Source organism: Cyprinus carpio, chromosome B17 (genome assembly GCF_018340385.1).
Source record: "Cyprinus carpio isolate SPL01 chromosome B17, ASM1834038v1, whole genome shotgun sequence".
Classification (NCBI taxonomy): Eukaryota; Metazoa; Chordata; class Actinopteri; order Cypriniformes; family Cyprinidae; genus Cyprinus; species Cyprinus carpio.
In genome coordinates, this window is record NC_056613.1 from 5,372,227 (window position 1) to 5,444,315 (window position 72,089).

Sequence of the window (72,089 nt, forward strand, 5' to 3'; positions counted from 1 at the left end):
ATTTGTTTGGTTTTTTGGAGAAACTTTATTTTTTTTTTTTTTCTTCTGAGATGATACTTTTTTTTGAGATTATTGCTGAAGTGAAAAAAAGTTTAAAAAAGTGAAAAAGTGAAAAATGTATGGAACTTTAAGTTTATTAGTATGAAAAATAAATACTATTTTTAATGATAATTATTTTTGATATGAAATTCCAAAACATGTTTCACTCTAAATATGCAAGAAAATCCAAGACAAAAATCTAAACAGGTTATGTTCTAAATTTGAGGTTGACATCACAAAAAAAAAAAAAAAAAAAAAAAAAAAAAAATTTGCTTTCAGTAAGATTGTGTTTGTTTGAGTTGGTTTGTGTTTGCACTGCAGTGCTTTAATTTTTAATTAGAACACATTCATTTCTAATGCGAACCGTTTAACTGATTTTTTGTTTGTTTGTTTAACCGCTTTTAATCCTATGATTTTTATTTTTTTTATGTTTGTGTGTGTTTGTGAGTGTTTGTGTGAGTGTTTGTGTGTGTGTGTGTTTGTGTGTGTGTGTGTCTGTGTGTGTGTGCTTAATTCCTTTACCATGTTTTATACCATTCCCATGAAGTAAACAACTCTAAAGAAAAGAAAAAAAAAAGAAGAATATGTACAATTTTGGGGTCAAAAATGAACACCCGTGGGTTATGTTTTAACTATTCATTAATATATTGCTCATTAAATTTGCATGCTAAATATGTTACTTGTAATGTGTGCTACAGAAGCTGTGGATTTTAGCTGAAATAGATTAGATCTGTTGGTTCCAGAGCCACCATTTAATTAGTAAAACAACTTCATTTGTTTTGAGTAATCAATGTTAAAACGTGTTTATGCTGCTAATTACCTTTTTGCTGGTTGAACCCAATTTCATTGAAAGTTGTCATAACTCAAAAAGATTGATGCAAACTGTTGTATTTTTTTATTTACTTCTATTTATTACTTTTTTGATGGTTTAACCCAATTTCATTGAAAGTTGTCATACTGGGAGTGCCGCAGTGATCTTCATCATCACATTGTTTAGCAACCTAGCAGAAAAGTCTTCTCGTTGCAAATGTTTTAACACGTTTTCATGTGTTTCACACATTTTTTCACACCCTTCACTTCAAAACAGTTTACCACCAGATCTATTGAAAGGCCCCAAACTCTATTGGATTCACTGTGTTGAACAAAAGAAAAAAACATTCTATTCACAGCTGATAGAAAAACTACTTGCATAATATAAATCTCTATGCACCGCGTGATAACCTCATTTTGCACAACCCTTCAATCTAGCAATCAGTCCTCATCCATCTATAAAAAGATGCCACACTCTGTGTTGCTATTTGCAAGCATGGATCAAAGACGGGCCATAGGCCACGGAAGGAGACAGTAAGAGGCCATGGCAGAGTGGGCCCGAGGGAAGAGGAGGTTGGTATGCGTGGTGGAGGAGCGCAGCAGCGAGAGTGAGCATCAAATCAGGCTCAAAGTTTCAAATGAAATTCGAGGCAACAATTATTGACCAATTGCAATCAATCATGGCTTGTCCTTTTAGAAAGGCTGGACAAAATGGTCCAGCCCGCTTCTGAGATCGGACGCAATGTGGCATCTATGTCACGGCTTTTTCGGAATGAGAACAGTAATTCACAGTGTTACTGTAATGTATACCACTGTGTATTTCAGCTTTACTGTATTGCCCCTGTTAGCAGAACAAACTGTGTCTACAGTAATGCAGATGTTTTTCAATCCCATTTATGTGATGTTTTCAATACAGTAATGTCAATTTTGACATGCTTTTTGCTTTTACTTTATAGAAATCCACACATTTCCACACACTGGTGGCAGAGGAAAGATATTAGTCTTGAACAGGAGTCTGCCATTGTATATATTGCTAGGTAGTGGCAAACAATGCAATCCGACTGCGTGATCTGCACTCCAGCAGCACTAGTAATTGCAGATCAGGGAGCATTTAGAAATATAAACAGGGTGAGTTTGGGGAACTATAGATCGATTCCTTAAACGAAACCATGTCAGAATGAAGCAGCTGTACAGAGTCCATTTCAAGAACCGCTTGACATCATAAAGAGGCACGAAATTCCAGTATGTGCAGGTACAGATTTGGTTTGTAATACCTTGTTTTCCATAGTTACAATGCGACTGGAATAATTTGCTGTATGAATTTTGCTCTTTCTCTTAGAGAATAATGGAGCACTCACACAAAGACTGTGGATGAAGGGGCACATTCACTCAATTTCATTTTTGTGGATGAAGCCGGCGTTCAACCTCTGTAAAGTGAGAGAGGAACTACGCCGGGAGTGAACGATCATTGGGGAGCTGAGAGCAGAGAGGCACCTGTCACACAGTGCCAGGTCATGGCAGAGGCCGACTTTCACAGCCAGGTCGAGATATCACCTGTGTGCTGCCATCTACCCAATGATGGGAGTCCTTTTGCCACGATACCAAACTATGGCCCATACAATACACGGAACGCCTCATCACATTTCTTGATGTGCAGTGAAAGAATTACTGATTCCACCCGACAGAGAGAGGGCTGTTGAGGCCGGCATGACTCTGTATGTCATAATTTGGGACATTGGTGTGGCTTTCACACTCTCGCCTTGTGAATGAATGGTTTGCAGCACACAGCCTCGTATTATGATACAAATTCCTCCCTGCATACTCGCCTTTTCTGACCCAATCGAGGAGTTCTTGTCTGCTGGATGTGGAAGGTGTATGCATCACCGCCATATGAGCAGATGCCCCATCCTGGAGGCAATGAATGCTGCTGGTTGCCTGGCAATAGGTGCAGAGGACTGCCAGGGATGGATACGCCATGCAAGAAGGTATTTCCCTCGTTTTGCATTGCAAGGGGAAAACATTCTATGCGATGTTGATGAGAACCTGTGGCATAATCGTCAAGAACGAATGGACTAAATGTGAAAGATAAAATGTAAATTTTTTTTTTTTTTTTTTAAAAAGGTATTTCCACCCATAAGTTTCCTTTGGTAGCTTTTTTTTCCAGTATCCATTTGAGTTTGTAAAGCATCAATTTTTCATATTGATGGCAACTGCATTTTGTATTTTGTTGTCCATTGTGTAATGATTGATTGAAAGAATAAATTAATTTGACCACAAGTTTTGGTGTTGTATGGAAATATTTGCTTATGTTGCATGTTTTTAATGTTTTGTGAGTGGAGCATTTTGCAAACAAAATTAGTCCCTTTGGCTATTGAGCTTCAGTTTTTACCTGTGTGTTAACGGTTTGAAAATGTGATGTCAGAGTGGGCAAATGTGTTTAAGCAATCGAGGAAAACAAAAACACTGGAAACCAATTTCATTGAAAGTTGTCATAACTCAAAAAGATTGATGCAAACTGTTGTATTTTTTTATTTGTTTGTTTTTTATTTTATTGTTTTTTTGTGCGAAATTATCTGTTTTATAGTGTTTAGAGCCTCTACACTTCATCATCAACACCATCATCATTTTCACACTCATTTCTGCACTTGAATAATAATTAGAGATCTCATTACAACACTGCTGACTCTGGCAAGTCCTGACAAGATCTTTGATACTGTACCTACACACACACACACACACACACACACACACACACACACACACACACACACACACACACACACACACACACACACACACACACACACACTCTCAAACACACTCACACACAAACCCCACACACACACTCACACACACACTCACACACACACTCACACACACACACACACACACTCACACACACACACACACACACACACTCTCACACACACACACACACACACACACACACACACACACATATTTTACAATTTTTCACAAACATATTTTAGTTTAAAACGTCTTGAAGTATTAATTTCAGCTTTTGTCTTCTCCAGATGTTAACTGATGGACTGGAGTGGATTATTGTGGATTAATGTGTTTGTTGAAGCGATATGTGAATGTTTGATGATGTAGATGAAGTTCATTCAGACGTCCACACAACACCAGACTCTTCACATCTGATGCTGGTGTTGGTTTTCTGTGTTATTATTGTGGTGTTTGTAATTGCAGTGATCAGGAACTCAATCCTCTGGCCGTCTGCCGCGGCTGAATTACACCAGCAGATGGACGGATTTCAGCTCGCAGCACAGCGTCTGAGAGAAAAACACACTCAAACCATCCAGAAACACACAGAAGAATCAATGCGCACTGCAAAAAATTATTTTCTTACTTCATATTTTTTCTTGTTTTCTAGTACAAATATCTAAACATTCTTGAATTAAGATGCATTTACTTGACACGTAAAATGACTTAAGATATTAAGTCTTGTTTTCTAAAAAAAATAAAATAAAAAGAATCACAAATTTGTAAAAATATCTTTCTTAAAAGGGTAAGAAAAATAATCTTAATTCAAAGGCTAAACAAATTATTTTTCTTGGCCAGATATTTTTGATCATTTTAAGCATTTTTAATATTTTTTATTGAAAAAGAATTTATTATTGATTAATGAATTTTGTTTATATTTATGATTTTGTAGATGTTTATAATAGTAAGTAGGAAAATAATTTTTTTTCAGGATAATTATTGTTTTTTTTTTTTTTTTTTTGCCATTCAGCCTCTGTGTGTGTGTGTGTGTGTGTGTGTGTGTGTGTGTGTGTCAGTGATGGAGTGAATCTGTTATCTGCTCTCACACAGTGTGAGGATGAGGATGACAGCTGTGATGAAGCTCAAACACATTCAGCTCTTATCGTCTCAGCACACGTCTGCAGCGCCGCACAATAACTCAACACAGGTAATTAAGCAGCTAGTTATCTCACCTCGTCTGCTTCTCTCACTTCTGCTCTTATTTACTCTTACTCATCCTCTTAATCGTGCCTCTCTCTCTCTCTCTCTCTCTCTCTCTCTCTCTCCCTTTCAGTTTTTACCTTTTCAATTTATAGTACTTTAATGCCATGTTTGTGTTTACATGCATATATTAAAAGTGTTAGACACAAAATGTAATGCTAACATTTAAAAAAATTACAGTTGCAAACAACAGTTAAAAAATGCATTAAAATAAGGCAAGAAATGAATAAAAATTGTTGAGTAGTTTATTTTTTATATATTATATGTTATATATATAGTTTTTTTATGAAGAAAAGAGAGAGAAAATGTCTTTTAAATGTTTAATTTTCAATTTAAAATGCATTATTGGCATGATTGTGTTTTCAATGCAATGCTGCCAGTTATGCACAACATAAATAAGAAAATTAAATCTAGGACATTGCAATAACAAACAGCAATAAAAACAGTATTTATATAAGCTGGCAAGTAATGAATAATAATAAGTTTCAACATAATATATATTCCCAGCTAAAGAAATATTTTGTAAGAACTTTTTCATACATTGTAAAAATGATTGTGATTTTAACAGTAAAAGACTGTAAAAATGCTACAGTAAAAAACTGTTAACTGGTTAACAGTAAGTTTCCATACTACAGAATATTCAGTGAATAAATGTAATTACATTTAATGTAATTTTACAGTAAAATACTGATAAAATACGGTTTTTGGAAGTGACAAAGAAAAAGTCATCGTATAATTTACAGTGACAAACCGTAAATTGACACTCCCAGAATTCCCTGCATGACAATTCATATTTGATGTTTTTTTGTTGTTGTTGTTGTTGAAATAACTGTTTTTTTTCTGTTTTTTTTTTTTTTATGTTTTGTGTATTAGTTATTTGTCTTTATTTTAATTTTGTTGTTTTTCTTCTCATTGCATTAATTCAGTATCACGTGTCACCATGATGGGGATTAGTGTTTGTGTGTGAACAACACTGTTCACCTTCTATACATACATATATATATATATACACACACACACATAAGTATTGGCCTTCTCACACTCGTACAAAAGCTGTTTGTGATGAGCTTTGGTTTCATGCATGTGACTTTCTCATCACTACCAGTTTTTGGTGGTTATAAGCAATGCATTACAATGGAAAACAGATATTAGTACTTCAATATGTTGGTTTATTATACCAGTTTTTTGTGGTGAAATACAGTATTTTATTGTGAATTTAAGTTATATCTGTAAAACCTAAAATGTTGCTACCATTTTTTTTACGGTGAAGCCTATATTTTTCACTGTAAATTTCTGACAACCACAGCTGCCTGTTTTTTTTTTTTGTTTTTCATTGTAATTTTGTTATGAAAACTGATTGCTGTATTTACTTTTTATTTCAAAGGTTTATTTTTGTTTTTATTTTATTTTTTTTCTTGGTTATGCAAGCATGAAAGAAACATAATTTTTTAAACATTTTTGGAAAGTTACTTTTGAATGTTCTCTGATACGAGCATTTAAAACATTTAAAAACATTTGATGAGCATGCAACCCTGCACAGTGTATAGATAACGGTTCATGCTACAGTTTTGAGAAAATTATTAAACATGATTACTTTTTCTATTGAAGGCTTTGAACAAATATTCTATTAATGTCACTGCAAGAACATTTGTTCATAACTATATACATATAACATTTATCAAACATGCACATTTAAAAAAAAAAAACACTGTTACACACTCTCTCTCCCCTCCCTCTCCCTGTTTCTCTCTCTCTCAGTCTCTCAGAGCGTCAGCTGTGTGTGTGTGTGTGTGTGTGTGTGTGTGTGTGTGTGTGTGTGTGTGTGTGGGTCAGTGAGGAGGACGCAGCACTCTCGTCTCTCTCCTGCTGGTCTCAGCATCTTCATTATTTCTGCTCCTGATCTTCTCTCTAGTGTGAGTGTGTTTATCTGCAGATCCACTTGTGTTCTGATGGAACATTTCACTCACACTGGATTTATAAAAGCTGGAGGAGTAAAACCACAGACGTTTACCATGTTTACCTGAGGACATCTGCTGCCGGACAAGGTTTCTGTAAGTACAGCTTCAGTCTGTAAAGAACAGGCCAGAGAGGGGCATGTTGTCACACTTTTCCCTCCGGTGAACAAACCTTCAAATCTGGACTTCAAGATTACTGGACGCACACTGAGCTCAGATGCGGGGCATGTTGTCACACGGTGTGGGGTAAGTTGTCACAGCTGTTTATTGACTTGGATATCTGTCTAAAGTTGTCTGTCTGATAATGTTGCTCTCCTTTCATCTTTACGTTTTTTAATTTAAATATATTATTTATATATTTAATATATTTATTTGTAAAATATAGTTTTTATAAACAGTAAATATGTTAAAGCTTTTTTTTTCTTTTCAGCAACATGTGAATAATAAAAATAATGATATTTATTTTTTAACAAAATGTATTTATTAATATTTTATATATATATCATAATTTTCAATTTTGTCAAACTGTTATTTTGTCTGATTGATTTGTCTGATTAATTCTTATTAAATTAAAACCTGACATTAATGACAAACACAGCTATGTGGGGTAATTTGTCACAGCTGTTTATTGACTTCAGTTTCTGTCTAAAGCTAAAATATCTTTGTTTTCTGTTTTGTGCTTTTTTATTTTTTGTATTTTTTTTGTTTATTTTTTTTTTTTTATTGTATAGTTTTTTTATTTGTTTTAATGTTTTATATGAATAATAAACCAATGATAAAAATGTGTTAAATCCATAAATAATTTACAAAAAGATCAAATCATTGTTTTGGCAAACTGAAATTGTTACTGATAAATTAATATCAAATTAAAACATATTTTGTGACAACTTGCCCCAACCTGGCTTTTGACCTGAGATTCGAGAGCTTGTGTGAAGTCATCTGTCGGGATCTGTTTGTCAGGAGATCACATGTGCGTTCACACACATTCACCATGAATCAGAAGTGAATCTGGATCTGTAGAACAGGATTCTGTCTGGAGTTTCTCAGACTGCGGTGGAGTTTAGTGTGGAGAGTGTTTCTGTCCGTCTCTGGTTTCCTCTGGACCATCAGGACTAATCACACAGATTAGAGTCGCTCAGCCGTGATTTTAACGAGTCCTGCAGAGATCTGACCTGAGACGCTGGAAAAAAACACGCTCAATCAGCCATAGTTAAGAGTCGCTGAATTTACGATCAGGGTCTTTAGGATGATAGATGAACAAATGTGAACTTAATATTGTTTTCTACCCCAGCGATAATACACTTTGAATGCTGAAATGTGTCAGTTTTTGTTTCAAAGTTTCAAAGAAGAAATGAAACAATGTTTCATCAAAGGTTGTAGAAAGGTTAACAAAATGCCTGTAAAACACTGAAATGGTTTCATGTTTCAATATTTGTTTCATTTTTATGACCAAGAAGAATATATATATAGTTTCAACCTAGTTTCACAAAATGTTTTCCAGGGGCGAGAAAATACATTTACAGTCTTATAGTAGCCTGCATTTAGCATTTATTCATAGTTGATTTTTATTTAAATGTGTAAATATGTTCACACATGTTAGAGACGAATAACATTTTTCTTCAGATGTGACACATGGATTAGATTAAAATATATGGAGGGGAAAATATATATTTTAAATGCTTTTAAAAAGTATATTTTGATTTAAAAAATTGTATTGTAACGATATATATTGAAACTGTTGCATTGAGACGTATGAAAGCTTGAGCCGTTCCTTCTGAAGAATCACAGCGTTAAAATAAATTTTAAAAACTCCCAAAACTTTGACAAACTTGAGACCTCAGGACCAAAAATAAATTATAAATAATGTATGATGTGACCCGTTTAAAGCATGCTGATGAATTATGAATGATGAATACAGAGCATATTCCCCAATAATCTGAATAATCAGCCCGTTTGCAGGGTCACAGAGCAAAAGCCCTGAAGCTCAGAATGCGAGTGAGTTTTGTGTTGTTTTGTTGAATCATTCAGGAGAACACTTTTATCAAGCTCATTCTGAGAACATTCATGGAAATATTAATGATCGTGTCTCCCGAAAACACATGAAAAAGATGCTGTGCTGTTCTCTAGTACAAGCATCTGAAGTCTCTCAAATCAAGATCCAAGATTGCCTTTGGGGTCAGAGAAAGCAGAAACTCGCTTCATTTTGATCAGTTACTCAGAAAACAAGACTTAACATGTCATTCTGCACCTCAGATGAAACCATTTCGATTTAAGATGGTTTAGATGTTTGTACTGGAAAACAAAGAACATCAGTTTTTGCAGTTTAGGGGTTGCAAAAAAACAAAAAAAGCATGTTTAAATGATTTAAACTAGATGTATAGCTTAAGTTTAAGATTAATGTTATCATAGAAACTACATTGCACAAAACATTATATCATTTAACTCTGCAAAAACTGATGGTTTTTGTCTTGTTTTCTAGCACAAGTATTTAAAGTTTCCTAAATCAGTATGCATTCGAGATGCAAAATAAAAGAAGATGAGAATTAAGATAAATTGACCAAAATGAAGTGAGTTCAAGATGTGTGGCTCAGAAAAAAAAGCAAGAGAGGAGAAACTCTCTTCATTTTGATCAGTTTCTCAGAATACAAGCCTGTTATTCTGCATTCATTTCTGACTGAAGAAGGTTTGATGTTTGCACTGCTGAACCATGAGGAAGAGCTGCAGTTTTCTGCAGGATGTTCAGCGTCAGCAGCTTCACCTGAGACTCAAACTGCAGCGCTGGAGGAAGTCTGACCGTCACTGCAGAGCTCAGGGACATTAGACACGGGTCAGATCACCACACACACACACACACACACACACACACACACACACACACACACACACACACACACACACAAACACACACACACTCTCTCTCTCTCTCTCTCTTACACACACACACACACACACACACACACACAAACAAACACACATGCTCTCTCTCTCTCTCACACTCACACACACACACACACACACACACACACACACACTCTCTCACGCACACACACACACACACACACACACACACTCACACACACACACACACACACACAAACACACTCTCTCTCTCTCTTACACTCACAGACACACACACACACACACACACACACACACACACACACACACACACATGCTCTCTTTCTCTCACACTCACACACACACTCTCTCTCTCTCTCTCTCACACACACACACACACACACACACACACACTATACACACACACGCTAGAAAGTGAGGTGAGACAGGAAACACTGACTCTCAGAGGTTGTCGCTTTCATTACACTGCAGCTCTTAAATTTGTTGTTAAATATGTTTTCCTGATAATATGTGCTAATAAATCATGTTTTAATTAAGATGCAGAATGATTTTTGATAAAGTGGGGTGGCCCACTTTATATGAAAGAAAATTTGTCTTGAGTACATGACCTCACAATTTTTATTGGTATATATCTTGTAAATAACATTTTATATGAACTCTATTCAGAATGATATATTATCTGGACCTTAACGTTAACAAAAGTAGTAAAACAGTAAAAAAAATAAAATAATGGTTTCTATTTTAATATCCTATAAAAAATAATTTATTTCTGTGATGCGCAGTTGAATTTATATCAGCATCATTACTCCAGTATAAAGTGTCACATGATCTTCAGAAATCATTCTAATATGCTGATTTATTATCTGAATTATCAATGTTGGCAACAGTTGTGCTGGCAAATATTTTTGGGGAAATTGCGATACATTTTTTCAGGATTCTTTGATTAATAAAAAGTTAAAAAGAACAGCATTTACGCAAATTATAAATCTTTGCTATCACTTCTTAATTTAACACATCCTTGCTGAATAAAAGTTATAATTTTTTTTCAAAAAAAAAAGAATAAAAATGCACTGACCCCAAACTTTTGAACTGTATGTTATTAGAAATGATTTCTTTTTTAAATAAATGCTCTTCTTTTTAACTTTTTATTCATCAAAGAATCGAAGGTTCCAAAGAAATATGAAGCAGCACAACAGTTTCCAGCTCAGATAATAAATCATCATTAGAATGATTTCTGAAGATCATGTGACACTGAAGACTGGAGTAATGATGCTGAAAATACAGCTGCGCATCACAGAAATAAATTAGGTTTTAAAGGGGTCACATGATGTTGCTAAAAAAAACATTATCTTGTGTATTGGTTTAATGCAATGTGTTTATGCGGTTTAAGGTTCAAAATATACTGTACATTATAGTTTCTCCTCTATGCCCCGCCGTCTGAAATGCGTCAATTTTTACAGAGCTCATCGTTCTGAAAAAGTGAGGTGTGCTCTGATTGGCCAGCTATCCAGTGCGTTGTGATTGGCCGAATACCTCAAGCGTGTGACAGAAATGTTACACACCTTAATATATGTGATGCTGTGTACCGGCGCGACGAGACAAAAACAGTAAAACCCATTACAAACAAGGCATTTGTTGCATCCAGTGGGGACATAATTACTGATTATAATGACTTATACTGTGTTTTTACATGTTGCGTTGCGTATCGCGCTGCGTAAACATAAAACCATGTCTGCATTTGTGATCTGAGAAACAACAAACAACAAGCTCTACTCTACACTGCTCAAAACATGTGTTTGAATCATCAGTGGCAAATTCTTTAAATATGAAAACATACTTACAGGCTGTGAGTCAGAAGTGCCAGACTGTCCTTGCAAAGTTGTTATTACTCCACTTTATAGAAACAGACACCGGCATTGCAGGCTACTCTCACAGGAACCAGTCCTCGTTCTCTGTAAAATGTGCTGCACACTTCTGAATATTTGGGTTGAACTGTTCTGGAACAGTGTTGAAATACAACTTAACCACTGATTTCTAGTCCTGTCCTCTAGAAAAAGTTATAATTTTACATCATTTTCCCCTGTATTTTTGATCAAAAAAATGCAGCCAGTAAAAAACATAAAAAATCGTTCTGATCCCAAACTTTTGACCGGTAGTGTATATTTTGCTTATATCGTGTATACTGTATATTACAGCTTACAGTTCCACAAAAGGCTGAGTGGCTGTGTACCCTGTATGACGGATTTCTTCACATCTTAGTGGTACCTTCCTTTTCAAAGTGATTCAAGCAGTTCAGAATCATCATGCCGTACCTGTTTTTGTGGTTTTAATTTTCTTAAGGGATTTGTATTTGTGTATTCTTTCTTTCTTTCTTTTCTCTTTGTTTTGTTTTTATAACTACACTGCCTTAGGCTAACGGTGTGATCTTCTGTAGCGTAAAAAAAAAAGAAAAAAAGAAAGAAATCAGGAAAAAGATTCACAAACCTGCTCTGAATTAAAAGAACGTAAAGTTCGAAATCAAATGATTTGCATTTTACTCCCAAAACATGGTGAAACTGTGTTTGTTTTCTATCTACTGACAGTATTTTCTGATTTATGGAGTGATAAAAACAGAAATTCAAAATCCTCTTTGGAAAAATCTTTAACTCTAATATGACGATAAAATCATTTGGCTTTATCCAATGTTCAGATTTATGTGCTGGAAATGTATGCAAATGAGTGCATATTAGATAATGTAATAAATAGATAATGTGTCATTTGCATATTTAAACGTAACATTTCAGGAAGCTTGTGATACACATTTTTTTTTTTCAGTTCTTGTAATGAATCAACTAGGGATCTTGGGTGATAACTAATAGTTTGTTTGCCCTTATTCAGTTATCAGTGATTCAGTTATCAGTGATTCAGTTATCAGTGATTCAGTTATCAGTGATTCAGTTATCAATGATTCAGTTATCAGTGATTCAGTTATCAGTGATTCAGTGATTCAGTTATCAGTGATTCAGTTATCAGTGATTCAGTTATCAGTGATTCAGTGATTCAGGTTCTATCAGTGATTCATTATCAGTGATTCAGTTATCAGTGATTCAGTTATCAGTGATTTCAGTTTATCAATGATTCAGTTATCAGTGATTCAGTTATCCAGTGATTCCAGTTATCAGTGATTCAGTGATTCAGTTATCAGTGATTTCAGTTATCAGTGATTCCGTTAATCAGTGATTCAGTTATCAGTGATTCAGTTATCAATGATTCAGTTATCAGTGATTCAGTTATCAGTGATTCAGTTATCAGTGATTCAGTGATTCAGTTATCAGTGATTCAGTTATCAGTGATTCAGTTATCAGTGATTCAGTTATCAGTGATTCAGTTATCAGTGATATCAGTACATGTATGAAGTCAGTTGAAGAGAAATGTGTGAAATAGTTGGGTTTTAGTGCTTGTTTCAGAACTGAGCGATTGAGTGATCATCCGTCATGATGAGGTCAATAATATAATGAGAGAATCTGTGCTCAAGTGTCTTCGAGCAATTATGCTGTTGAAATCTCTTCAGATTTGACTTGATATTAAACATCTCAAACTAATGCCTTTGTGGATGTCCAGTATCTTTTGTTTCACAGCGGGTCTTATATTTGACCCTGGAGGGAGAGATTTAAATATGACATATAATATATAATATGCTGAATAAATAATCTCTCCATTGATGTGTGGTTTGTTAGGAGGACAATATTTGTCTGAGATACAACTATTTTTAATATTTTGAATCTGAGGGAGCAAAAAAATCTAAATATTGAGAAAATCATCTTTAAAGTTGTTCAAAATGAAGTTCTTAGCAATGCATATTACTAATCAAAAATTAAGTTTTGATATATTTATGGTAGGAAATTTACAAAATATCTTGAAGGAACATGATCTTTACTTAATATCCTAATGATTTTTGCCATAAAAGAAAAATCAATAATGTTGACCCATACAATGTATTGTTGTCTATTGGAAATATACCCCAGAGACTTAAGACTGCTTTTGTGCTGCAGAGACACATAAATGATCTTCAGTACTTAAACCATCACACTTGATCCGTCCGTTCACATCTGTGTCGTTGTGTCACGTTAAACACATCCAGAAGGCACATGCACTCGTCCTCGAGTGTTTGTTTGGTTTGTCTTCTGCGTTTGACTAGATAATGTTGATTTATCATTCAAAAGAAATCACTCCTCCGTTTCCCTGGAAACAAAAAGCCAGAGGCATCAGCGATGAGAGTCCATCAGAGTGTTCTGTTCCATCAGCTGCTCTGCAAAACTCTACCTTTTATGTGAGCCGTTTGTTAATGTTGTGAAATTAGAGTTGAGGTTTTAATTGGTGCGCCGTTCACTTGCAGAATTAATACACCTAATGTAATAATTGCACCATCTGACTGAATCTCCTGATTTGACAGTCAGTCAAAATCATCTGTGCATTTTGACAAAATGCTTTTTTATTATTTATTTTTTTATTTTGCAAATATCAAATAAATGCACAATATTTCCTGATATCACAGTGCATGCTTATTAGCGACCGATTCTCTTTTAGAGGCTGGTAAAGTGTGAAATGTATTAATATCTGCAGATGATTTATAGCAGTGAACGGGTTATTGGTGTGATTCTGGTGACTGTGTGTTGTGAATCTCACAGATGCAGATGAAATGTTGAATGAAATCTCAGTTCTGCCCTCTAGAGGCACTGATGATCACTGAACCAAGCATTTACTGTATTTCTAGACTTTATTTTGAAAGGGATGATATAATGACTTCAAATGAGAAGACAATAAGTGTAATAGTTCTTACATTAGCTCTTGTCATTTAAAATTTATTTTTAGATGATTATGATGATATTCTGATGAACTAAATCAATGAACCTTCACAAGCAAATCTTACAAATTTCTTTTTAAAAACTCTAGCAGTTAAGAGACATTTAAGTGTACACTTTAACAGTCTCTTTAGATTATGTTTCTAAAAATAATAGTTTCTAAGATTAAACCAGTGTTATTTAAGTATATATACATAGTATTACAGGTTTTATTAATATTTTTATTTTTTTCAGTTTTCATTTATTTTCATTTATTTAAATTTAATTATTAGTCCTTTTGTTCAACTCGTTTAACATTTATATTAGTTTTTGTTTAATTTCTTTTAAATGTGACTAGTTAGGTTTATTTTTAATTCAGTATTTTAGTTCCATTTTCATTTATTTCTATTTAAACATTTTTAGTACTTAAATTTATTTCAGTTAGTTATAAGGCAACATTTCTCATATTCACTTAATTTAATTTAATTTAACATTTAATATTTATATTTTAGCTTTATTTCTATCAACAATAGAATTTTAGTTTTAGTTAACAAAAATAACCCTGGAATAAACATCCAGATTATTTAGGTTTGTTTCAGTTCAGGTTTTGTTTATTTCCAGTTAGACATTTTTGTGCTTCAATTTATTTGAATTTGTTGCATTTCTAATTTTAATTAATTTAATTAATTAAATAATTTAGTTAGTTAGTTTTTCATGTAACATTAATCTTTCAATTCAACTTTTTTTTCAATTAACAAAGATGTTTTTAATTCTTATTTTAAGTTAACAATAATAACCATGGATTAAAGATTCTGAGTCTTTACTAATTTGCTTCATTCATTCATTCATTCATTCATTCATTCAGTTTTTGTTTTTATTTATTTTCAGTTATTTTCAGACATCTTAAGTACTTAAATTAAAATGATTCGTGATGCCTTACTAACTAAAATAAGTTTAAGTTTTTCATCTAATACGTATACAGTATATATAAGGTTTTCGTCCTCTTAGATCCAGACTATTTAGGTTTATTTTTATTTATTAATTTACTTATTCGTTTAGTTTGAGTTTTTATTTATTTTCTGTTAATACATTTTAGGCACTTCAAACCAACAAAAATTATTAATGTTGCCTTGCTAACTGAAATAAGTTTAAGTGTTTCATCTAATATATTTCAGAGTCTTTTTAATTAGCCTAAATGTTTTAATAGTTTTAGATGATAACCCTGTTTTGGACATCCAGACTCTCACGTTCAGTGGTGGTTCTGATCTGTGTTTCTTCAGGAGATGCGAGTGAGTCACGATGGACGGAGAGAAGAACGTCACGGTCAGCGCAAACGTCTCTGGCGTGCACAGCCTGTGGGAGGCGGTCACCATAGCAACCGTCTCCGCCGTGGTCAGCCTCATCACCATCGTGGGCAACGTTCTGGTGATGCTGTCCTTCAAGGTGAACAGCCAGCTGAAGACGGTCAACAACTACTACCTGCTGAGCCTGGCCTGCGCTGACCTCATCATCGGCGTCTTCTCCATGAACCTCTACACGTCTTACATCCTCATGGGCCGCTGGGCTCTGGGAAGTGTGGCCTGCGATCTGTGGCTGGCTCTGGATTACGTGGCCAGTAACGCGTCTGTGATGAACCTGCTGGTCATTAGTTTCGACCGCTACTTCTCCATCACCAGGCCGCTGACGTATCGCGCCAAACGGACGCCGAAGCGAGCGGGAATCATGATTGGATTGGCTTGGCTCGTGTCTTTAGTCCTCTGGGCTCCGCCCATCCTCTGCTGGCAGTACTTTGTCGGAAAGCGAACGGTTCCTGAAGGACAGTGTCAGATTCAGTTCTTCTCTGAACCTGTGATCACTTTTGGCACGGCGATAGCCGCCTTTTATATTCCCGTATCCGTCATGACCATCCTCTACTGTCGGATCTACAAGGAAACCGAGCGACGCACCAAAGATCTGGCCGAGCTTCAAGGAGTCAACTCTTTGAATGATCCAGATGCACCGAATCAAAAGATTCGTTCATGTTTCACTTCAAAAGACGAGCAGCTGACCAACTTTAGCTACGCTTCATCCGAAGATGAAGAGCGCTCGGCTTCTCCTTGTGTCTTCAAAGAGACGAGAAACAAAAAGTGCATTTCTTATAAATTCAAAGACGTTCGTTCTACGAAGAGCGCTAATGGAGAGGAAAAGCCGTCTTCGTTCTCGTCTGCCGAGTCTGTGAACGCACCGTCTTCCTCCAAACCTGTCGAAGGCACGCTGAAGAGCCAGATCACCAAGAGGAAGAGGATGGTTCTGATCAAGGAGAAGAAGGCGGCGCAGACTCTCAGCGCCATCCTGCTGGCCTTCATCCTCACCTGGACCCCCTACAACATCATGGTGCTGGTCTCCACCTTCTGCTCCGACTGCGTCCCGCTCTCGCTCTGGCATCTGGGATACTGGCTGTGTTACGTCAACAGCACCGTCAACCCCATGTGCTACGCTCTCTGCAACAAGACCTTCCAGAAGACCTTCCGCATGCTGCTGCTGTGCCGCTGGAGGAAGAAGCGGCCCGAGGAGAAGCAGTTCTGGTGCGGACCGAAGCCTGCGGCCGGAAACACACTCACCTGAGAGAGATCTGAGGACAAACTCTACTTCACTGCACAGATTCACTTCCTTGAAGGAATGCACTACCATTCAGCTTTAACTGTTTCTGTTCACCAAGGCTGCATTTATTTGAATTTTTTTTTTTTTTTATGTTTTTAGAATTTAAACAGCTGTTTTCTATGTGAATATCTGTTAAACTGTAATTTATTTCTGTGATGCACAGCTGTATTTTCAGCATCATTACTCCAGTCTTCAGTGTCACATGATCTTCAGAAATCATTCTTATATGATGATTTGCTGCTCAAGAAACATTTCTGATTATTATCAATGTTGAAAACAGTTGAAAACCGTGATGCATTGCTATTCAAAAGATTTTATTAAGTAATTAGTACTTTTATTCATCAAGGATGCATTAAACTGATCAAAGGTAACAGTAAAGACATTTATAATGTTACAAAAGTGATTTCTGTTTCAAATAAATGCTGTTCTTTTGAACTTTCTATTCATCTGTGAATCCTGAAAGATAAAAAGTATCACAGTTTCCACAAAAATATTGTGCAGCACGACTGTGTTCAACATTGATAATAATTAGAAATGTTTCTTGAGCAGCAAATCATCATATTAGAATGATTTCTGAAGATCATGTGACACTGAAGACTGGAGTAATGATGCTGAAAATACAGCTGCACATCACAGAAATAAATTACAGTTTAACAGAGATTCACACAGAAAACAGCTGTTTTAAACTGTAATAATATTTCATAATTTTTACTGAATTTTGATCACTAAATGCAGCCTTGGTGAGAAGAAGAGACTTCTTTCAGAAACATTTAACATCTTAATTATTCCAACAATAAAAACTGTCTAAAAATGACAAAAAGCTCCATAAAGGTCTCAAAAGTACCATGAAAATGGCTCCTTTAATCAAATCTTTGCTATATTTGAGGATGGAATAATTCAGTTAATGGATGAATTTGCTGATTTTCAACCAGCTCTGTATTATTAAGGCAATGTATACCAGCAGCCAGATCGCCCGTTTATTAGTCAGCTAAAGTCTGTCAGATGATGCAGAATGAGTCAGTTTGTCATTTGTCTGATTTTTGACAGCTTCAACTTTTTCTGCATTTTTACAGCCAATTTTTATTTTTAAAAACTCCTCTAGCAGTGAATTTTGTGTAATTATTCCTTTAACTCTGCCATAACTAATAATAAGACAGTTTGAGTCGCTGTAAGTTCATCATTGGATTCTGAGATGTTTTTACTTCATCAATCCTTTATGGAAATAAACACCCACATGTCAATATCATAAGAATATGATGAAGGAACGTGTTTCATGAGTGCAGAACAAACACCCATCAGAGATGATTTTTCTCATGTTTGTCAGTGTTAAAGGGCTAATGTTGTATTTTAAAGGCTTGATGTCGATTGTACCACTTCAGATGCCTTACCGTGCCATTATAAGAACAGAGAGGACTCAGAAACAACTCTGAAGATGCAGTGATTCTGGATATTTGTCGTGTTGATGATGTCAAACAAACAGTTTTAATGATGATGTGTGATTTTTATCTATAGGTTCTCAGAAGATTTGTTTCGATGTGCTGGAAACAAGATGATCAAAGATGCCAGAACTTTCTATTTCACCAGCTTTATTGCTCTTTCCTTCCCTGTAACCCGTGATCGTGTGTGACTTTATATCACACCTTTCGGACTCGTCACTAAAATAATTATGACATTACATGTTTATTGAATAAAATTAAATATTTGATCCAGATAATTGATTCTAATGTGTTTTATATGTAATAAAAATGTATCACTGCGCTGTAAAAATATATATATATATATATATTTTCATACTCAGTATTTCTGCTTTGTTTTCCAGTACAAACATCAAAACATTCTTAAGGCAACATACATTAGGCAACATTCATTTTGATACAAAAATGTATCAAAATGAAGAGTTTAATCTTAATCCTCATAACGCATTTGGCTCTGTGATGCATTAAAAATGATAAAATATATATAGTTTTTAATTATGGAACACAACTTTGTAAACTTTCTAAGACCCTCAAACAATGATGCATTCAAATAAAATTTCTCATAAATATTGACAAATATTTAATTTGCATCATAGGTTTTTTATTTTTATTTTTCCCTTTTTTTTGTGCGGTTTCAAAGAATTGACAAATATTATGACTGTATTCTAAAATAATGATTCCTCTGGTACAAACAAAATGTGAAAATAGTCTACAGATTCTGAATGCATTATGAGGGTTAAAACCAAACAAATATCAGAATCAGAAAAAAAATACATTAGTTTTCCTTGATTTTTCTCACCCCAGTGGCAGCTCTTGTTTTAATCATAATCTCACTTCATTTTGACCAGTTTCTCTTCTTATCTTTTGTCATTGTGTATCTACGGTAAATGTGCATGATTTAAGAATGTTTGTACTGGGAAACAAGACAAAAAATGCTGTGAAAAAACTTTTTTTTTTTTTTTTTTTTTTGCAGTTTAAAACATCCTTTAATTCCCACAAACACAAATATCCTGAAGTAGAGTGAAGGATAATTGGGCTGTTTTTCCCAGTCATGAAGCATCTGGTGGAGTGGATCAGAGTTCGTCCCTCACACAGTCTCCAGAGTGAATCACTTTGAGCTGCTCTGAGGGTTTCACCATCATCCAGGTGTATTTGCACAGACGCTCTTTGTTGCAGTCTTTCTGCCAGTAGATGACGTTCCTGCGGTTCAGCTATTAATTGACTCTACTGATCCATGAATTTACTGATTCATGACTCTTTTGAGTGAATCTACTGATTCATGACTCTATTGATTGACTTTACAGATTCATGACTCTATTGATTCACTCTACAGATTCATGACTCTATTGATTGACTTTACAGATTCATGACTCTATTGATTGACTCTACTGATTCATGCCTTTATTGAGTGACTCTACAGATTCATGACTCTATTGAGTGACTCCACTGATTCATGACTCTATTGAGTGACTCCACTGTTTCATGACTCTATTGAGTTACTCTACTGATTCATGACCCTATTGAGTGACTCTACAGATTCATGACCCTATTGAGTGACTCTACTGATTCATGACTCTATTGAGTGACTCTACAGATTCATGACTCTATTGAGTGACTCCACTGATTCATGACTCTATTGAGTGACTATACAGATTCATGACTCTATTGAGTGACTCCACAGATTCATGACTCTATTGAGTGACTCCACTGATTCATGACTCTATTGAGTGACTCCACTGATTCATGACTCTATTGAGTGACTATACAGATTCATGACTCTATTGAGTGACTCTACAGATTCATGACTCTATTGAGTGACTCCACTGATTCATGACTCTATTGATTGACTCTACAGATTCATGACTCTATTGAGTGACTCCACTGATTCATGACTCTATTGATTGACTCTACAGATTCATGACTCTATTGAGTGACTCTACTGATTATATTGATTGACTCCACAGATTCATGACTCTATTGAGTGACTCCACTGATTCATGACTCTATTGAGTGACTCCACTGATTCATGACTCTATTGATTGACTCTACAGATTCATGACTCTATTGAGTGACTCTACAGATTCATGACTCTATTGAGTGACTCCACAGATTCATGACTCTATTGAGTGACTCCACTGATTCATGACTCTAATGAGTGACTCCACTGATTCATGACTCTATTGAGTGACTATACAGATTCATGACTCTATTGAGTGACTATACAGATTCATGACTCTAATGAGTGACTCCACTGATTCATGACTCTATTGATTAACTCTACACATTCATGACTCTATTGAGTGACTATACAGATTCATGACTCTATTGAGTGACTATACAGATTCATGACTCTATTGAGTGACTCTACAGATTCATGACTCTATTGAGTGACTCCACAGATTCATGATGATTGAGTGACTCCACTGATTCATGACTCTATTGAGTGACTCTACAGATTCATGACTCTATTGAGTGACTATAACAGATTCATGACTCTATTGAGTGACTCTACAGATTCATGACTCTATTGAGTGACTCCACTGATTCATGACTCTATTGATTGACTCTACAGATTCATGACTCTATTGAGTGACTATACAGATTCATGACTCTATTGAGTGACTCTACTGATTATTTACTCTATTGATTGACTCTCAGATTCATGACTCTATTGAGTGACTATACAGATTCATGACTCTATTGAGTGACTCTACAGATTCATGACTCTATTGAGTGACTCCACTGATTCATGACTCTATTGATTGACTCTACAGATTCATGACTCTATTGAGTGACTCTACAGATTCATGACTCTATTGATTGACTCTACAGATTCATGACTCTATTGAGTGACTCCACTGATTCATGACTCTATTGAGTGACTCCACTGATTCATGTATCTATTGAGTGACTCCACTGATTCATGACTCTATTGATTGACTCTACAGATTCATGACTCTATTGAGTGACTCTACAGATTCATGACTCTATTGATTGACTCTACAGATTCATGACTCTATTGATTGACTCTGATTCTTTTATTCCTTTTATTCCCTCAAACACAAATCTGCTCTGATGGGTCAGATGTCACAATGGGTTAGTGGAACTAAATTTGCTCTAAATTCACTCAGACTAGTTATTTCTGTATCTGAAGCACGAGTGCCTCAAGAAACAAGCTGTTGAGTTTGATTCATTAGATTAATAAATTTAAATTAAATTAAATTAAAATTAAATTTATGCATTTAGCAGACGCTTTTATCCAAAGCGACTTACAGATTAACGAGCAATTAATTAATGTGGCACCCCTGGGTAAATGTTTTAAATATTGCATAAATTACATTTGACTGAAATATGTTTGTATTGAAACATTTTGCATACATGATAAAACTTTGGTAGATGATCTGATTCATTTCAGCCGTTGACTCTGTGTTGCAACACCAGTGACGGAATCATGACCTGATTACCGGCTGAACCCAGACCTCCGGCAGAGATCCGTCACTATCACAGGAATCAGCCGTGAGTCTGTGTTTTACTGATGAACATCTGTCTGTTTTCATACATATGAACCGATGAAGTCAGCAGAAACGAGAAACTACATTCTGCATAAAGAAAATCGCCTTTTTAAAGTAACATTAACATTTCCCCCCCCAAGATTTATTAATATATCATTATTTATCATTATCATTTATCATTTTCCCTGAATCATTAATGCTGATTTTGGACAAAACTGTCAATGTTACAGGATTGTATGATTGCAACGAGCATCTAATGACAGTCATTATGGACAATAATTAGTTATTTGGGTGGAAAGCGTTGCCAAATTGATATAAAAATATCATAATATAAAACTGTTTATATTCTGCATAATTTTCTGGTGATTTTTGTAGTGAATTTGATGAAGATCAGTGTTTTGTTGAACTTTCTGTTTACTCTGTGACTGGTCACTTCAGGCAATGAGTGTGTGTGTGTGTGTGTGTGTGTGTGTGTAGGGTATGTCGCTCTCAAAGGAGAATCTCAAACACACACACACACGCTATATTTAGATTCAGTCTCCATCCATAAATGCCACACTGGGCTCATTTCACACTCACACTCACACACACACACACACACACACACACACACACACACACACACACACACACACACACACACACACTATAACTACAATCAATAGTTTATAATAATTTATTCAGAGGCATAATCTAAGTTCATGTGAATTTTATCATTCGAAACATTTATTATTAATGTATTAATACCAAAATCAAAAGTTGTGAGCAAACAACACTGTTTCTGCAGGTTTTATAAAATCAATTTAAGACTTTTTAAAGACCTTTTCGAGATCAATTCAAGAAAATTTAAGGAGTCGAATCAGCAAGTTTGAAAATGCAACTTCGTACAAATTTCCATCGCTTTGAAATTCATTTCAAATAACTTTTACTGTACCTTCTTATCACACTGCAAAAACTGGTGTTCTTCCTCTGTGTTTTTCTTATTTTTTTACATGTCATTTTTTTCATTTTTAAGGCTTTATTCTGTGAAAGGATGAATTGAGACTTTTTAAAACCTGCAGAAACCCTGAATAATGAACAGGTGTGTTTTCTTTCTTTCTTTCTTTCTTTTTTTTTTATTTTTTTATTGACGAATGCCCACAAAGATTAATAAACACTGTAACAAATATATTGCTTGTTGGTTAGTGCATGAACTAACATTAACTAGTGAGACATTGTAAAGTGTTACTGTGTTTTATTGTGAAACAGAAGCAGCTTGAATAATCAATGATCCAGTCGAGAATCAGCTTCACTAAACACAGCACATACACCTAAAGAGTTTGAACGTAATGAGTAATAAAAGCATTTTCACGCTCTTAGCTTCTGTTTTATTCTGCATTTGACACATTAATCTTTCATTTTTCGCCTTGAAGCCCCGCCCCTTGCACCTGGAGCTCCACCCTTATGGCCTCTAGCTCCGCCTCCTGTCTTCCCTTGACTTTTAGGGGATGAGAAGAACTTGGTCATGAGCTCCGAGACGTCTGGAAGCTCCTGATTGGAGTTCAGCATGTTCATGGACTGCTCCATCTCCTGCCAATCAATCAATCAATCAATCACGTGATCAATCAGAGCAGAGCGTTCAAGCTTTGTGATGGAGTTCATACCCGTCTCATCTCCGGATCGCTGGGGTTGAAGATTTTAGGAAGAAGAAGGATTATGAGGAGAGGAAGAACCATCATGAGAACCTGAGAGAGTGAAGAGTAAAGCATGAGGTTACAGGACGAGAGTGATTTCACAGAAGGGCTGGGTATCGTTTGAATTTTATCAATTCCAATTCTGCTTATCGATTCTCAGTTTATTCTCAATTTAATTTAATTTAATTTAATTTATTTATTTATTTTAATTTAATCATTTAATTTAATTTAATTTAATTTAATTTAATTTAATTCAATTTAATTTAATTTAATTTAATTTAATTTAATACAAATCATCCAATTTTTGACCTTAAGTATTCCATTCTGGAATTGGAATTGATTTTCGATTCCCAACCCTATTTCACAGCGACGCACCATCGGGTTCATGAGGAAATCGGACCAGCCCCAGGTTTCCCGCGGGATGAAGTATGAATGCAGACCGATGCAGCGCATCTGAAGCGGGTACGGCAGTCGGATCACCTCTGAGGTCTTGATGTAGTTGACCACACGAGCCCTGCACGAGCGGAGAACCGTCACCACTGTGGTTAGTTTCACACAAGCATCCAGTATAAGTGTGCTCTACAGCAGTAACTGTATCCACACACACCTCATCTTCCCTGCGGTGGTGATGTCCACACGCACAGGCTGGAATCTGTAGGTCGGAGAGGAGATTTCCAGAACATAGGATCCGGACGGAACGTCACTGACTGTGAAACTTCCATCATCTCTGCGGAAAGAAGCAGGACTGCTCTGGTACTACGGTACAGGACAGGGTCAGATGATAGAGCCATCCCAGCAAACACAGAGCACTCCTGTTTGGTTCCCAACTGGTTTTTTGTTTTGTTTAGTTTTTTGGCAAAATCTGAAGATTCTGGTAATGTACTGTTTTTTTTTTTTTTAAGGAACCAAGTTAGAACATTCTGTGAACATACTGAACACATACTGAATGTTTTAATTCGTTCCCAGAATTAAAACATTCTGGGGACGTACTGACCATGTTTGTTTATTTTCTTGGAATCAAATAAGAACGTTCTGGGAACATACTGAACACGTTCGTTTAGTTTTTTGGGAAAGTATTGAGAACATTTGGTTATTTTTGGGAACCAAATCAAAACATTCTATGAATGTACCGAGAACGAATGGTTATTTTTTACCAACTTAATTTTGTTAATTTTGTCAACCAAATAAGAACATTCTGCAGACGTTAGCGGAATGTTGTATAAAGAAACGTTCCTGTCTAACCCACAGTAGTCAGAAGAACGTCTGATTAGAGAACAAGAAGGTAACGTTCCCAGAACGTTCTGGAAACCATAAACTACTGGCTGGGATGGTGCTGAATCATTACCATATTCACTGCATAGGCATGCACGCGCGTTTGTCCTGACGTGCACGCGCACCTGAGGAAGCCCACGTGTTTGTCTCCGTCCAGCAGAACCCGAGCAGATGCGATCCAGTCCTGGGCTCGGACACCCGGAACCAGCGCTCGACCCGACACCCGGACCCTCACGTCTCCTTCGGGCGTCGTAAACATCGCGTCTTCATCTTCATCTTCGACGTCGTGTAGTCTGACGTCTAGAGAGAAAGCCGCGTGCACCGCAAGCAGCAGCAGCGCCGCGACACACGCGCGCGCACGAGAGGGCACGCGCATCTTCATCGGGTCCGTTGTTCCCGGTTTTGGTCTAAACACAGCGGTTCTCTGAAGCGGCTGTCACTCTGAGATCAAAACAAACCAGCTCAAGTTTGACAGGCGCTGCGTGATGACGTCACCGGGCGCGTGAGACCCCAGTGCTCAACTTCACGTAGTTTCTTCTTATTTATTTATTTATTTATTTTAGTATAAACAGTTTCAATGAAGTAGACGAGAGGAGGAAAAGACTATGATCAGAGTGGTAAAACAAACAAAAAATATTTATTCAATCGCAAAGTGAGTTATGCATTATGTTGTATATGTTACTTATAATGATAAGAAACTATATACTTTGACTAAAAATAAAAATAAAACAAAATATTAAAATAAAAATGTATTTAAATATTAATAAAAGCTGTAAAAGTATCTAATGATTTAAATATTTCGAATTTTGAAGTATTTTGAGTTTTTTATTATATATGTATTTCCTGCATCAGGTCAGGAGGATAAAATAAAATATATCTGGTCTTTGGCAGGTCTTAAAATTTGAAAATAAAACAACAACCCATGACATATCACACTGTCATGATTTATTTAACAAAAATACATCCAAGATTGAAAAGTCACGTGTGTTAAGGAGACACCCTATGATTCAGTTTCATGTAGATCCACTTTTAGAAGTAATAATTTACTGTATGACTTTATCAGTCACTCACGTTGTTCTGGAGGAATTTTGGCCCACTCTTCTTTACAGCGTTGCTCCCGTTTATACTCGAGTTTATGCACCGCTCTTAATTTCAGTCAGCATGAGCTCTGGTCTACTGAAACACCTTGATTCTTTTCTTTTCAGCCGTTCTGTTGTAGATTTGCTGCTGTGCTTGGCATCACTGTCCTGTTGCATGATCCAGTCTTAGCCAAGCTTTGTGCTGACATGCTCTTTAGGTTTTCATCAAGCGTGCTGCTGTGCATTATGGCCAAACATCTCCGCTCTGGTCTCATCTGTTCAGAGCACATTGTTATTAAATAAGTGCCAAACATAAACCGTCCCATGCTTTTTTTTCTCTCTCTCTGGAGTATGAAGGTAAAATAATGATTAATAATAATTTTGTGGATTTTGTGTAGGATGTAGTGTCACATCACAGTTATTTTGGTATCATGGAGATGCAATTATAGTTTTTGTTAATATTTAGAATTTTATTTTTCAGATGTTTTGGCTGCTGTGTCTTTAAGGCATCTATATTTAGCACAAAAATACAGAAAGCAGTCAAATCAAGTCATGATCAAAATATGTAAGTGGTGACCCGCATCATTTTGACCCGATTGTCTAATGTTGCCCATGATATCATAATCAGAGACAGAAACCACGAATACAGCTGTCAACTTCAGTGGAAACTCATTAGAGAAACGAAACCCAACAACCGACCACAATATTCCCCAGATCACTGTTTTGAGTTCAGGTATGATTATATAAGTGTCTGAGGTTTCTGATGATGGGCTGCTTTCTTTTTTTACATTCATTTACAAATGCTTTTATCCAAAGCAGTTTATATGCATTGATTAAATTAGTTAATTTGTCAGGTTTCACTGTTCACTTCTTAATTGTTAACCGGGCATAAGCATAATTTTATTACCAATAATGAGGCGTATTTCATCACACTCGTCTCATGTGTAGCTTGCAATGTTGAAGTCGTATACTTCTAAGTTTTTAAACAGTGTGTGGTTAAAATATTATCATAATGTGATTATGAGCTGAAGTACTGAACACAGAACATCTGTTTTTAATCACAGCATATTTTTATTTTAAATATTTTCATTTAAATTTTAATTAAAGTTTTTTTTTGTCATTTTAATAGTTTGTATTTTTTAAAAATGTTTTATTATTATTTTTTTATTAATTTTTATTTTAGTTTTAGTTAAACTAAATGAAAATTTGATTTTTGGGGGCAATAAGCCTTAATAAAATACATTTGAAATGTTTATTACTCTATTTCAGTTAATAAATGTCTTTATGGTTTTAGTTTTAGTTAACTACAATAACCTATATAATGCTATTAGTTTTTATTAACAGATTTATTTATTTTTTATATTTTCTGTTTTCATTTTAATTGTAATTTTCAAAAATTTGTTTTTTTTTTGTAATTTTTTATTAGTATTGTTATTTTATTGCATCATTTATTTTATTTCTGCTAATTGTCCAGGCAAAATAAACATATAAAATAAATAATGGAAACTATATAAACATATTAAACAAAACAGAACATGTAAAATAATAAAAATACACAACAAAATTGGTAAGACTTTAATAAATAATGAAAAATAAAAAAATATATTTGCCTTTTGAACTTTTAATAAAAACTGTAATAGTATTTCAATGATTCGGAACCCTGGCGTGTGAGAGTATGTGTGTGTGTGTGTGTGTGTGTGTATTTAATCAGGATTACGATCGGATCGGTGATGAGTTCATGCAGTAGATCCAGTCCATTGCTTATAGTAAGTATATGACCCATCCTGGAAACCACGAGTGGGCTCAGTAAGTGTGTTTAACCTGCTGATAACCTAAACCTGATCTGAACTTTAATGTGTTCGAGTAGGTCAGTCATCAGGAGATTTTAACCAGGTTACAGAGTGCAGAAATCAGGTTTCCAGTATGAAAACGCAGCTGCTGCCGTCTGGAACAAAAGAATCTGTTCCACAGCGGAGATTCAGAACATTTTTGGGAAACTTTTCTTGACGTGAGTCATTTTAATCGTATGTCTGGATTTGCTCAAGAGACATTTAAACAACATCATCAGAGCCAAAGAACACAGAGCTCAGGAGCATGCGCTTCCCCCAGTTCATCATAATGTATTCAGAATCTCAAGATTGTTTTCATATTCCAGGTCTGTTTGGACCTGAAGAACTGTTATTTTGTAAAAAATTTCAAACTTATTTTTCAAATAAAACCATACTGCATCTAATCAGCAACATCTCAATAACAAGTGAATATTTAAAAAAATCAAAGGTTTGAATGTTACCATATTTTCACTGCATTTACCTCTTTATTATTAATTAAAAAATTAAGTTATTTGAAATTAATTATATATGAACCACACCAAAAAACAAACAAACAAAAAAACAAAACGAAAGCTAAGATTCAAAATATATATTTTTTTAAAAATTGGTGAGAAATTTTATTTGAATACATCACTGTATGAAATATATTATCTGAGAATTATCATTAACACCAATGGCATGAATGGAATTTAATTAAATTCCTTTGAATTTATAACTCATGCTCAAAAACAGTCCAAATTTATGAAACTTATATATTTATTTCTAACAAAACAACATAAAAAACATAAATATTACTCTGAAAAGTTTTCAAACAAAATAAATTCATTTTACTTACGTAAACTCTCACTTTCAGATGAGAAAAATTATCAGCTTTTCATGCTGCAATGGTTTAACAATAGATGTAGATATTCATGTTCATCAACAAAATTCAGTCCAAAAGTGTGATAGATTGATGAAAAGGAAAAAATTATTTTACAGTTTAGTTTATTTTTTATTTTTACACAAATATAACATAATTTTGACACGAATGGTACTCCATACATACTCGGGTCAAAAATGACCCAAACACAAATATGTTTTATATCTCTTAAAAAATAATTTTAAAAAAATCTTTAAAAAAAAGTGTATTTTTAGGGTATTAAAGAATTTGCACATTTTCATTCTATTACTTAAAACTATGCATTTTTTTTTTAGAAATGTTTATGTATCTCTTCCAGGTCAAATGAAGCTGAATGCATTATGAGGGTTAAATATTTCTATCTAAAAAAATACTAATGGCCCTAAAATAGATTCATTTTCTTTGATAAAAATGTAATGAATTACAGTTTTTTGTTTTGTTTTCATTTTGGGGTTGCTTCCCTGAGATTCTCACAAAAGCACATTGACAGCATTGTTACGGCACATTAACAGGGCAGTTTTTAATAAGAAACAGTGAGTGTTTTTGTGTCTGTGGGATCAGATGGATCAATGCAGCTCTCACTGCAGACAGAAGAGAACATCCAGTCAAAGATTTGTTTGATTCTGGGACATCAAATCAAAGCCACATGGATGTTTGATCCTGCGGAGTGAGAACTGAACGACTGACATGATGAAGATGTGACGTGTAGTGAGATGTTTACAGATGTTTAGTGCCATCAGTCAGATGTTTGTAGATTAACCATCAACAGATGACGGTCTACTGAACGTCTGGATGACATGAGATGATTTTAACCCCACAGGAATCTGCAGAAATCTCAGGGTTCAGACCTTCAGTATGTATATATATATATATATATATATATATATATATATAAATATAAATATAAATATAAATATTAAATCAAAATCTAACTAGACATTACTGTAGATCTTTAGACTTTAGGTTAGACTGAGGTTAGACCACACTTTCTCCCAAGTCTACAGATAAATTAAGGTCAGATAATTCCCGATTTCAAACAGATTTGACAGAAAAAGGCATTGTAATGTGATCAACAATTCCACCACACACCGAGGAAACAGATGGTCGACCAGAAGATGGTGCAATCCAATCCCGCACAAAATGAGAACTCCTTAAAGTAATTCTAAATGCTAAACCACCCGAGTGCGCAATCCTTTTAAAATTCAAATGAAATAAACATATTAATGTCTGTTGTATAAAATAAAAGTAGCACAGAAAAAGGAATGAAAAAGCTTTCAAAGCTTATCAGTCACTAGACAAGACTGCAGGATAGAAGATCACAGCAGAAACTCAAGTGTCCATGTCCACCTTGTTATTCTCCTCTCCTGGGCAGTTAAAGATTAAACATAGAGTGGACTATTGTAAACTCTAGACTGGACTATTCTAATGCACTGCTTGGTGGTTGTCCTGCATCTTCAATAAACAAGCTACAGGTAGTCCAAAATGCAGCGGCTAGAGTCCTTACCAGGTCAAGAAAATATGATCATATTACCCCAATACTACAGTCTCTGCACTGGCTACCTATTAAGTTCCGTATCAGTTACAAAATATTATTACTTTTAAGGCCCTTAATGGTTTAGCTCCTGCGTACCTAACTAGTCTTCTACCACGCTACAATCCAACACGCTCCCTAAGGTCAAAAAACGCTTATAGCAAAGTCCACTAAAGGAGGTAGAGCTTTTTCGCATTTGGCTCCCAAACTCTAGAATAGCCTTCCTGATAATGTTCGGGGTTCAGACGCACTTTCTCTGTTTAAATCTAGATTAAAAACACACCTCTTTTGCCAAGCATTCAAATAATGCATCTCATAATTTTGGACTGCAGTTATATCTGATCAAATGTGCATTATTATTCTTTAACTTGGGTTAAACTAATTAATTTTACTTGGCTGGAACAGCAGCTACGCTAATTATGTAATTATTTGTTTCTCTTTTTTGCCACGGAATTTACATCTATAAGTTTTTACATTGCTATAAGTTTGATTGCATAATTGCTGTTAACAGTGTTAATCTTCTGTTTACGTTTTTAATTGATTATTCCGTATGTTTCTGCCATATACACAAACTGAGTCACCAATGATAAGCTGCTAAATATTGTAGAAACTTAATTTTCTGTTAAGTTGCGTTGCAACGATTTGTATCGTAAAAAGTGCTATACAAATATACTTGAATTTAATTCTAACATGATTTAAGAAACAATTATGCAAGTTAACAGGTTAAAGAATACATTTTGATGTTAATATTTATTCATCATATTGTTGAACTTGACAGTATTTTCGCTTGTTATTTCATAGTGAGCTTCAAAGACAACAAAGTGTCTCAGGTCAGCTGTGACATATTCCAGAAAAGAGGTTCAAGAAAACTTGAACTCTGAGTTGACTTACTCTGAGATGGGTGAATTGTGTTAGTCAACCTACTCATTGGATTGAACTGAGGTTAGCATGAAACTATGAAAAGCCATTATTAATGGAACACTGAAATTATGAATCGCCATACAACAGCAACCCCCCCCCCCCCCCAAAAAAGACTTCTGCATACTGTGGAATGTAACTTTAATTCTGTTATCAGGTGAAAACTGGAAGAAAGGTAACTTATTGAACCAATTCATGGTATTCCAGACCAAAAAAAAAAAAAGAAAAATTAAACAATTCACTCAGGTAAAGCTTAGTGTGAAATGGTTGTAGGCTAACATTAAATAACTTTACAAAACATTTGACATTCAATAGATAGTGTATCTAGTTCAATGTGCAGCTCCCCCACCCCACATTGTCTAATGCTTTCACAATTAATGTTCTCTAATCCAACATGCTACATTTCTTAATTAGGGTAATTAAAATTTGACTTCTAGACATCTTAGTTCCAGACAACATTGACAATTCAAATTGAACCAATGACTTCAGAATTATAACTGAACTGATACTGCACAAAAACCCCCTTCCATCAGTACAGGTTCTGCAAGTTTGGCACACCAAATATTAAACTGGACTTTTGAGATGCATCCCATTTTCCTAACAAAAAAAAAAACCCACACAATAGATAACCCCTCTGAAGGTGGGAAAACTCCAAAAGTAGAAAAATGTGCCACGGTTGATACTTGTAGGTTGAAAACTTGGAGTGCACTCACTAATTTAAAAGCATGCAAGAAAACAAGGAACATTGGGAAACAAATTTAACTGAACAAATCCATTTGGGGGACGCAAGGAGAAGTGAAAGTGCTCATTTGAAGTTACCAAAGAAATAAGTTCACTGCATAAGATGCATGCAAAATATCTCCAGTGCGTCAAGGAAGTGCATGTTCACGCAGAACTCTTGGCACAAATACAAATTAACAGTTCCCTTTACAGCATCATGGGCAATGTATTCCACCTTTACAGTACTTGTCAAAGGGAGCTCACAGCAGGTCTCTTTAAAAGGGTTAATATTAACTTCCCTACCAAGAAAAAGGAGCCTTTCCTTCTGGCAAGAGAATACATACAGTAGGACTACCTGCTTCCCCACTCTTACAGCACTCAAGTCAATTGGTTAAACTAGACAAGAAAAACCAGAAACAAGAATAGGTTTGCCCCCACATTTATTGAAAACCAGTTAAAGTCTTCTTGTGCTCTTGAACCACTACAGGCCCGAGTGAGGCCTGCCCTTCCCACTGAACACCTAGAAAAAGCAGACAGTTAAGTGCTTGAAGGGTCAAAAAAAAACCCTTTAAAAAAAAAGCCCCTTCCTACCTCCAAAAGGAGCAGCAGCCGTTCCACCATCAGGACCACATGTTGAGTCACAGCAACTGCAAACCTGGTGGTTCCCATCAGCAGCAAGCCACCTGCAATACGAAAAATCAGACATGGCACCTTTAATGTATTCTTAAGTGGTATGAACTTACCCATTGGCAAAGGAACAGGATTTATGGAGCACATCACTAGGTGCAGAAGCAAGAGTGGCCTTCAGGACACATGTTATGTAGATCTGCAAGAGACACCACAGGCAAGGAGTCACAAACCAAAGCAACTGGGAGAGGTCATTCTCCCAACTCTCATACATACAGAAGGACTGGATCCCCCCTGGAACATGAAGGCCTCCAGCTGGAACCGGATTTTGTCTTCCTGGGATCGAGGCATGAAGCGTGAGCTGGAAGCAGTGACCTTGGCATCCACAAGACATCTAAGGAGAAAAAAAAAAAAAAAAAAAGGGGTTGTTAGGAGGAGAATAATAAACAAAAAAAACTATGTATGATGTGTTTGGTTGAACACACCCATGATTCTCAATGAACAAATATCTCGGAAGGGCGTTCACATCAGGTACTTGGGTGGCCACACAGCGGTCCACAAACACACGCAGAGGGACATGGTTGTATACCATCACAGACGCCTCAATATTAATAATGTCACCCAGGAAGTAAGAGTTTGAAGGCCTCTCATAGGACCAGTCATCTGCAAGAGGGAAGAACAATTTAGGCACAGCCTCATTCATAAGGCAGAATGTCTAGAGAAACTGCACAAACCCATCATGAGCTTCAGGGAGAACAGCAAGATTTCTTCACCAGCCGCCGTTGAGGCATAAGGGACCCAAGTTGGCTTCAAGGCATTACTGCTGACATTATGAAAACTGTCATTCAAGAAATTACCAATTAAATGGGCTTCCAGTTCCACCACCACAAGCAATGCCACAAGTCACAAAAGCCACTTACCTTTGATAATGGCATTGAATACCAATAACTGCACCATCTGTACGGGTAATCGGAGTGCCAGCAAATGCCTCAGGAGTGTAGGTAAGAGCAAAGGTGTAGACAAGCTCATCCTTGGTCATCTATAGGAGACTGAAGTTGTTACCAAGAGCATTCTCAAAAAAGAACCCATTCCAAAAGGTGTTTGAGCAAGTCATGTCAAAACACTTGGTTACCCAAGTGATCAGTTATTAAGAGTTTCTCACTATTAAAAAAAAAAAAAAAAAAAAAAAAAAAAACTACTATCCCATGGATGTTAGGTTCAGGGAATCATTGACACCAGAACAAGGATCTATTTTCAGTAGTGTACAATAAATCCAGTAACACTTAACAGCTCTTACCATTAACACACTGTTGCAGTCCTGCAGTTCATTCTCAAAGTAGAGCACCTTAGAGCCTGGGACAAAACCGACAACAGGACATCCTCCCAAAGTCAGACCAGATGGCTGGATCAGTTGACCATTGCTGAACAAGTCCTGGTGTGCCTCCACATGAATCCGGGTCTCACCGCATTGAATAGCTACACTACTGGGAGTCACAGGTTGCCTCAAATGGAAATCCACCGCCATCTCTCTCGGCAACTCTGGAACAATGGGAAACCTCCAGTCCAAAGGCTTCACTGGACCCCGCAACACCTGCTTCTCCTGAACACCAAGAGGCTCTTGTGCAAATCTTCTGGAGTCAAGACTCTGAAACGGAGAAGCCTTCTGCAAGGTGAGCCCTTGAGAAGAAACAGCAGGCACTCTGGAAGCGGGATATGATTGATACTTCTTGCTTTTTGGACTTTGACTGGATCTCAAACTTCCAAAACCAGTCTTCAGATCAAACACCACAAGCACAACCAGCACTAACACACATCGCAAATGACCCATCCTGACAAATGTTAACACAATACCAACCAGTGCTCATCTTTGCCATTAAATACAGCTTTGAATTTAGGTGGCTCCTCCCCTTTCAGCTTGATTGATCACCTTTGATTCTCCTCTGGACCTGTAGAGTTTATGCATTAACAAATGAGAATGTTCTGGAACGTCACTAGCCAATGGAAGGCTTTATAAGAATGTGAGAGTTTCATCTACACATTCATAATTTTACAATTAAAGTTTGACAGTTTGTCTATGATAGACAATTAATGTAATTTAAAAAGCACTTTATATCGCTCAAATAATAGAGAATATTCATAAAAATCTCTCTTTTTTAAAGAGTTTTTAGTTTATTATTGGAAAAGATTTGGAAAAATGTAGCATTACATCATTTGCTCCCCAATGGATCCTCTGCAGTGAATGGGTGGCATCAGAATGAAAGTCCAAAGAGCTGATATAAATATCACAATAATCCTCAAGTAATTCACATCAATTACTGTCTCGTGAAGAGAAAAGCTGTGTGTTTATAAGAAACAAATCCATCATTAAGAAGTTTTTAACTTCAAAATGTTTCTTCTGGCCAAAATATCCATTATATAATAAATACTATTTAAATAATAAATAGTGCTTGATGTGTGCATATTTCTATCCTGATTCAGATGACAACACTTTTTCACTGGATGTAATATTATGGATTATGGACTCCAAGTTAAACTCCTTAAATTAATGTTTCTTACAAACATAGCTTTTTGCTTCACAAGACATTAATTGGTGGACTGGAGTCATGTGGACTATTTGTTGATTTTGTTTTATTAAAAATACAATGCTAATAAATTGCTGGTCTTGAGTTTAAAATGGAAAGCAGTTCTTCACTGTCTTGTAGCATTAAAATGATCACGAAACACATAAGAATCAGATTTAATGGTCCTAATCTCAAAGTAATGATATTAATAGTGAAACTGTGCTGCGCAAGAAACAAAATGTTTGAGATGTTGCACAAGTGACAAACCAACCGTTTTTAAAAGGTCAATCACTGGGATTCCTACCATCATCTTAATTCCAGACCATAATCGGTTGTAAAGTGGTGACGTAGAAGCACTGTTTCCGGGTCCAAGCCTCAACTCGCTTAACTTGAGAATACAGCCTCAGCAGCCGTTTATGAGCACTCTTTATTCATATTAAACGTTTAAGATAAACATTTTCAAACTTACGGTGTACACTACAGTCTCCATGCTCACAGCATCCCAAACACAAATAAATATTTATATTTATATTTTCATTGTCCGGCTATCTGGGATTTCGATATGGATTTAAAGGTTCAAAGCAAAGGTTCAAAAACACACCACTTTGGCCAAGCATTCAGATAATGCATCTCATAATCTTGGACTGCAGTTACATCTGATCAAATGTGCATTATTATTCTTTATCTTGGGTTAAACTTATTAATTTTACTAGGTTGGAACAGCAGCTACGCTAATTATGTCTCTATTTGTTTCTCTGGTTTCTGCTGGGATTGACATCCCGTGGTAACTAGGATTTACACAAGCTCCAGTCTGGATCCAGAACACCTGAGAAGAGATGACGCCAACCCCTCAGAGGACCTCAGATGATGCTCACCCAGAGACAACATACAGAACTACCACATTTTGCTGTAAGTTTGATTGCATCATATAATAATTGCTGTTAATAGTGTCCATTGTCTGTTTGATTACGTTTTTAATTGATTCTTCCGTACATTTGTGCCATATACACAAACGGTCACCACTGATAAGCTACTACTAAATACTGTAGAAACTAAATTTTCTGTAAAGTTGCTTCGCAATGATTTGTATCAAAAAGCGCTATACAAATATACTTGAATTGAATTCTAACATTTGTTCAAGAAACAATTATGCAAGTTAACAGGTTAAAGTATCAATTTTGATGTTATTTATTCATCATATTGTTGAACTTGACAGTATTTTCTCTCGTTATTTCATAGTGAGCTTCAAAAACGACAGAAAGAGTCTCAGGTCAGCTGTGACCTGGTATATTCTAGAAAAAGGTTCAAGAAACTGAGTTAAAACTTGAACTCTGCGTTGACTGACCCTGAGATGGGAAAACCGTTTTCGGTTTCAGAACAGCTGAATTGTGTTAGTCAACCTACTCAGTGGCTTGAACTGAGTTTAGTGTGAAACTATGAAAAGCCATGATTAATGGAGCACCGAAATTATGATTCACCATGGCAACAGCCCCCCCCCCCTAAAAAAAAGACTTCTGCATACTATGGAATAGTAACTAATTCTGTTATCAGGTGAAAAATGGAAGGTAGTTTATTGAACTAATTCATGGTATCCCATGGACCAAAAAAAAAAAAAAAAAAAAAAAAAAAAAAAATAGCAGCAGAAAAATTCAATCAGGTAAAGCTTCAAGTGTGAAATGGTTGTAGGCTAACATTAAATGGCTTTACAAACATTTGACATTCAACAGTGCATCTAGTTCAATGTGCAGCTTTTTCCCACAGTCTTATGCTTTCACAATTAAAGTGTTCTCTAATCCAACATGCCTTAATTAGGGTAATTAAAATTTGACTTCTATACATCTTAATTCCAGCCAACATTAGTTCAATGTGAGTTGTCAATGATTTCAGAATTATAACTGATCTGCTACTGCACAAAAACCCCTTCCATCAGTACAGGTTCTGCAAGTTTGGCACACCAAATATTAAACTGAACTTAAGATGCAGGCCATTTTCCTAACAAAAGTGTAAAAACTATAGATAACCTATCTGAAGGTGGAAAATTCCGCAAGTAGAAAACCTTGTGCCAAAGTTGAAAACTGGGAGTGCGCTTTTTTCACCAATTTAAAAGCATGCAAGAACACAGCAACATTGGGAAACAAATTTAACTGATCAAATCCATTTGGGGATGCAAGGAGAAGTGAAAGTGCTCATTTGAAGTTACCAAAGAAATAAGTTCACTGCATAAGACGCATGCAAAATATCTACAGTGCATGTTCATGCAGAACTTTTGGCACAAAATCCAATTAACAGTTCCCTTTACAGCATCATGGGCAATGTATTTCACCTTTACAGTACTCGTCAAAGGGAGCTCACAGCAGGTCTCTTTAAAAGGATACTGTAATATTAACTTCCCTAACGAGAAAAAGGAGCCTTTCCTTCTGGCAAGAGAATAGGTACAGTAGGACTACCTGCTTCCCCACTCTTACAGCACTCAAGTCAATCGGTTAAGCTAGACAAGAAAAACCAGAAACAAGAATAGGTTTGCCCCCACATTTATTAAAAACCAGTTAAAGTCTTCTTGTGCTCTTGAACCACTACAGGCCCGAGTGAGGCCTGCCCTTCCCACTGAACACCTAGAAAAAGCAGACAGAGTTAAGTGCTTGAAGGGTCAAAAAAAACCTTTAAAAAAAAGCCCCTTCCTACCTCCAAAAGGAGCAGCAGCCGTTCCACCATCAGGACCACATGTTGAGTCACAGCAACTGCAAACCTGGTGGTTCCCATCAGCAGCAAGCCACCTGCAATACGAAAAATCAGACATGGCACCTTTAATGTATTATTAAGTGGTATGAACTTACCCATTGGCAAAGGAACAGGATTTGTGGAGCGCATCACTAGGTGCAGAAGCAAGAGTGGCCTTCAGGACACACGTTATGTAGATCTGCAAGAGACACCACAGGTAAGGAGTCACAAACCAAAGCAACTGGGAGAGGTCATTCTCCCAACTCTCATAATACATACAGAACGACTGGATCCCCCCGGGAACATGAAGGCCTCCAGCTGGAACCGGATTTTGTCTTCCTGGGATCGAGGCATAAAGCGTGAGCTGGAAGCAGTGACCTTAGCATCCACAAGACATCTAAGGAGTAAAAAGTAGTTTAGGGACAAAGGGGTTACAAGCAGCAAACTTGAAAACAAAACTCTGCAGCATCTGATGACATGAACATACCCATGATTCTCAATGAACAAATATCTCGGAAGGGCGTTCACATCAGGTACTTGGGTGGCCACACAGCGGTCCACAAACACACGCAGAGGGACATGGTTGTATACCATCACAGATGCCTCAACATTAATAATGTCACCCAGGAAGTAAGAGTTTGAAGGCCTCTCATAAGACCAGTCATCTGCAAGAGGAAAGAACAGTTTAGGCACAGCCTCATTCATAAGGCAGAAGGTCTAGAGAAACTGCACAAACCCATCATGAGCTTCAGGGAGAACAGCAAGAGTTCTTCACCAGCCGCCGTTGAAGCATAAGGGACCCAAGTTGGCTTCAAGGCATTACTGCTGACATTATGAAACCTGCCGTTTAAGAAATTACCAGTTAAATGGGCTTCTAGTTCCACCACAAGCAATGCCACAAGTCACAAAGGTCACTTACCTTTGATAATGGCATTGAACACCAATAACTGCACCATCTGTACGGGTAATCGGAGTGCCAGCAAATGCCTCAGGAGTGTAGGTAAGAGCAAAGGTGTAGACAAGCTCATCCTTGGTCATCTATAGGAGACGAACGTTGTTACTAAGATGGTTCTCAAAAAAAGAACCCATTTCCAAAGGTGTCTCAGCAAGTCATGCCATAACACTTGTTACCCAAGTGATCAGTTATTAAGAGTTTCTCACTATAAAAAGAACAGTCCCATGGATGTTAGGTTCAGGGAACCATTGATACCAAAACAAGGATCTATTTTTAGTGTACAACAGATCCAGTAACACTTAACAGCTCTTACCATTAACACACTGTTGCAGTCCTGCAGTTCATTCTCAAAATAGAGCACCTTAGAGCCTGGGACCAAACCGACAACAGGACATCCTCCCAAAGTCAGACCAGATGGCTGGATCAGTTGACCATTGCTGAACAAGTCCTGCTGTACCTCAACATGAATCCGGGTCTCACCGCATTGAATAGCTACACTACTGGGAGTCACAGGTTGCCTCAAGTGGAAGTCCACCGCCATCTCTCTCGGCACCTCTGGAACAATGGGAAACCTCCAGTCCAAAGGCTTCACTGGACCCCGCAACACCTGCTTCTCCTGAACACCAAGAGGCTCTTGTGCAAATCTTCTGGAGTCAAGACTCTGAAACGGAGAAGCCTTCTGCAAGGTGAGCCCTTGAGAAGAAACAGCAGGCACTCTGGAAGCGGGATATGATTGATACTTCTTGCTTTTTGGACTTTGACTGGATCTCAAACTTCCAAAAGCAGTCTTCAGATCAAACACCACAAGCACAACCAGCACTAACACACATCGCAAAAGACCCATCCTGACAAATGTTAACACAATATCACAATACCAACCAGTGCTCGTCTTTGCCATTAAATACAGCTTTGAATTTAGGTGGCTCCTCCTCTTTCAGCTTGATTGATTACCTTTGATTCTACTCTGGACCTGTAGAGTTTATGCATTAACAAATGTGAATGTTCTGAAACGTCACTAGCCAATGGAAGGCTTTATAACGATGTGAGATTCTCATCCTGTACACTTATTCACAATTTTACAATTAAAGTTTGACAGTTTGTCTATGATAGACAATTAATGTCATTTAAAAAGCACCTTATATCACTTAAATAATAAAGAATGTTCATAAAAATCTTTCTTTTTAAAGAGTTTTTAGTTTATTATTGGAAAATATTTGGAAAAATGTAGCATTACATCATTCGCTCCCCAATGGATCCTCTGCAGTGAATGGGTGGGATCAGAATGAAAGTCCAAAGAGCTGATATAAATATCACAATAATCATCAAGTAATTCACATCAATTACTGTCTTGTGAAGAGAAAAGCTGTGTTTATAAGAAACAAATCCATCATTAAAAAGTTTTTAACTTCAAAATGTTTCTTATGGCCAAAATATCCATTATATAATAAATACTATTTAAATAATAAATAGTGCTTGATGTGTGCATATTTCTATCCTGATTCAGATGACAACACTTTTTCACTGGATCTAATATTATGGATTATGGACTCCAAGTTAAACTCCTTAAATTAATTTGTTTCTTACAAACATAGCTTTTTGCTTCACAAGACATTAATTGGTGGACTGGAGTCATGTGGATTATTTGTGGATTTTGTTTTATTAAAAATACAATGCTAATAAATTGCTGGTCTTGAGTTTAAAATGGAAAGCAGTTCTTGACTGTCTTGAAGCATTAAAATGATCACGAAACACATAAGAATCAGATTTAATGGCCCTAATCTCAAAGTAATGATATTAATAGTGAAACTGTGCTGCGCAAGAAACAAAATGTTTGAGATGTTGCACAAGTGACAAACCAACCGTTTTTAAAAGGTCATTCACTGGGATTCCAACCATCATCTTAATTCCAGACCATAATCGGTTGTAAAGTGGTGACGTAAGAAGCATTGTTTCCAGGTCCAAACCTCAACACACATCACTTGAGAATACTACCTCAACAGTCGTTTATGAACACTGTTTATTCATATTAAACGTTTAAGATAAACATTTTCAAACTTACGGTGTACACTACAGTCTCCATGCTCACAGCATCCCAAACACAAATAAATTTTATATTAATTTATTTATATTTATATTTTTATTGTCTGGCTATCAGGGATTTCGATATGGATTTAAAGGTTCAAAGCAAAGGTCAAAACACACCCACTTTGGCCAAGCATTCAGATAATGCATCTCATAATCTTGGACTCCGCCCCAAGTCAACCAGATGGCTTGATCACGTTTCGAACCATATTGCTGAACAAGTCCTGGTGTGCCTCCACATGAATCCGGGTCTCACCGCATTGAATAGCTACACTACTGGGAGTCACAGGTTGCCTCAAATGGAAGTCCACCGCCATCTCTCTCGGCACCTCTGGAACAATGGGAAACCTCCAGTCCAAAGGCTTCACTGGACCCCGCAACACCTGCTTCTCCTGAACACCAAGAGGCTCTTGTGCAAATCTTCTGGAGTCAAGACTCTGAAACGGAGAAGCCTTCTGCAAGGTGAGCCCTTGAGAAGAAACAGCAGGCACTCTGGAAGCGGGATATGATTGATACTTCTTGCTTTTTGGACTTTGACTGGATCTCAAACTTCCAAAACCAGTCTTCAGATCAAACACCACAAGCACAACCAGCACTAACACACATCGCAAATGACCCATCCTGACAAATGTTAACACAATACCAACCAGTGCTCATCTTTGCCATTAAATACAGCTTTGAATTTAGGTGGCTCCTCCCCTTTCAGCTTGATTGATCACCTTTGATTCTCCTCTGGACCTGTAGAGTTTATGCATTAACAAATGAGAATGTTCTGGAACGTCACTAGCCAATGGAAGGCTTTATAAAGAATGTGAGAGTTTCATCTACACATTCATAATTTTTACAATTAAAGTTTGACAGTTTGTCTATGATAGACAATTAATGTAATTTAAAAAGCACTTTATATCGCTCAAATAATAGAGAATATTCATAAAAATCTCTCTTTTTTAAAGAGTTTTTAGTTTATTATTGGAAAAGATTTGGAAAAATGTAGCATTACATCTTTTTCTTCATATTGGATGGTTTGGAGTGATTGTGTGTTTTATTGTTTAATGTTCTGAGATGTGATATAAATATCACAATAATCCACAAGTAATTCACATCAATTACTGTCTCGTGAAGAGAAAAGCTGTGTGTTTATAAGAAACAAATCCATCATTAAGAAGTTTTTAACTTCAAAATGTTTCTTCTGGCCAAAATATCCATAATATAATAAATACTATTTAAATAATAAATAGTGCTTGATGTGTGCATATTTCTATCCTGATTCAGATGACAACACTTTTTCACTGGATGTAATATTATGGATTATGGACTCCAAGTTAAACTCCTTAAATGAATGTTTCTTACAAACATAGCTTTTTGCTTCACAAGACATTAATTGGTGGACTGGAGTCATGTGGACTATTTGTTGATTTTGTTTTATTAAAAATACAATGCTAATAAATTGCTGGTCTTGAGTTTAAAATGGAAAGCAGTTCTTGACTGTCTTGAAGCTAGAGCTGTAGTCAAGTCCAGCTTTGTCGAGTCCAAGTCAAGTCCAAGTCCAGGACTAGTCGAGACCGAGTCAAGACCGAGTCCAAAGAGGTTCGAGTCCAAGTCAAGTCCAAGTCCAAAAGTTTCGAGTCCAAGTCAAGACCGAGTCCAAATGAGAGAAAAAAGGATCCTCTTCAAGACCACATACTTAACTACTGATAATGTATGTGATGCGAGAGACAGCATATCTCCTATTCTAAGAAAATAATATTACATTATTATTTGTAATGATCAAAAAGCATGTGCAAAGTAACAACTCTGTAGGATACGGGTCTCCAAACTAGATCCTGGAGGGCCAATGCCCTGAAAAGTTTAGCTCCAACTGGCCTTAACTCACCTATCTGGAAGTTTTTAGTGTGTCTAGTAAGAGCATGATTAGCTGGTTCAAGTGTGTTTAATTAGAGCTAAACTCTAAAGGACACCGGCCCTCTAGAACCGAGTCTGGAGCTGTAGGGTCAAATTATTTTTATGTACTTTATTTACATTTTATTTACTTTATAATGCTGCTGTTGCTGACATTATGTCTGTGGTCAAAAATTAAAAATGACTGATGCCTTGGCGCAGCACACCACACACACGCGCAAAGCTCAGGATTTGACAAATGCGCGCAGTTAAGGCTAGAAGCGATACGTTTGGCTCTACTGGGCATGCGCACATAAATACAGCAATTTTTGTCATACTGTACTAGGGCTTGCATAGACTAGTCGGCGCTGTCGGAAACAATCGACTACTCCAGCATGCATTGACCATAATGCATACAAAGTGTTTGCAAGTACGTGAATTTTAGGATTACAATATTGCGTGGAGCTGTTACTTTCTATGACCATATCTATGTTGCATGTAAATGTGGCATTGAGCTCTGGTTAAATGGGGAGGGGCGGAGGAACTGTGCATATATTTAAGGGGGATTAGCACGGACTGATTTAAGTGATGCACCAAAAACTCATGCGGTGAAGACGCCACATAAATACGGTGCTGGGAATGAATTGGGTGAGTAATATGTGTGTATATATAGTCCATTGTGCGGGGGGTTTTCAAGTAATAAAAGGAATGGTGTGCAGTGGTTTTAAGAAATATGTATTTGTAGATCGTAAGCGCTCCCGAGAACCCCGGTAACCAGAGCAGCCTGGGTGTAAAATGGGTGTTTTAAAGGTATGATGTGTTTGTTTATTGAAGGGTTTAAATTATTTTTTGTATGATTATGTGAATTTAAGTGAGGTATGTGAATTGATTTATTTTTGTTTGTTTGTAATAGATTGCCTCGGTTTTGATTTAATTTGTCCTAATTTTTGGTTGAATAATTGGGTTATTCAGAATTGATTTGTTCTTGAGTTGTTTGGTTTTTTTTCTTTAAGAGATTGATGTTTGTGTCATGCCTTCCTGAGGAAGGTGGATGGTTAAACTAGATTTTAGAGCCTTTGTATCAATAAAAGGAGTATTTATTAGGACCTTTGTGGTTCCTGGTGATTAATGAAAGCACCCACACAACAGAATTTTGGCGACGAGGATGGGAACCCTAATTTAGGTGTACTTCCCTTTTCTTTCTTTTTTTTTTTTTTTTTTTTTTTTTTTTGAGGACAAATTAAATCAAAACCTTGGTGAAGACGGAGGCGATTGTCAAATAAAGGCCAAGGACTACGGCACAGAGGATCATAATGGAGGAGCTCCAGGATCAGCTGGCAGATCTAAAGAGGAGACTAGCGCGGGAGAAGGAAGAGAAAGATAGACTGGCTATTGAGAATGAGAAAATGTTAAGGGGTGCTGTAATGGACAGTGGGACTGTGCGGCAAGGAGGAAGCACAACAAAGGTAGAGGTGGTTTATGTTCCCAGAGAGAAGAGATGTAAAGTTTATACTGGTAAAGCTTCAAGTGTACCTCTGAGTGATTGGATTGAGGACCTGAAAAGTGTGTTCAAGGCCCGTAACTTTACACCAGATCAGGCAGTTGATTACATTTGGGAACATCTAGAGGGTGAGGCAAAACAGGAAATTAAGTATAGATATAAGGAAACACGGTCCAGGCCAGAGGGAATTTTTGAAGCTTTGCTTGAAGTATTTGGAAGTGCTCAATCATTTACTGCATTACAGAGACAGTTTTTTGAAAGGCAACAAGGGAAAACTGAAACTCTAATTGAGTTCTCGCATGCATTAATGGCTTTGTTAAAAGACTAAAAAGCTGTAACCCAAAAGGTGTGTCGGCGGAGGATGTAATGCTTCGGGATCAGTTTTGCAGAGAACGTGAGAAGTAAGGAACTGTGTAGAGAGCTAAAAAGAATGATTAGACAGAAACCAAGTTTAACATTCCTTGATGTCCGCAAAGAAGCTGTTGAGTGGGCTACTGACGGGGTGAGGGTTTCTGAAACCTCGTTTGGGTCTGAGAACTTCAGTACTATAGATAGTGAAGCAGTGATTGCAAAACAGAGCACTGATCCAATGTTAGTAGAGCTGTTTGGTATGGTGAAAAGTCAACAAAAGCAATTAAGTGATTTAACTGAGAAAATGTCCAAATTGCAAGTATTTAATAGGCAACAGCAGGGAGTGCCACGAAGATTGTATTCCTTTGATCCCTCAGGACAGCCTATTTGTTTCAAGTGTCAGAAAGTGGGACATATTGGGCGTTATTGTAGTGAGATTGTGAACCCCAGTCAAGTATGGGGGCAGCAAAGACACCTTGCAGATGATGTATCCAATCCCCAAGCCCAAAAGTCTGGCCCGTTAACCCTCTGGAGTCTAAGGGTATTTTTGGGGCCTGGAGAAGTTTTGTAATGCCCTGACATTTGTGCTTTTTTCAGTTTCTTATAAATATCTAAATGGCTAAAGTCTAATCTCACTGTAATCAGCACAAACTAGGCTATAATAGTATGTGAGCAGCATGTATGTACATGATTGTGTTTTTGAGAAAAAAAATGTTATGCGTGGTTAGTGAAAAACTAAAAATGTTAAATCACTTGAATAAGGCAATAAAACACATATAGAAAATTTGTTCCCAGGAATTTTGAGAACTGGAGCTTGTAGCCTAGAATTTTTTTTTTCTAAATGATGTGAAAATCATCTTGTTTACTCACTTACAGAAAACAATATATTGATTTAAATTTTCTAAAACACTTTTTGTTGGTAAAAGTCATATGCGAGTAGGCGTCAACTATCATGAATTCACACCTGAGAAGACAAAGACCTGCATAATGAGCTGCATAATGAGCCATTCAGTCAGCTGTGTCACTGAGAGGGAAGAGTTACAAGAAAGAATGTGAGGACAAAATAAATGTATATAATTTTATGTTTGTAGTTTATTTAGAATATATTTAATTATCCCACAACATAATTTAATATTCACTTGTGAGTGCAGTTAAACAGTTTATAAGGAACAATCAAAGCTGACTTTCAAACTGAATTTTTTGCATCATTACTCCAGTCACACAATCCTTCAGAAATCCTTTTAACAATCTTATTTTCTACAAAAAAACATTTATTGTTATTATTACCATTATTATTATTATTATTATTATTATTAATGTTGAAAAGAGCTGAGAATATTTTTTTTCAGGTTTTTTAGGGGGGAAAAATTGAAAGAACAGCAATGATTGTTACATTTGTTACAGTTACATTTATTGTTACATTTATATTATTTACATCAAGCTTTTGAATGGTATAGTAGTGTATATTGTTATTGAAACTTCATAATATTTCACTTGATTATACATTTAGTCAGGAATTTATAGTTTGGAAAAAGTCTTTGAAAAAAGTCCAACTAGTAAAATGTTTACACGTTATGTGAAAACTACTACAAGTATATAAATAAATAAGAGACTTACTCATGTTTATGATCTCTGCTGAATAAAGTGCTTCATTCTTTTTTTCTGAGGAAATCCAAATCTCAAATCCTCAACCACTTCACATCTTTTTGGGGTGAATTATGTCTTACTCCTCTCATCGCGAAGCAAACAGTAAAATAAAAAAAACTTGAAGAACAATCTCGCTGCGTTGTCTTCTGTTGTGTGGGGCGTATTCAAAAAGCCTCGCGCTTCAGTGAAACATTTGAATCTCAAAAGCGCGCTCGGCGCGGGGGCGTGGTCGCATTAGAAGATAATGAAGGGAGAAGTGAAAAACGGACATCGCGTTGTTTTCATATGGATTACTTTATCACAGAATATTTGTTTTCAGCGGCACTTGTTTAGTTTAAAAGTAGACATGTCAGGCTTTCTATAGATATCTCTCTCATGTCTCTTCGTTGAGTATTCACGGAGTTACAGTTCATTTTAATGACGCATTTGTAACTGAAGATCAGCGCAGACAAAGGCTGCAGACAGCACTCCTTGTTTGTTATCTTTATTTTATAAGTGCACAAAGTTTTGTTGTTATTATGTCTGTATACAAAAAAAAGTAGACCCTTTACAGATTCGATTGATGTATTCCTCTTATCTGTACGATCAAAACTGAAAGTGTAATTTAAGTTCTTTTCGGGGTTATCAGGAGAAAATACCCCAAAACGCGTATACGCGTTAATCGACTCCAGAGGGTTAAACTAACACCCTTTGCTGTGGAGAGCCACACAGTAAGCGAGGGGTCACCTGGCTCTATGGTTCAAGGAACTAGCCCAGAAATCTATAAACAATTGGTGGGTCAATGTCCAGTCACTGTTGTGAAGATGGGGGGTGTTGAAATAAATAGTTTGATTGACACTGGCTCTATGGTTTCCGTGATAACTGAGAGTTGTTTTAAACGGCACATTGTTGGAAAGGATGTAGACGTATTGAAGGATTGTGGTTGGCTGGTGTTAAAAGCAGCAAATGGCCTTGAGATCCCATATGTGGGTTATCTGGAACTAGATATTAATATCCTTGACCAAATTCTTCCAAAACAGGGGGTGTTGGTGGTGAAAAGACACATTTGATACAGAGACAAGGGAAAGGAAGAAACAGGTTCCTGGGTTAATTGGTATGAATGTAATTCAAAATTGTCATGAGCTTTTGAAGCAACAATTTGGGTCTCAATATTCGAAAAGTCCTATGATGCAGCAATGTGAAGCTTCTTTGAAACAGGCATTGGAAATCTGTCAATTGTATGATACACAAAATCAGTCTTTTGTAAAACTGTTGGCCCAAAGTCCAGTCAAGGTGCCAGCAGGTACGCTTCAATTGGTTTGTGCAGCGAGTGGGTAGACTAGACTCATGCCAAAGGAGTCTTTGCTTTTAGAGCCTCTGACAGAGAGTGAGGGGAGCTTACCTGCAGACCTTTTAATGATAGGTTCAATAGTGTCCCCAGAAAAAGGACAATTGTTGGTCCCAATTATGAATGTGGGGACTAGGGATGTTATTTTGTACCCACATGTTCGACTAGCATCTGTTCATAGGGCTGAAGTGGTGGTCAGTGGAGGGGATCTTGATATTCAGTTTACCCCGGTACAGGAAGAACAAAGTTGTACGGTTTTTATTGAGCAGAGTAATGTGTCACAGTCAGGGGTAACAGCTGCTCAACAAGTTCAGGCACTTGATTTTCCTCTGAGTGCGGAGCATGAAGGGAAGGCCAGGAGGTTACTGAATAAATATGCTTCTGTGTTTGTTGAAGGAAGTGGGGATTTGGGCTATACTGATTTGATTGAACATCAGATCCCAGTGGTAGATGAGGCTCCAGTTTGTCAAAGGTATAGAAGGTTGCCCCCTACTCAATATGAGGAGGTTAAAGCTCACATTAAATTACTTTTAGAGCAAAAGGTAATTAGGGAAAGTTGCAGCCCATATTCCTCACCGATTGTGATTGTAAAGAAGAAAGATGGATCAATTCGGATGTGTGTGGATTATAGGCAGTTAAATGCGAAAACAAGAAGAGATTCATATCCACTGCCTAGAATCGAAGAATCCTTAGATGCATTGAGTGGAGCGTGTTGGTTTTCCACCTTGGACCTGGCAAGTGGATACAATCAAGTGGCAGTGGCAGAAAAGGATAAACAAAAGACTGCTTTTTGTACGCCGTTTGGCCTGTTTGAATATAATCGTTTACCATATGGTTTGTCCAATGGGCCAAGTACTTTCCAACGTCTGATGGAACGTATATTCAGTGATGAAAGTTTTCAGTCAGTGCTCTTGTATTTGGACGATGTGATTGTGTTTTCATCAACAGTAGAGCAACACCTGGAGAGATTGGAGAAAGTTTTGCAACGATTTCAGCATCATGGTCTCAAAGTTAAGCTCAGTAAATGCTGTTTTTTCCAACAAGAGGTACGTTATCTGGGTCATGTCATTACTGGTGAAGGGGTGGCGACAGACCCTGAGAAGATTCAAGCAGTAGCAGAATGGGCAAAACCTTAGACCGCAAAAGAGCTTAGATCTTTTTTGGGATTTGCAAGCTATTATAGACGTTTTGTGCAAGGATTCGCTAGGATTGCAGCACCATTACATCAGCTGGCTGCTGTTGGGGAAATGCCACCGGGTAAGAAGCAAAAGAAAAGAGTATATTTGACTGGTGAAAAATTCAGACAGAGGTGGGATGACAAATGTGAAGAAGCTTTCCAAACACTGAAACGGAAATTAACATCTGCTCCTGTGTTAGCTTATGCCGACTTCAGTAAGTCCTTTTTTTCTCGAAATAGATGCCAGCCATACAGGACTCGGAGCAGTGCTCTCCCAGGACGTTGGAGGTAAGCGGAGGCCAGTGGCCTATGCTAGCAGAGGTTTGAGGGAGTCCGAACGTAATATGGACAATTATAGTACAATGAAGCTGGAGTTTCTTGCCCTGAAATGGGCAGTAACTGAGAAATTTCGGGACTATTTAATTGGGAATAAGTTTACAGTGTTTACAGATAATGACCCTTTGAGTCATTTGAAGACTGCCAAATTGGGGGCTGTGGAGCAGCGATGGGCTTCGCAATTGGCCATGTTCGATTTTGAAATTTTGTACCGTCCTGGGAAGAAGAATGGAAATGCCGATGCCTTGTCCCGTCAAAAGTCAGCAGGAGCACGACAGTTGGCAGTGTCAGAGAGAGTTACCCCCCCACATTCAGGGGTGGTGGTGGACTGGAGGAGGGAGACAAGGGGAGTATTTTGCCACAGTCGGTAACTACAGTGGATGTGGTTTCTGTTTTCCCTGAATTTCAGGCACAGGATCTGCAGAGCTGGCAAGAACAGGATCCTGTTATTTCCCGGTTGAAGTTTTACTGGAGTAAGGGGGAAGGGCCAGGTAAGAAAGAGAGAAAAGAGGAGTCAAAAGATGCACTGGAGCTGTTAAGACAGTGGGATAAAGTGGAAGATCATGAAGGCATCTTTTATCGAGTCATTGCAGACCCCAAGTCTTAAAGCAGGAAGTTCTTGGTCAGCTGCATGACCATCAAGGTCATCAGGGGATTGACCGGACGTTTAAGCTTGTACGTCAACGCTTCTATTGGCCCGGAATGTACCAGGATGTTCAGGATTTCTGCAAACATTGTCTTCGCTGTATTGTGTCTAAGGGTGTTCAGCCTAAAGTAAAAACGGTGATGAATAGCATTCAAGGCATCTAAACCTTTGGAGGTGGTGGCATTGGACTTTACATTGCTGGAACGTTCCCAGAGGGGAAGAGAAAATGTGCTGGTTATAACGGATGTATTTTCTAAATTTACAGTAGCCGTACCTACAGCTGATCAGAGGGCCATAACAGTGGCAAAGGTGCTGGTCAAGGAGTGGATTCATCGATACGGAGTTCCAGCCCAGATTCATTCTGACCAAGGACGATGCTTTGAGGCTGAAGTTGTGCAGCAGTTGTGTAGAATGTATGGCATACAGAAGAGCCGAACAACAGCGTTTCACCCCCAAGGTATCGGGCAGTGTGAATGTTTTAATAGAACTTTACATGATCTCCTCAGGGCCCTTCCTTCCGAAAAGAAAAGAAGAGATGGGATGAGTACTTGCATGAGGTATTGTTTGCATATAATACTACTGAAAATGCTACGACTGGATTTTCGCCGTTCTTTTTAATGTTTGGCAGGAGCCCCGATCTCCCAATTGACCATATGTTGAGGGGTGGTACAGGGGAAAAGAGAGGAGGAGGTATGGTGGAGACCTGGGTGATCGAACATCAGCACAAACTGCAACAGGCTTATAGGCTGACACAGAGACGGATGCAGAGTATGGCCAGGCAGAGACAAAGACAACAAGGGGTAATCCAAGATGCCAGCTTGAATCCAGGGGATTTGGTCTACCTGCGTAATCGCAGAGTTAGAGGAAGAAATAAAATCCAGGATGTTTTGGGAGGATTTGCCTCACTGTGTGTTGGAAAGATTGGACCCGGACAAGGCAGTGTATAAGGTAGTTCCAGTGGATCAATCTCGTCCACCAAAGAATGTGCATCGTTTGGAGCTACGCCGGTGTGGACCCCTGCAGAAGGAGCCTGTATTGTCAAGGGAGCATCAAGGGACAGACTCAAGTACAAGCATGGTACCATCTGAGTCTGAGGAGGATTGGGAGGAGCTTCGGGTGGTGGTACAAGAGAATCTGTCTTTAGGGGTTGAAAGGAGTGTAGAAGAAGTATCTTCCGGAGATGACGAGAAATTAATAACCACGGAGACAGACTCTACTGTTCGACGCTCCCAGAGGGCCACAGCGGGACAGCATAGTAATCCCTTTAGAGAGCCACGATCGGTGCAGGGTATGGAAGCTGCAGCAATCCCCACAGGGTTTAATGATGGCTTAAGACCCCCTTCTAGTGAATTTGAAGCAATGGAGACAGTCTTAGATCTTTTGCTGCAAGTAATGCATGAATTAAAAAGAGTGAGAGGTGGTTAATGGTGGTTTTTAAGGATTTTGTAGGAAATGTATATGGTGAATCATCGGGACGATGATTTGACAAGTGGGGGATGGATGTGGCATTGAGCTCTGGTTAAATGGGGAGGGGCGGAGGAACTGTGCATATATTTAAGGGGGATTAGCACGGACTGATTTGTGTGATGCACCAAACTCATGCGGTGAAGACGCCACATAAATACGGTGCTGGGAATGAATTGGGTGAGTAATATGTGTGTATATATAGTCATTGTGCGGGGGTTTTCAAGTAATAAAGGGAATGGTGTGCAGTGGTTTTAAGAAATATGTATTTGTAGATCGTAAGCGCTCCCGAGAACCCCGGTAACCAGAGCCGCCTGGGTGTAAAATGGGTGTTTTAAAGGTATGATGTGTTTGTTTATTGAAGGGTTTCAATTATTTTTTGTATGATTATGTGAATTTAAGTGAGGTATGTGAATTGATTTATTTTTGTTTGTTTGTAATAGATTGCCTCGGTTTTGATTTAATTTGTCCTAATTTTTGGTTGAATAATTGGGTTATTCAGAATTGATTTGTTCTTGAGTTGTTTGGTTTTTTTTCTTTAAGAGATTGCTGTTTGTGTCATGCCTTCCTGAGGAAGGCGGATGGTTGTTGTATATTTTAGATTTTTTGTATTTTTTATAGGAGTATTTATTAGGACCTTTGTGGTTCCTGGTGATTAATGAAAGCACCCACACAACATAAAAATAAAATATGTAGCCTAATGTAATAATTAGGGTTGTGCCTGAAGCCGAATACCTTATTCGGAATGGCACATAATGGCTTCAAAAACGAATAATGGACAAGGAATAATTTTGCCTGAATAGTCGGCTGAAGCTGGCACAGTCTGGTGTTTGCTAGATAACAGCTGAGCCAGGGGATCAGAGCAATATTATACACAGACCTCTAAAGTCACGAGTGTGAAGTGAATGAATGTAAACTTTATGAGTGAAAAGAGCGCAAATCAAACACCGCATTAGTGTTTCCTCTCTGTGCATGTCTCAGAAATCAGAGCTTTGCAGGTGTAATATCTCCTATAGTACATCATGCACATTCTATTATTTGTATATATTTAAAAGGCAATGATTTAAACCTTAGGCTACGATATAAAACGAATGAATGAAACAAGCACAGCGCGCTCACCAATCAAACAGCCGCGTTGCGCGTCTCAGCCTCTACCAAACCAGTTCTCTCTCAAGAGTAGGCTTATAATCAGCGTAGATACGGATACATTTTCTACTTGTCCTACATGTTTGCATCTTTATCTTTTGCTGGTTTGCGCGGCAAACGCACATTTGTTAGGTGAAGTTCACTAATCATTAAGACTCGCTTAAAGAGTTCTGCGTAATGAAAATGTGCGCATTGAATTAATTCAGTCGAGTTCAAATCATCACTAAACGTTTGTCATGACTCTGCTTGCATGATAAATATTATTTTAGAAATTGATAATTATTTTAGTTTAACACGACATACTTGTTCAGTGATAACTATGAAAAAAAAAGATAAAAAGTCATAACGGTCTTATCAAGTAACTGTACGACGTTGTATGCAGATACAACTACTGGCTGTTACATGAAAATGTAAATATGTAATGTCATAATTTTAAAGTTTTGCAAATTAACATATGTAATTGTTGCATAAGGCTATAAATTAATGAGCATTTATTGATTAAAAAAACTATTTAATGTGTTTTCATTTACAATAGCATGAACCACGAGTAGTTGAGTAACTCAAGTATTTTTTAAATAAATAAAAAAAATCGACTAGTAGAAATCAGTGGTCTTGCAACCCCTATAATGTACAACATTAATTAGTATTTCATTATTGTAAAGGGTAAGTTTAAGGCTACCTAGGTGTAGGCGTAAATAAAAAACACAATTTAACCGGTAACCGGTAAAATTAAATTAGAAACATCTAAACTTTTCAGAACGCAAGTGCGCCGCTGGTCATGCACATCATTTCCTGTAACAAAATTGAAAGCTAAGCCAAGATGGAGAAACAGCTGATCATAGCTGTACAAGGATAGCCATTTTTAAAATGAATTTATTAGCAGAGCTACTGAAAGGGATTTTTAGTGCTGGAAATCCATTTATTCTTTGCTGAAACTTCTGCGTCTTCATGGAGAGCAGGTCATGGTTGCTTAGCAACAGCAGACGCCACTGTAGCGCGAGCGTAGAGTGCAGGCTACAGAGTGCTTTGGAAATAAGGAGAAAGCGGCGCGCCTAGCGTTTTCCACACGTTTTCAGTCGCGAAATCATGCAAATGTGGTTTTGTTTTGAAGGAGAATGATTTTTTATTTTTATTTTTTGCTGGACTCGGTCGAAACCAACGAGAACATTTGGCGAGTCCAATGGCCAAGTCCGAGACAAGTCCGAGTGCAAACACCAACGAGTCCGAGACAAGTCCGAGACGATAGAAAAATGTCTCGAGTCCGGACTCGAGTCCAAGTCCGGACTCGAGTAATACAGCCCTACTTGAAGCATTAAAATGATCATGAAACACATAAGAATCAGATTTAATGGCCCTAATCTCAAAGTAATGATATTAATAGTGAAACTGTGCTGCGCAAGAAACAAAATGTTTGAGATGTTGCACAAGTGACAAACCAACCGTTTTTAAAAGGTCAATCACTGGGATTCCTACCATCATCTAAATTCCAGACCATAATCGGTTGTAAAGTGGTGACGTAGAAGCACTGTTTCCGGGTCCAAGCCTCAACTCGCTTCACTTGAGAATACCGCCTCAGCAGCCGTTTATGAGCACTCTTTATTCATATTAAACATTTAAGCTAAACATTTTCAAACTTACGGTGTACACTACAGTCTCCATGCTCACAGCATCCCAAACACAAATAATTTTTATATTTATATTTTCATTGTCCGGCTATCTGGGATTTCGATATGGATTTAAAGGTTCAAAGCAAAGGTTCAAAACACACCACTTTGGCCAAGCATTCAGATAATGCATCTCATAATCTTGGACTGCAGTTACATCTGATCAAATGTGCATTATTATTCTTTAGCTTGGGTTAAACTTATTAATTTTACTAGGTTGGAACAGCAGCTACGCTAATTATGTCTCTATTTGTTTCTCTGGTTTCTGCTGGGATTGACATCCCGTGGTAACTAGGATTTACACAAGCTCCAGTCTGGATCCAGAACACCTGAGAAGAGATGACGCCAACCCCTCAGAGGACCTCAGATGATGCTCACCCAGAGACAACATACTGAACTACCACATTTTGCTGTAAGTTTGATTGCTTCATATAATAATTGCTGTTAATAGTGTCCATTGTCTGTTTGATTGCGTTTTTAATTGATTCTTCCGTACATTTGTGCCATATACACAAATGGTCACCACTGATAAGCTACTACTAAATACTGTAGAAACTAAATTTTCTGTAAAGTTGCTTCGCAATGATTTGTATCAAAAAGCGCTATACAAATATACTTGAATTGAATTCTAACATTTGTTCAAGAAACAATTATGCAAGTTAACAGGTTAAAGTATCAATTTTGATGTTATTTATTCATCATATTGTTGAACTTGACAGTATTTTCTCTCGTTATTTCATAGTGAGCTTCAAAAATGACAGAAAGTCTCAGGTCAGCTGTGACCTGGTATATTCTAGAAAAAGGTTCAAGAAACTGAGTTAAAACTTGAACTCTGCGTTGACTGACCCTGAGATGAGAAACCGTTTTCGGTTTCAGAACAGCTGAATTGTGTTAGTCAACCTACTCAGTGGCTTGAACTGAGTTTAGTGTGAAACTATGAAAAGCCATGTTTAATGGAGCACCGAAATTATGATTCACCATGGCAACAGCCCCCCCCCCCCCCCCCCAAAAAAAAAGACTTCTGCATACTATGGAATAGTAACTTTAATTCTGTTATCAGGTGAAAAATGGAAGGTAGTTTTTTGAACTAATTCATGGTAACCCATGGACCAAAAAAAAAAAAAAAAAAAAAAAAATGGCAGCAGAAAAATTCAATCAGGTAAAGCTTCAAGTGTGAAATGGTTGTAGGCTAACATTAAATTGCTTTACAAACATTTGACATTCAACAGTGCATCTAGTTCAATGTGCAGCTTTTCCCACAGTCTAATGCTTTCACAATTAAAGTGTTCTCTAATCCAACATGCCTTAATTAGGGTAATTAAAATTTGACTTCTATACATCTTAATTCCAGCCAACATTAGTTCAATGTGAGTTGTCAATGATTTCAGAATTATAACTGATCTGCTACTGCACAAAAACCCCTTCCATCAGTACAGGTTCTGCAAGTTTGGCACACCAAATATTAAACTGAACTTAAGATGCATGCCATTTTCCTAACAAAAGTGTGAAAACTAGAACCTATCTGAAAGTTGAAAATTCCACAAGTAGAGAACCTTGTGCCAAAGTTGAAAACTGGGAGTGCGCTTTTCTCACCAATTTAAAAGCATGCAAGAACACAGCAACATTGGGAAACAAATTTAACTGATCAAATCCATTTGGGGATGCAAGGAGAAGTGAAAGTGCTCATTTGAAGTTACCAAAGAAATAAGTTCACTGCATAAAACGCATGCAAAATATCTACAGTGCTTCAAGGAAGTGTATGTTCATGCAGAACTTTTGGCACAAATTTCAATTAACAGTTCCCTTTACAGCACCATGGGCAATGTATTCCACCTTTACAGTACTCATCAAAGGGAGCTCACAGCAGGTCTCTTTAAAAGGATACTGTAATATTAACTTCCCTAACGAGAAAAAGGAGCCTTTCCTTCTGGCAAGAGAATAGGTACAGTAGGACTACCTGCTTCCCCACTCTTACAGCACTCAAGTCAATCGGTTAAGCTAGACAAGAAAAACCAGAAGAATAGGTTTGCCCCCACATTTATTAAAAACCAGTTAAAGTCTTCTTGTGCTCTTGAACCACTACAGGCCCGAGTGAGGCCTGCCCTTCCCACTGAACATCTAGAAAAAGCAGACAGTTAAGTGCTTGAAGGGTCAAACCAAGCTTAAACGCACCTTCCTACCTCCAAAAGGAGCAGCAGCCGTTCCACCATCAGGACCACATGTTGAGTCACAGCAACTGCAAACCTGGTGGTTCCCATCAGCAGCAAGCCACCTGCAATACGAAAAATCAGACATGGCACCTTTAATGTATTATTAAGTGGTATGAACTTACCCATTGGCAAAGGAACAGGATTTGTGGAGCGCATCACTAGGTGCAGAAGCAAGAGTGGCCTTCAGGACACACGTTATGTAGATCTGCAAGAGACACACAGGTAAGGAGTCACAAACCAAAGCAACTGGGAGAGGTCATTCTCCCAACTCTCATAATACATACAGAACGACTGGATCCCCCTGGGAACATGAAGGCCTCCAGCTGGAACCGGATTTTGTCTTCCTGGGATCGAGGCATAAAGCGTGAGCTGGAAGCAGTGACCTTAGCATCCACAAGACATCTAAGGAGTAAAAAGTAGTTTAGGGACAAAGGGGTTACAAGCAGCAAACTTGAAAACAAAACTCTGCAGCATCTGATGACATGAACACACCCATGATTCTCAATGAACAAATATCTCGGAAGGGCGTTCACATCAGGTACTTGGGTGGCCACACAGAGGTCCACCAAACACACGCAGAGGGACATGGTTGTATACCATCACAGACGCCTCAATATTAATAATGTCACCCAGGAAGTAAGAGTTTGAAGGCCTCTCATAGGACCAGTCATCTGCAAGAGGAAAGAACAGTTTAGGCACAGCCTCATTCATAAGGCAGAAGGTCTAGAGAAACTGCACAAACCCATCATGAGCTTCAGGGAGAACAGCAAGATTTCTTCACCAGCCGCCGTTGAGGCATAAGGGACCCAAGTTGGCTTCAAGGCATTACTGGTGACATTATGAAACCTGTCATTCAAGAAATTACCAATTAAATGGGCTTCCAGTTCCACCACCACAAGCAATGCCACAAGTCACAAAAGTCACTTACCTTTGATAATGGCATTGAATACCAATAACTGCACCATCTGTACGGGTAATCGGAGTGCCAGCAAATGCCTCAGGAGTGTAGGTAAGAGCAAAGGTGTAGACAAGCTCATCCTTGGTCATCTATAGGAGACTGAAGTTGTTACCAAGAGCGTTCTCAAAAAAGAACCCATTCCAAAAGGTGTTTGAGCAAGTCATGTCAAAACACTTGGTTACCCAAGTGATCAGTTATTAAGAGTTTCTCACTATTAAAAAAAAAAAATAAAAAAAAAAAAAAAAAAAAACACTATCCCATGGATGTTAGGTTTAGGGAATCATTGATACCAGAACAAGGATCTATTTTCAGTAGTGTCAATAATTCCAGTAACACTTAACAGCTCTTACCATTAACACGCTGTTGCAGTCCTGCAGTTCATTCTCAAAGTAGAGCACCTTAGAGCCTGGGACAAAACCGACAACAGGACATCCTCCCAAAGTCAGACCAGATGGCTGGATCAGTTGACCATTGCTGAACAAGTCCTGGTGTGCCTCCACATGAATCCGGGGTCTCACCGCATTGAATAGCTACACTACTGGGAGTCACAGGTTGCCTCAAATGGAAGTCCCACCGCCATCTCTCTCGGCACCTCTGGAACAATGGGAAACCTCCAGTCCAAAGGCTTCACTGGACCCCGCAACACCTGCTTCTCCTGAACACCAAGAGGCTCTTGTGCAAATCTTCTGGAGTCAAGACTCTGAAACGGAGAAGCCTTCTGCAAGGTGAGCCCTTGAGAAGAAACAGCAGGCACTCTGGAAGCTGGATATGATTGATGCTTCATGCTTTTTGGACTTTGACTGGATCTCAAACTTCCAAAAGCAGTCTTCAGATCTGACAAAAACACCATACCAAGCACAACCAGCACTAACACACATCGCAAAAAGATGTACAGTTCCCATCCTGACTAAATGTTAACACAATAAACCACACGAATACCAACCAGTGCTCGTCTGTTGCCATTAAATACAGCTTTGAATTTAGGTGGCTCCTCCCCTTTCAGCTTGATTGATCACCTTTGATTCTCCTCTGGACCTGTAGAGTTTATGCATTAACAAATGAGAATGTTCTGGAACGTCACTAGCCAATGGAAGGCTTGATAACGATGTGAGATTCTCATCCTGTACACTTATTCACAATTTTACAATTAAAGTTTGACTGTTTGTCTATGATAGACAATTAATGTCATTTAAAAAGCACCTTATATCACTCAAATAATAGAAAATGTTCATAAAAATCTCTCTTTTTAAAGGGTTTTTAGTTTATTATTGGAAAAGATTTGGAAAAATGTAGCATTACATCGTTTGTTCTAAGGTTGTTTCTTTGTATTGAATGGTTTGGATAAGTTTTGAATTTTATTGAGCTGATATAAATATCACAATAATCCTCAAGTAATTCACATCAATTACTGTCTTGTGAAGGGAAAAGCTGTGTGTTTATAAGAAACAAATCCATCATTAAGAAGTTTTTAACTTCAAAATGTTTCTTCTGGCCAAAATATCCATTATATAATAAATACTATTTAAATAATAAATAGTGCTTGATGTGTGCATATTTCTATCCTGATTCAGATGACAACACTTTTTCACTGGATGTAATATTATGGATTATGGACTCCAAGTTAAACTCCTTAAATTCATTTGTTTCTTACAAACATAGCTTTTTGCTTCACAAGACATTAATTGGTGGACTGGAGTCATGTGGATTATTTGTGGATTTTGTTTTATTAAAAATACAACGCTCATAAATTGCTGGTCTTGAGTTTTAAATGGAAAGCAGTTCTTGACTGTCTTGAAGCATTAAAATGATCACGAAACACATAAGAATCAGAGTCAATGGCCCTAATCTCAAAGTAATGATATTAATAGTGAAACTGTGCTGCGCAAGAAACGAAATGTTCGAGATGTTGCACAAGTGACAAACCAACCGTTTTTAAAAGGTCATTCACCGGGATTCCAACCATCATCTTAATTCCAGACCATATTCGGTTGTAAAGTGGTGACGTAGAAGCACTGTTTCCGGGTCCAAGCCTCAACTCGCTTCACTTGAGAATACTACCTCAGCAACCGTTTATGAGCACTCTTTATTCATATTAAACATTAAACATTTTCAAACTTACGGTGTACACTACAATCTCCATGCTCACAGCGTCCCAAACACAAATAATTTTTATATTTATTTATTTATATTTATATTTTCATTGTCTGGCTATGTGGGAATTCGATATGGATTTAAAGGTTAGGATTATAATATTTTTGGTAGTATTACGTCACATTGTGAGTGTATATTAGGACCTTTTGTTGTTTTCTTTTGGTATCTGATCTGAGTGTTTGGACACGGAAGCGGTGAAACGCGACGTCAGACTAAATAAACCGATCGGCCTTTATACCAGTTCGCGTGACGTCACATCCTGCTCCAGGGAATTTCCCCCTGCATTATTGTCAATGGACAGATGCCAGTTTTGTGAAGAAAATTCAACTAATTTAGTTGGACTTCGCAGTAAACGTCAATATTTAAAATGGTTTATTTATATCGATGCCCTACCATATATATCTCTAGGTGCTGATCCACCATCCGATCTGGACACGGGACTGGATCTGGGTGGTTACGGTGACCTAGGAATAAAAATGAAATTTCACGGAAAGGAAAACGAGACAGCAGAAAATAGTTTTCTTTATTCTGCAAAAGCTTTACAGTTTTATTTATTTGTTGTTTTGTGAGTATAGGAGAGCATAAGTCTAAGAAGAAGTCCATGACATGCGAAGTCCCACAAGGCTCAATTCTTGCACCGCTCCTGTTTAGCCTGTATATGCTCCTACTAAGTCAAATAATAAGAAAGAACCAAATTGCCTATTACAGCTATGCTGATGATACTCAGATTTACCTAGCCTTATCTCCAAATGACTACAGCCCCATTGACTCCCTCTGCCAATGCACTGATGAAAATAACAGATGGATATACCAGAACTTTCTTCAGTTAAACAAGGAGAAAACTGAAGTCATTGCATTTGGAAACAGAGATGAAGTTCTCAAGGTGAATGCATACTGTGACTCAAGGGGACAAACAACTAAAAATCAAGTCAGGAATCTTGGTGTGACTCTGCAGACAGACCTTAGTTTCAGTAGTCATGTAACTAAATCAGCATACTATCATCTAAAAAACATTGCAAGAATTAGATGTTTTGTTTCCAGTCAAGACTTGGGGAAAACTTGTTCATGCGTTTATCACCAGCAGGGTGGACTACTGTAATGGTCTCCTCACCGGCCTTCACAAGAAGACCATTAGACAGCTGCAGCTCATCCAGAACACTGCTGCCAGGATTCTGACAAGTCCTCAGGTCTTTACACCAGCTTACAGTTATATTTAGGATTGATTTTAAAGTACTTTTACTTGTTTATAAATCACTCAATGGCATAGGACCTAAATACATTGCAGATATGCTCACATATCAGGGATGGGCAGTATTTCAAATACATGTATTTGAAAAACAAAATACTATTTTGCATTTTGATTTTAAATACATTTAATCTTAGTATTTTTTGTAGTTTCAAAATACTGCTGATTAGACTGCTGATTTCCTGTATCAACAAGTATACAAAAATACTAAAAACAAAAAATTACTAAGATTAAATGTATTTAAATACAAAATACATTTGACTTTTTCCAAAAGTTTTAAAAGAACTTAAAGCTTTGGCTCTCAAGTAAGTTTACATGAAAATAAAACAGAAATAATTATTTTTGGCCATAAGGAAAAATGTGTGTTAGATGTTGACTGTGGCTCTCTGGCTCCATATGTAACTCATATGTTTCTTAAAAATTTAAATTTGACAAACAGATCAGTGCTGTTGTAAAATCATGCTTTTTTCATCTCCCTCAACTTATTGTATTATTTTCATGTTTTTTTAGTGAACTAGTTAGCAGTTTGAGTGCTGACCACTGGAGGGAAGCACAAACCTCTGGATAGACTCAGAAACATTTATGTTAAACATGATTGATTATGGATTGAAATGTTTTTTGAGGTCGAGGCCGTTATTGGTATTTGTGTGTTTTAAAGTATGTTATGCTTAAACGTCTGGCCTGTTGTTTTCCTAGCCTTGACCTCATGACCCCTGTGAGACCTCAGCACATCCAAAGCAGCACAACGGAAACTCAAAAAAATGATCCTGACCCCCGCATTCTCTTGACCTTTGACCCCACCTTCTGAGGTCACTGACAGTGACCCCACGCCCTTGTCTCATGTTCATGAGCCGAATGAATCTGTGAAGCACGAGAGCGTTTAGTGTTTTTCTGTTTCTCCCTGGTGTCGTCGTTTGAAGGCCTGAATGTGTTCAGTGTGTAATTCACTAATGTCTGCTGTCTGTGTTTGTTTTTCCAGTAGCTTCTCCCACTACAGGAGATGTTTCAGTATGCTGGGACACACGGAGAATTTGTGGTACAGGTACGAGAGCTACAACTCAAGACATGCGTCTGAGATCTTGAGCTGGTTTGCTTTGTTTTCTTTCTATGGAAGCTTGTTTCCACAACAGGATTTAAAAAGAAAAGGTAATTATCTCACATTTCTAACTATTTTACCAAAATTCTGAGAAAAAAAAAACAAAATACAGAATTGCAAGATATAATCTCAGAATTGCTTTATATCTTACAATTCTGACTTTATATTTCACAATTCTTACGTTATATCTCATTATATCTCAGCACCGCAGCATAAATGATACCCACTGCTCCGGGTGTGTGTGTGTGTGTGTTTTTTTTTTTTTTTTTTTTTTTTTTTTTTTGTTTGATTTTTTTGTGCACTTTGGATGGGTTAAATGCAGAGCACGAATTCTGAGTATGGGTCACCATACTTGGCTGTATGTCGCGTCACTTTCACTTTTTTTCACTTTTACAATTCTGACTTTATATTTTGCAATTCTGCCATTATATTTCACAATTCTGAGTTTGTATTTCACAATTCTGATGTTATATCTCACTATTCTGAGTTTATATTTCACAATTCTGACGTTATATCTCGCAATTTTGATGTTATATCTCACAATTCTGACATTATATCTCACAATTCTGACATTATATTTCACAATTCTGAGTTTATATTTCACAATTCTGACGTTACATCTTGAAATGCTTACTTTATATCTTGCAAAGTTCATAACATACAATTCTGACTTTTTTCCCCAGAATTACGGGATAAAAAGTCTTAATTTTGAAATAAAAAAATCACAGTTACATTATTATTCTTTTCATCCCGTCGCAGATACAAGCTTCCATATCTTTCAGACTGGTGAAAAGAAAATATGTGTTTATTTTATTGTGCTTCATCTGTTATATTTTTAAAGGCTGTGAGTTTTTTCTCAGAAATCTCCACTTACACTATAATGAAAGTAAACTAGAAAGATTCTTCCTCTTTTATTCTGTAGTTCTTCACATGAGCACAATTATAATGTCTGGATAAACTATTTAAGAAAGGTCATGAGGTGTAGATTACAGTTAGTTAAGTGTGTTTGTTACGGTTCTCTGGGAAAACTCAGAATCATCTCTGAGCTGGAACGTCATTATAATTGAGCGAGCGATATATGTGCTCGTGGGAGAAAGATGGAAAAACTACTGAGGTTCCGCTTTAAACACAGAGAGGATGATGAATCCAGCTCTGCTTTGTTGGATGATTGTTTTTCCCAGTCTGAAGAAACATTTAGTGTTTGCACAATAAGTTTTTGAAAAGTGAAGCATGTTTATAACTGTGTGTAGCTGGAACATTGGACCCGCTCATATCATCTCCTTTTCCACTGAAGTCTATTTCTATCTGGATTACGGCCTGGATCTGCTCTTCAGACAGTATGAGTGGCTGCAGGCAGATCTACAGGTACAAATACACAACAGATGCTGCTGTGTTCTCTCAGAAATCTACTATAGTGTGGATGAACACTAAAAATCATGTTGATACTGTAGGTATAGATGGATTTGTTTGTTTTTTCCAACAGATTTGTAGAAATGTAGCATTGCATCAGTGTCTCAGCAATGGATGCTCTGCAGTGAATGGGTGCCGTCAGAATGAGAGTCCAAACAGTTGATAAAAACATCACAATAATCCACAGCACTCCAGTCCATCAGTGAACATCTGGAGAAGACAGAAGATGAAACACATCCAGCATTAAGATGTTTTTAACTCAAATACATAGAGTCTATAATCCATAATAACACTTCCTCCAGTGAAAAAGTGTTCTGGTGTTGTCTCTCACATCAAAATCCAGTCACATATTTGTTTAGAGCTGTTTAAACGCTGCTAGATCTGTGCAGATTTCTCTCCTGATTCACACCAGAACACTTTTTCACTGAGTCATCGATCAGATGCTGCTGGTGAAGGAGAAACACGGAGCGGACGCCTGACGCTGAACATCCACGCGCTCTCAGGAAACACAATCTACATTGAGACGTACTTTAATCAAACAAACGAGGGAACGAGGATCAAACATGACGCTCTCATGCACCAGAGTTCTTCAGACTCCTTCCAGACAGATTCACTGCGCTGGATCATAAGTGACCCTGGAGCACAAAACCAGTCACCAGGGTCAATTTTTTTGCAAAGTTCTGAATAAATCATCTCTCCATTGATGTATGGTTTGTTAGGAGGACAATATTTGTCTGAGATACAACTATCTGAAAATCTGGAATCTGAGGGTGCAAAAAACTCTAAATATTGAGAAAATCATGTTTAAAATTGTCCAAATGAAGTTCTTAGCAATGCATATTACTAATCAAAAATTAAGTTTTGATATATTTATGGTAGGAAATGTACAAAATATCTTCATGGAACATGATCTTTACTTAATATCCTAATGTACATAATGAATACTTTTATAATGCATTATACAGGAAAAGCTTTAAGTGTTATCAAAACTACTTGCTAAAAAATGCATTCTGTGTGAATGGCCCCTAAATAACCTTCATTATACCGAAATGCATTGCAACAAAAATCATCCATCAATCAAGCATTTTTTTTGGTATGTAAAAATATAGACAGAAAGAGTCCCATCTAACTTTAAACAAACTATTTTTCTTAATATTTGTCAGGGTTTGTTTTTGTATATAGCTGCTATTATTTGTGTTATCTTAGCAGCATTTAAAAAAGCATGAGCTGATTTAAGTGTGCTGTCTATGTAGTGCACTAGGGTTTGGAACAGTGAATGTGAACACATGCTGCTGCTTTGAACTTCACAATGAGCTTTAATAAATTCATTCTGTCACAGTATGGTTTCTGTTTGAGAAACGCGGTGTTTTACCAGGGTAAACTCTAGTTTCAGTTCTTCAGGGTGAGGAGGAGGGATCTGGTTGGGCTGATTTAAAGTGATTTAAAGTGTTTTCTGCTGTGATGGACATCCGCTGCACATTAACTCTACGTGTGTTACGCAACACGACCATAGCTGTGGTTAACGCAGATCAGCAGGAGAAAACGCTTCACAGAAGAGGACTGATTCACATTATAGAATTCATTTCATAAAACTGTTTCACAAGGCAGAGAACGGCTGGAGCTGTTGTAAAATTTGTTTGAATACAGTAATTCTCTTTCTTCAAGGGCTTATTTGAAAAAGGCCCTAAAAGGCCTTCATTCATTGAAAGCACAAAAAAAAAAAAACAGAGCAGTAAGTCTTAAATTCATAAAGTGAAATGCTTTAAATGTTGCATGCATGGCAAAAAAATAAAAAATTATACATCAGTACTTTTGTCTTTCAATACAAATATCTAAACATTCTTAAATCAAGAAACATTTCAATGCAAAATGAAGATTTGAAGTCTTGTTTCCTGAGAAACTGAACAAAATCAAGTGAGTTTATAATTAAAACAAGAACAATTATCTGTCAGTGTGGGATAAAAACATATTTGAATTAAGTTGTTTTTCAGAGCCAATTGGCAGATATTTATTCATTTTGATTCATTTTCATTTTCATTTTTGGTAAAATTAATGTTTACATTTTTTTTTCTTTGAAGCATTGCTAATGCATATTTTGTTCCATTCTATTTATTCCTTATAATTGGTCTTAAAAGATCTTTAAAAGTCTTACATTTACCTTCACCAAACCTGCAGAAACCCTGTTTTAAGTGAATAAAATTCTGTGGGAGTGTTTATTTAGAGTTGGAAGTAGCATCAGATCTTCTCTTCTGTATTGTGACGTACATTAGTGTGAAACGGATTATCACAAAAGAATCAGTGTAGGGCGGGGCTTGGTTCTATCCGTCAGCTGCTGATTGGATGTTGAGATGTGGGTGTGGCTCTCAAAAGTGGAGGTGGATCAGAATGAGAGATTGCAGTGGATTGTAAGAAAGGGGCGGAGTTTAAACTCACTCAGTGATTGGAGGACTCTGTCATTCCGCTGGAATTTTGACATTTAAAAAAAAGGTTACATAAAGGTATAAAAGTCCACAATAACAAAAATATTTTTCTTTATAGAATTTTAGTTTCATGCTGACTTTAACCCTCATGGATAAAATGCTGGTTAATGTTCTGGCATCGGACTAAACCTGCTTTCTGTTGATGAGCAAAGGTTTGTGTTTGTGTCTGGAGCTGACTGATCGCGGGCTTCAATGATCTGAACTTCTGCACTTCAAGCCAAAATCATCCACTTCTTATACTGAGAAACAGATGTTTTAGTTCTTGTTTTCTCCACAGCAGCAGCTTCTTCTCTGGACTGTGTGTCGGAGGTTCTGCTGTGTTTGTGACGGTCGGAGACGTTCTGCTGGGAAAGATAAACTCCGGCAGTAAACGTGAATCAGACCGCAGCATGTGCTGCCGCTCTCATGTGTTTACATCTCACTGCCTGGAAAAAACTCTCTCATCAAAACACCATTTCTGTGGCATATCAGTGATGCTAGAGATGAACAGAGGAACAAAATATACTTTAAATTTTAAGTAGTAAGTGCTCATTGGTTTAGAGAGCATCACCTGACTGACTGAATGAGTGAGTGAGTGAGTGAGCGAGTGATTGATTGAGTGAGTGAGTGAGTGAGTGAGTGAGTGAGTGATTGATTGAGTGAGTGAGTGAGTGAGTGATTGAGTGAGTGAGTGAGTGATTGAGTGAGTGATTGATTGAGTGAGTGATTGATTGATTGATTGATTGATTGATTGATTGATTGAGTGAGTGAGTGAGTGAGTGAGTGATTGATTGAGTGAGTGAGTGATTGATTGAGTGAGTGAGTGAGTGCGTGAGTGAGTGAGTGAGTGAGTGATTGAGTGAGTGAGTGAGTGAGTGAGTGAGTGAGTGATTGATTGATTGATTGAGTGAGTGAGTGAGTGAGTGATTGAGTGAGTGAGTGAGTGATTGATTGATTGATTAACTGAGTGAGTGAGTGAGTGAGTGAGTGAGTGAGTGATTGATTGATTGATTGAGTGAGTGAGTGAGTGAGTGATTGAGGGGAGTGAGTGAGTGAGTGAGATTGAGTGATGTGAGTGAGTGAGTGAGTGATGTGAGTGAGTGAGTGATTGAGTGAGTGAGTGAGTGATTGAGGTTTTGTCACGGTATTTCCTTTAATGATCATGTACACAAAGATTGATTGAGTGAGTGAGTGAGTGAGTGAGTGAGTGATTGAGTGAGTGAGTGAGTGATTGATTGATTGATTGAGTGAGTGAGTGAGTGATTGAGTGAGTGAGTGAGTGAGTGAGTGATTGAGTGAGTGATTGAGTGAGTGAGTGAGTGATTGATTGAGTGAGTGAGTGATTGATTGAGTGAGTGAGTGATTGATTGATTGAGTGAGTGATTGATTGAGTGAGTGAGTGAGTGATTGATTGATTGAGTGATTGATTGAGTGAATGTTTGAGTGAGTGAGTGAGTGAGTGAGTGAGTGATTGAGTGAGTGAGTGAGTGAGTGAGTGAGTGATTGATTGATTGAATGAGTAAGTGAATGATTGAGTGAGTGAGTGATTGGTTGGTTGATTGAGTGAGTGAGTGAGTGAGTGAGTGAGTGAGTGATTGATTGATTGAGTGAGTGAGTGAGTGAGTGATTGAGTGAGTGAGTGAGTGATTGAGTGAGTGAGTGAGTGATTGAGTGAGTGAGTGATTGAGTGAGTGATTGATTGATTGAGTGAGTGAGTGAGTGAGTGAGTGAGTGATTGATTGATTGAGTGAGTGAGTGAGTGAGTGATTGAGTGAGTGATTGAGTGAGTGATTGATTGATTGAGTGAGTGAGTGATTGAGTGAGTGAGTGATTGATTGATTGATTGAGTGAGTGAGTGAGTGAGTGATTGAGTGAGTGAGTGAGTGATTGAGTGAGTGATTGAGTGATTGAGTGAGTGAGTGAGTGAGTGATTGATTGATTGATTGAGTGAGTGAGTGAGTGATTTGAGTGAGTGAGTGAGTGGGTGAGTGAGTGATTGAGTGAGTGAGTGAGTGAGTGATTGATTGAGTGAGTGAGTGAGTGAGTGAGTGATTGATTGAGTCAGTGATTGAGTGATTTATTGAGTGATTAATTGAGTGAGTGATTGATTGATTGAGTAAGTGATTGAGTGAGTGAGTGAGTGATTGAGTGAGTGAGTGAGTGAGTGAGTGATTGATTGATTGATTGATTGATTGATTGATTGATTGAGTGAGTGAGTGAGTGAGTGAGTGAGTGAGTGAGTGAGTGAGTGAGCGAGCGAGCGAGCGAGCGATCGATTGATTAGTGGAAAGCCAGGATATCTTTCAGTATACTATTATAGTTTATTTTTACTTTTTCTGTTTTCACTTGAATTTTAGTTAAATATCATTATATTTGTTTTGTTATATTTCTCTAAATGCGTCTATATAGCTTTTATACATTTTATTTCAGTGTTAGTTATTTTAGCACACCAATTTTATTTTATTTCAGTTCATGTTTATTTTATTTCAAGTAGCATTTCTTTGGCGTGTCTGCAGAGGCTCTTTTCCAGCACAGGAAGTGGAGTCGCTTGCCGTCTGAGGTTTATCTGACCTGGTTTCCTGTGAGTCATGCAGGGATTCACTCAAGGCTTTGGATCAAACGCCTCCAGGACTGAAGATATGATGTTCTCCAGCCAAAAACACCAAGCTGCTCGCCGCAGTGAGATAACAGGCTTCCTCTGGAGACGAGTGTCTGCTCTCTGATCGGGCGTGAAGCTCTGAAGACTGTCTTCAGTGTCTAGAAGTTCATCAGTGATCTGATGTTTCTTCAAAGGAGCTCAGAGATGATCAAACTCACCAGCTGATCAAGTTCTCTGAGATCTTACAGAGAACACATGGAGGAATCCTTCAAGATCTTCATCTTCTGTCTCAGTACATTCATCAGATTCACTTGTGCCTCAAACCAGTGTTATTTTATCATTGAGATAATATCATAATTGCTTGAATACAGTTATAAAATTGACAGAAAGCTATGGAAGCCTATTTCCACCATAAAAAAAGGTAATTGATACTTTTAATATTACAATTCTGACTTTTTTCTCACAATTCTGACATATATATTTTTTTCTGAGTTTATAATTTGCTATTCTGATTTTAGATCTCACAATTCTGAACTGTCAATACTGCCTTTTTTTCTCACAATTCTTGACTTTTTTCTGGCAATTCCGACCTTATAATTTACAATTCTGACTTTTTTCTTATAATAACGACTTAATAATTTGCCATTTTTACTTTTTTTCTAATAATTCGGACTTTTTGTGTTAATACTGACTTTTTTCTCGCAATTTTGACTTTTCTCGCAATTCTGGATTTTTTTTTTTTTTTTTTTTTTTTGCAATTTCGATTTTATAATTTGCATTTTGGACTTTTTTTTTCTCACAATTCTGACTTTTTTCTGGCAATTCTGGCTTTTATTATTATTATTTATTTTTTTTTGCAACTCCAATTTTATAATTTGCAATTTTGACTTTTTTCCCCTCACAATTCTAATTTATTCTTTCACAATTTTGACTTTATTTCTGTCAATACTGACTTTTTTCTTAGAATTGTGCAGATATAAAATCACATTTGCCATTTACCCAAAGCTGAGACTTTGTTTCATCTTAGCAGTTGCTGTGCAGTTGCTATGGTGTTGACTGGTTGCTAGGTGAGATCTTGTGGTCCTTCAGTGTGCGTCTGTAGAGTTTCTCCAGGTGTTTTCTAGACCAGCAGGTGAAAACGGGTCATCTAATCAGCACATGATCTGAGGAATCAGTCCATCAGCTTTAACACAAACAGAAGGTTCTAGTGATTCTTACTCTAAAAAACTAATAAGCAGATGAATGTAGTGAATGCAGTTCTCGTCTCTTCCCAACATTCACGGCCCAAAGCGTCTCTTCATGACGCAGCTCTCCAGGGATGAGCTATGAGAGAAATGCCACACGTGTTTGGTCCATCAGAGCTGGTCTACAGCTCAGTCCAGCACGTCTCTGTCATTCTGATGAGGTCTGAAAGCAAACCACAGTCCATCTGTTATGTAACTGCATCTGCTTCCATTCAGACGCTTCTTTTCTCAGTTTATACGGTAATCTGAGCATGTGTTTTCTGTTGAGTGCTGCTTTGCTTCTCCACTGCTGAAGAACTCAACTGAGATATTATGCACACAATATGCATTTTATTTCATTTTTGGGTCCCAGCTAGCAGGGAACATTCTCACATTCTCAGAACTACATGAATTAGTTCATGAGTTCATGTACTACATGAACTACATGATGTTATTTGCACTTGATGAACATTCAGCAACACTTTATTTTAAGGTGTCCTTGTTACACATGTACTTACTATTACAATAACAATTAAAAAAAAAACTAAATTTGTTCCTTTTAAAAACTGGCTGTTTATTTACCACTAATGTGAAGGATTCTCATTCAGCACAAGAAAAAAAAAAAAATAATAATAAATAAATACTTTTCCTGCGGGTTTCTGCCTAAATAAAAGCTGAGAAAAAGAACTCCCTCAGCATTAATGAATGTTAGTATTGTAATTTGACTGTTTTTCTGTAAAATAAAATAAAAAGTAAGACAATAATAATGATAATAATAATAACAACAACAGCTCTTAATACATTTATTACATTCACACATAGTGTTCAAATTGGGAAATTGGTTAATATATTGAAATGTTTTAAAAGAAGTCCCGTCTGCTCAGCAAGCCTGTTTTTATTTGTACAGTAAAAATATATGCTTGATTCAAGAAGGAGGTCTCAAAAATGGCCAAAAAATATTATTTTACAAACTTATTAGTTTTAAGTTAAATTGTGCTTTGTTGGTATAATGTCTGCTAGAATGTTAGAAAATGTTCAGTGTTAAGTAAATATTTTTAAATTGTTGTTTTGTAATTGAATTTTTCTCTGAAAAGCAGTAAAAACACATTATTGCCTATTCAATTTATGCAATGGTGAATTAAAAAAAAATAATAATAAAATTTGGGGAAAAACGCAAAAAAACGTGTACAGTATTTGGACTATGTTCCAGTGTACGGTTTCAGCTTTGGCCAAGAATTTTCATTTCGATGCATCTCTAATTTTTTCACTTATATTTTGATATTTGATTATATTTCAATTATATTTTTTATATTTGATTATATTTTAACATTTCCCCCTTTTCCCTTAACATATTTTATTTGATTATATTTCCTTATTTTCTGCCCTTTCTTTCTTTTTTTTATTTAATTTTATTTAATTTTATTATTGTTGCACAAAAGAGAAAGTACATTTTACATTCTGTCCTCTATTTTTGATTGGACTGATAGTGATTGGGCTGGTTATTTTTGCTATTTCTTAATTGAAGTTATGAATTGTATAAAATCATAAATAGGAAGACTGACATTGCCCCTACATTAAGCAGCTGAATTAGTTCATATAATAGACTGGCATAGCAGAAAAACTTTCTTGTGTCCGGTTTGAGTTCATATCAGATGTGTGTGAATGTGAGTCAGACAGCAGACGCTCACTGACCGTGTTTCCGCTCGCTGAGCTGCCCATGAAAGGAAGCGCCGGAAGCCAAACGTTGAAATCTTACAGCCGGCGAGATGCTGCAGTGTTTGTGTCTCCAGACGTCTTGAGCCGAGTGTGTGTTGTTGTGCGGTTTCCATGGTGACAGATGTGTGTGCTTATCAGACTGACCGCTTGTGTCACGCTGCAGGACTCAAGGAAGACTAGCTTAGTGGTAGAGCATTGTGTTAGCAGCGCAAAAGGTTGTGGGTTCGATTCCCAGGGGAACGCATGTTAGGTAAAATAAAAAAATGTTAGCTTGAATGCACTGCAAGTCGCTTTGGATTAAAAGCGTCTACTAAATGTGTAAATGTAAGTCAACACCAACGTGTTGTTTCATCAATTTAACTCATTAAAATATAACTTCATTTTTTAAGTTATGTGAGATTCAACAAGACAATATTTTAAGAAAAAATGTAGAGTGGAAATGTCTTGTACAGCCATTGGATTTTACTTAAAAATGTTTTTAAGTTTAATTAATTTGTTGTTTGTTTGGTTTATGTGTGGTTTTTGGTTGGGTTTTTTGGTGTTTTGGGATTGTTTTTCTTTTTTCTTTGTTTGATTTTGTGATTTATTGTGAGTTTTGGGTGGTTTGTAGATGGTTTTCATGGTTTATGAGTGGTTTTAGGTTGTTTTTGGTGTGTTTTTAATTCTATTTATTTATTACTTATTTTGGTTTTTGGTGGGGATTTTTGTATTGTAAATAGGATTTTTGGTAGTTTATAAGTGGTTTTTGATGCTGTTTTTTGTTGTTGTTGCTTTTGGTGTCTTTTTGTTGGTTTGGGGTGGATTATAAGTGGTCTTGGGTTGTTGTTTTTTATGGTGGTTTATGAGTCGATATTGTTTTTTGGAGTTGTTTTTGGTGGGGGTATTGTTTTATGGTGGGTTTTGGGGTTGTTTTTCATGTTTTTTTGT

General features: G+C 37.0%; 4 protein-coding genes, 1 long non-coding RNA gene and 1 pseudogene across 7 annotated transcripts; 2 read left to right on the forward strand and 4 right to left on the reverse strand.

Moving 5' to 3' along the window:
• Positions 1–6,662: 6,662 nt before the first annotated feature.
• Positions 6,663–17,225, forward strand: LOC109092548 (muscarinic acetylcholine receptor M5-like). The gene is made up of 2 exons (XM_042743288.1): positions 6,663–7,034; positions 15,748–17,225. The coding sequence occupies exon 2, from the start codon at positions 15,767–15,769 to the stop codon at positions 17,069–17,071; it is 1,305 nt and encodes a 434-aa protein (XP_042599222.1). The 5' UTR covers positions 6,663–7,034; positions 15,748–15,766; the 3' UTR covers positions 17,072–17,225.
• A 5,780-nt stretch (positions 17,226–23,005) lies between these two features.
• Positions 23,006–25,538, reverse strand: emc7a (ER membrane protein complex subunit 7a). 2 transcript variants are annotated; one of them, XM_042743289.1, is made up of 5 exons: positions 25,113–25,538; positions 24,375–24,523; positions 24,143–24,281; positions 23,738–23,818; positions 23,006–23,663 (listed from the first exon to the last, which is right to left on the reverse strand). In XM_042743289.1, the coding sequence occupies exons 1-5, from the start codon at positions 25,419–25,421 to the stop codon at positions 23,481–23,483; spliced, it is 861 nt and encodes a 286-aa protein (XP_042599223.1). In that variant the 5' UTR covers positions 25,422–25,538; the 3' UTR covers positions 23,006–23,480. The 2 variants fall into 2 exon arrangements, with proteins under 2 accessions (XP_042599223.1, XP_042599224.1); XM_042743290.1 differs by having other exon boundaries at positions 24,375–24,494; positions 25,165–25,535.
• A 6,899-nt stretch (positions 25,539–32,437) lies between these two features.
• LOC109110056 (zona pellucida sperm-binding protein 3-like) lies at positions 32,438–34,502 on the reverse strand. The gene is made up of 8 exons (XM_042743292.1): positions 33,939–34,502; positions 33,562–33,680; positions 33,376–33,479; positions 33,127–33,304; positions 32,918–33,035; positions 32,758–32,840; positions 32,606–32,697; positions 32,438–32,534 (listed from the first exon to the last, which is right to left on the reverse strand). The coding sequence occupies exons 1-8, from the start codon at positions 34,467–34,469 to the stop codon at positions 32,455–32,457; spliced, it is 1,305 nt and encodes a 434-aa protein (XP_042599226.1). The 5' UTR covers positions 34,470–34,502; the 3' UTR covers positions 32,438–32,454.
• A 3,215-nt stretch (positions 34,503–37,717) lies between these two features.
• Positions 37,718–39,762, reverse strand: LOC109045583 (zona pellucida sperm-binding protein 3-like). Its single transcript, XM_042743291.1, has 8 exons — positions 39,189–39,762; positions 38,840–38,958; positions 38,657–38,760; positions 38,408–38,585; positions 38,200–38,317; positions 38,037–38,119; positions 37,885–37,976; positions 37,718–37,814 (listed from the first exon to the last, which is right to left on the reverse strand). Exons 1-8 carry the CDS (start codon positions 39,717–39,719, stop codon positions 37,738–37,740), a joined length of 1,302 nt encoding a protein of 433 aa, XP_042599225.1. The 5' UTR covers positions 39,720–39,762; the 3' UTR covers positions 37,718–37,737.
• A 3,673-nt stretch (positions 39,763–43,435) lies between these two features.
• LOC122140279 lies at positions 43,436–44,062 on the forward strand. Of its 2 annotated transcripts, XR_006156961.1 has the most exons (3): positions 43,436–43,483; positions 43,581–43,645; positions 43,749–44,062. It is a non-coding gene; the product is annotated as an uncharacterized LOC122140279 (long non-coding RNA). The 2 variants fall into 2 exon arrangements; XR_006156962.1 differs by having other exon boundaries at positions 43,581–44,062.
• A 12,053-nt stretch (positions 44,063–56,115) lies between these two features.
• LOC109110057 lies at positions 56,116–58,096 on the reverse strand (annotated as a pseudogene).
• Positions 58,097–72,089: the final 13,993 nt, after the last annotated feature.

What these genes read in the sequence shown, in the direction of transcription:
- emc7a (XM_042743289.1), bottom strand. Translation starts at nt 25,421, where the DNA reads ATGAAGATGCGCGTGCCCTCTCGTGCGCGCGCGTGTGTCGCGGCGCTG. An exon ending in ACCACCGCAGGGAAGATGAG is followed by an intron (nt 24,282 to 24,374) that starts GTGTGTGTGGAT and finishes CCGCTCGTGCAG; the next exon opens with GGCTCGTGTGGTCAACTACA. An exon ending in GCGATCCGGAGATGAGACGG is followed by an intron (nt 23,664 to 23,737) that starts GTATGAACTCCA and finishes ATTGATTGGCAG; the next exon opens with GAGATGGAGCAGTCCATGAA.
- LOC109045583 (XM_042743291.1), bottom strand. Translation starts at nt 39,719, where the DNA reads ATGGGTCTTTTGCGATGTGTGTTAGTGCTGGTTGTGCTTGTGGTGTTT. An exon ending in CTCCCTGAAGCTCATGATGG is followed by an intron (nt 38,586 to 38,656) that starts GTTTGTGCAGTT and finishes TTCCTCTTGCAG; the next exon opens with ATGACTGGTCTTATGAGAGG. An exon ending in CGGGGGGATCCAGTCGTTCT is followed by an intron (nt 38,120 to 38,199) that starts GTATGTATTATG and finishes TGTCTCTTGCAG; the next exon opens with ATCTACATAACGTGTGTCCT.
- LOC109110056 (XM_042743292.1), bottom strand. Translation starts at nt 34,469, where the DNA reads ATGGGTCATTTGCGATGTGTGTTAGTGCTGGTTGTGCTTGTGGTGTTT. An exon ending in ACTGCAACAGTGTGTTAATG is followed by an intron (nt 33,681 to 33,938) that starts GTAAGAGCTGTT and finishes AGTCTCCTATAG; the next exon opens with ATGACCAAGGATGAGCTTGT. An exon ending in TTGTTCATTGAGAATCATGG is followed by an intron (nt 33,036 to 33,126) that starts GTGTGTTCAACC and finishes TTTTCTCCTTAG; the next exon opens with ATGTCTTGTGGATGCCAAGG.
- LOC109092548 (XM_042743288.1), top strand. Translation starts at nt 15,767, where the DNA reads ATGGACGGAGAGAAGAACGTCACGGTCAGCGCAAACGTCTCTGGCGTG.